The following is a 72089-nucleotide window of genomic DNA, read 5'->3' on the forward strand; positions in this document are numbered from 1 at the left end:
TCAATGAAGCGTGACTCCGGTTTGCTGGACGTGAGAGCATTAAGAAAAAGGCTAAAAATCCTACACGGTTCTTTTTAAACTTGGTCAATTTAACAATCCGTCGAAGATCACCTCTTTCCGAACATCTTTATTCTGAATGGCCCCAAATCTATGTTTCGAGAAATGTGGGGTCATTGTCCAGGACGACGTTTATTAGAAACATCAACCCTTACCGATTGCGAAAAGAGAATTTCAATTGAGCTGTATATTTTCTATAACTATTACTGCGTCCAAAAAGTCCTTCGTTTGCCTCCTTGTGACGGCATGAAAGTGTCATGCTGTCGCCAGTCGCCATCCTGGAGGTGCCCCAGCAGCGGTGGTATGTGCGGCACACGCATGATATCCTGCAAGTCACTTCTAGTATGACAGTCCTTAAAGGTTTTGGCGGTATAACGACGCAGCCGAGGAATTTGACCAGGACTCATGTGGTCCCTACTACCCATTACGGTGCCCGCGAGCCCCTAAGACAGCACCCCATTGCCGATTCGCACGGCTTTCAGCGCTTCCCCAGCGGGACAAGTAACCCCGACAAGCAGCCGCTAGAAAGTGAAGCCAGCGCCTTCTACGGTAAGCTGACGCCTCTGAGGGTTCCCAAAGACCGGGGCATTCGCAAGCGTGGCGCTCAGAAAAATAGCTGTTCGGCAAACGAAGACCTAGGTGGGAGGCTGTGAGCCGGAAAAGATCATCTGTTATAAGGAAGCGACACCGATGACACATCCGAGAAAAGAAAAAGAAGTGTCCAGACTCACGCGACAGGCGCGCGTGACAAATATAACGCAAATTAGAGTCAAATGAAACGTTGCCACGATACTGCTGACTAAGACCGTTGTGCCATAGACTCTTAGTTGTAAATATGTAATTCAACGAGTTCAATGAATACGACCTCGGCTCGTCTTCGCTCATCGACAGCCTGATGCCCTGCGCACCACGTCCGGTGATTCCAGGTGGATGTCGGGACACCGCGACGAGAGCAACACTCGCGCTGATTAGTGATTTCCCCCAGCATTTCTAAGACTAACCGCAGGCCTCGCGATATGCCACAGCATGACACTGCGGCTTTTGTGAAGTCATTTGTTGCCAATTCGGAAGCAGCGTTGATGTATGGTCGAGATAGGACGACATGCGCTCTAGTCACCATAGTTTCAATCGGTAACCAACATGACTGCGGCGTTTGTGGCCCGCGCCCTCACGCACCGCGCGAAGCTCGCTGAGTCTGCCTGTTCTTATGAGTGCTAGTCGTTTCGTATTCACCGAGGAATTCAGAAAGAAGATAGCCTCAGCCGATGTATTTTACAGCAAACCTCCAGAGGTACACGCTTTCAGAAGTGTTCCACGGGTGCATGTTTCCGTAGCGGGACTTTCGCAAGCCGGCCGACCCATGTCAACTATTGTTTTCTCTCTGTTTTAGTTAAGTGTTTCCGCGTTTTCGTGCTGAATAAAACGTGTCGGTTCCCGTTAAAGTTGACCTGCTACTCTGAGAATCATGGAACAGTCGTTACTGTGTCGATGGTTTCAGTACTGAGAGATAATTAACACAGTTAATATATTGCGAGCTATTTCTCTGGAAGCAATCGGGTGTTTACCTCGTATCCGCTTTGTCGAGGTATATTTTTATCTTAAGGCTTCGGCAGGTACGTAGTTCCAAATTTTTAAGCAGTGAACCTGACTCGTGAATGCCAATATAAATAGTTAGAGTTTTAATTGTGCGTTACGACACTCTTGCACTTTGATCAAAGACGCTTAACGAAAAAAGAAAATTTGAAAGAATTCTGTATTGATTTCGTTGATAGTTTTGCACTTTAGGTCGCTTTTTATCGCACATCAACAGACACTGATAGACGCTTGTTTTGAACCGTGACTTGTGTATGATGAAACGATGGGACGCCACTTTGAAGAAGGTGTCAGACGTGCGCGGCATGAGCCGAGGAAGTGAGGACGAGGAGGAGACGAGAGCGTGCGGAAACGTCAGAACGCCGAGATCTGGTTGGAATGATTAGTGGGTAGACCCGAAGCTAGCAGCCCTTGTCTCCACTGCACTCGTCGAATGCGTTAGTATCCGGGACACCGGCTTCCGTCGTTTGGCTCTCGCATTCCAACTCGCTCGACGAGCGCACTGGAGGCAAAGGCAACAAGCGTTAGGTGTAAACGCTAATCATTCGGATCAGAGATCGGCGTTCTGACGTCCCTCTTTTCTCTTCTTCTTCCTCACTTTCTCGGCGCATAGCAGACGGACGCGAGCGACTGCCGCCGCGGACACGCCGCCTTCCTGACCACGTCTCATGATTGTTCAGACGTCGATGAGCGTTTGTTGAGTAGCAGACGATGCCGGAGGCTGCCACTCGTCTGCACGCACGAGTATGCTTCGTTCCACCTTGGGTCCGAGCGCGGACGATCTTATGAGCCGAAGGGCCAATCAAACAGCGCAAAAAGCGCAGCGTCAATTTCATGTGTAATTATATTGACGAAAGTAAACTTAGTCTTTCAGTCTCTCGAAAAACTTGGATGTAGTAATCGAGTCGCCTAAGTGATGTCGAGCACGCGTGGTGAAAATAATCAGATCATGCTCATATACTGGACAGAGCACTGTGCAGAATCTTGGTTGGGCTCATGATAATCAGTGTCTCGACGAACACTGGTTTTGCGGCTGAGTCCAATCAGTTCGGTGAGGGAAATAGCCAAACATTATATCACTGTCCGGAAGTCGGCACGTGCCCTGTAATTGGCCAGCTTCAGTGTGTGGGTATGTTGAACATTGGGGCTACATACAATTGCAAGCAAATTACGTGTCCGCTTCTCCTGGCTGCGAGTTGAAGGGGTGAACGCTGCTCGTATTTTGTGATATTTTTCATGACCGCAATTGCGTGGAGTGAAAAACTATCGCCCATTTCGTAGGTTACGAATTCCAGAGATTAATTCCGAGTGGTATTCACTTAAAGTACAACTCCTGGGGAGCCCAGTTAACGAGGTTACTCCGCAAAGCGAGAGCTGCGTGCGTTTTAACATCGCCGAGGGCTTGCATTCCGCCCGTTGTGAGCCATTGCAGGTCGCTCACAGGGCGACGTAAACGCGAGCTAGGTGGTGCCATTTGAGTCCACAATAAGCGTAATAAACAATAAAGTGCTCAAATCTTGTCATCTATGGGGTTTTGAGTAAATCGACGACTGAGCTTTAACATTTGCAGGTGCTTTACGCAATATTCCAATGGCGTAAAATTTAATTCGTTTGATTATTTCCAACAATCACTATTTTTTGAGGAGAGTTATGCGCATCCGAAGGTCGTCATTACGCAGCGTTAAGTGGTTCAATTACGGTTCGCGTCTGTAAGCATATTCTTCGACCTTTCTTTTACCGCATCAGAGGCACAAAATGTAGCGAAATTTCAGTTCCAGACACAAATCACACTTCGAGGTTTCGGCACTCGGTGTCTTCTGAATGGGAAGAGGGCCAATTGTCAAATAATGTTCAGGCAGAACCTGTTCGACCCTCTGGGAGCATTCCGAATGCCGCATTTCCTAAAAAAGTATAGGTGTCTGCGTATATATTTGTTTTGTCGGAACCGCAAACACACAGCGAAACTTCTTGCTTCCGAAATTTCTGGGACATGCTCGAAGCTAGAGTTTTCTTTAGGGACGAAATACCAAGTTTGACAAAACATTCAGCCTCGGCTGTTTATATATCCTCACAGGCCACGCCAGCTGCTCTCGACCCGGAGTTGCTTCGACGGACGGCCCTTAGTCAAACATGTCCGCTGTTTATTTATGCTTTCGCATATAACATGGGAAGAATAGGGTTCGCTCTATGCCTACGCTCGAGGCTCTCTGGCTGTGGAACATATTGATATTTGTTTGTTCCTTTTTCTAGTGCCTATGACTGGAACGCATGATAAGGCAGGTGTTATACTCCTCTTGCTTTATTGCGGTTTAGCCTAAGGTGAATTTGCTAAAAAAATAAAATGAGGCGATGTTGGACAACACAGGCGTGTATAAACAACTACCGAATGGGAAGGAGGGCTTTTTTTCTTAGTTTCGTTGCTTTTCTTCTTCTTTTCTTTTTTTTTTTTTTGTTATAAAAGTACACGTCCCACAGACATGTATTGTTCGAAGAAAATTGCATTGGCCTTCAAAATTTATAAATATAAATTGGAGAAGTACACTTAAGCTTTGTGGGAGAGAAAGACGCGCTAGCGAAATGTATAAACAAAGACATTCCCGATCGTTCTCAAACCGTGCATGCGTGCCTCGCGTGACCTGGTCAGTAGCGTGTCTGGCTCACAATCGAAGGGTTGCGGGTTCGAATTAAGCCTATGATTCTTCAAAATTGTTTATGGTAAGTTAATAGCTTGGTGAAGTGAAATCATTTTGGACATGCGGGGACCTTTAATTCGCGTTGCATGTGTTTGCAGTGTCTTTTATTCCACGCATGACATCACATTTCACGCGAGCGTTGCGGGTTGTTTGGAATTGTCGCGCGAGCTCATATGGCTGGTACGTTGTGACCCTGTCGAGAAATCCTGGATCTTAGCGCATGTCACCGACACCGGCGTTTCTGTGACACGAGCTCATTGACGCTATCGCGTTAAAATAATAATATATTTCGTAACATTAAGACTTAGATTGCAATTACATTGAACAGTAAACAACATTGTTTCCCGAGAAGATATCTCTGCTGGTCCTACTATTAGTTGTCGCACAAAAATTAACGAACCTATTTTCTCCAATGAGTCCGGGTAACAAAGCAAGCGATTCCGTGTACTCGTATCTAAGATAAAAATATTCAGGACAGACGCCAACACTACAGTTTGTAAAATGCCCCTCGTGACTACTTCCACGAAGTGATCCTGTTGGATCTTAGTGACCTTCAGAAAAAAAGGTGATCAAGAACGTAATTAGATGAGGGAGAGTGTCACAGGTAATTTTGTAACATTAATAACGTCCTCAGTCAACACGATATAGGAAAGTGAAAACCCTTCATACAGGAATTTGACGTCATCACAGGAAACCTGCTATCTTGTTTGGTTCGCCGCTATCTAGCGACCGAAGCATGAAACGAGTGTGCATGGGAGTGGCGGCTGCATTGCTCAAACGTGAGATATTACTTCGGTGGCGTCGCTTAGCCTAGTGTCTGAAGCAAGAAGTACTGTGTAGGCCAGGAAGCCGTGATCACAGAAAATGCCGGAACGGCGGAAGCTGCGGCCCTGACGAAGCAATCGGAACGCCACTACGTATCACCGGAGTGCACTTTTACCACGAAGAAGTATCAGGCTTTTTGTTGCGTCATGCACTAACATCTGTGCGTTGCGCTCGCATAAATAGCGCATATCGAAGCCGTCGGAACGCAATGTGGGGCTCATCGTTCACGCTTTGCCAAGTTAAAAAGAGTCAGGGAATAATCGTGGGCTCTCACTCTCTTGGTGCCGGCTGGCTCGCTGTTGCCGGCTGGCTCTAGTAAATTATAGCTCAGACAGAGATTTAACTCGAGCGCTGTGCCTACGTTCAAGTGAGCTTCATCTCCAGTCAATGCGTTGAAGTACGGTCTGCGTCTGGATCGGGCCCAATTTCTGAGTAGGAATGCTCCGAGAGTTGTTTTTATTGTTTATATGCTAATATTGCAGACGGCAGCGCTGCCCAGGCAAAGGACAATTAGAACTGGTGTAACTGCGGACGTTTCTAAATTGTGTCAACATTTAGACATTCAACAAGCAAGGTCGGCACCCACTTGCACTGGCCAATGACTTAAAAAACGATATTCGAAATTGCGGAGAATTGAAAAGTATATTTAAGTAACTTTTCTGTTACTTAATCTTGCTTTTGTATGCGGTGCAGTTAAAATATACGTTCAATTTTCAGCTCAGATGTGTCGTAACAAAGTAAGTGATGAGCTTTTGGGAAAGTAGAGGTGGCTATTCGCAGGCTTTCATTTTTTTCTGTGCCGTTGCCTGAGTCTCCTTAAGGAGCGCACACAGCGCCAAAAGACGCAAGCCACTTATGAGCGTTCCGGGAGGGAATGGTTTTGTAGCGTGAGCTACACTGGCTGAGGTTGAGCAGTTTCGCGTGGTCAAAGAGCCGTGCTGTGCAAGCGCGAGGAGCAGTGACGTCACACGGCGCACAGCTGGCCCGCCGGAGCCGCCGCCGCCGTGCGCTCCGCCGCCACCGCGCGCGCCTCGCCGGTCTGCGCATTTCAGAGGACTGACGTCATAGCCGCGGCAAACGCACTGGCGCCGCCACGTGCCCAGCTGTGCGCCTCCGTTGCGCAGTAGCCAAGCCTGACGCTGCACTGAAGCCGCTTGATAGCGCCTCTCATTTTGTGCGGATAAGCTCACGCTGCCTATATCCTGGCATAGCCGAACTAAGCCGTCGCAAATTTTTCTTACTACTTCGAGAGTTTCTTGAGTGTCGAGGTAAAGAAATAGAGTCGTGCCGAAACATTTGTTCTACAAGGTGCAAGTCTACATTCTGCTTAGATTTTCCCCTGCCTTTGCTTAGATTCAGAATGTCAGTCGTCCAATATGCCTATCTCTATGACTGACACATGGCAGGCGCGAGAAAATCTGAAAAGAATTGATCACGTGTGCAACTAAGCTCCATCCCAGAAAACGGCGTTTTCTTCGGTGGGTGAACTTTGATAGCCGAGATTTGGGACAGGCAGCAACTCAAACCGTGGACATCGTTAGCATTTTAATGGCGGAGGCTTTCTGCGCAAAATGTGATACACGTGCGCATGTGAAACGTCGTGTGGCCAGAAGGATACGCAGGTAGCACAGTTTCGGCGGTCAAAAATTGTTTTCTTTATTTGGAACCTTGGGTCTTGAAAAACCCTAAAAAGCAAACTTAGAGCGAAACGTGCTACCTTTGCTCTCAATTGCCGAACAAGTGCCATAGTTTGGCTTTACATCTGGCTGTGAGGATATTTTACGTGTGGCAAATATGGGTCTAAATTACCAAAGAAGTGCCATTTACTTAGGCTTCACTGATGCGTCCTTGGGTCATGCGTGGAATATTTGGCTCAAGTACGGCACTTCAGCAATTATGTGCTGAGCCAGAAACAAAGAAAGAGACATATCGATGAAAAAATCATTCGCACTTGCTTGCGTCTTAACCCAAAGCCGTGTTAGGCCGAAGCTAGGCTGCTACGACTGCCGTCTTGTGCCAAGTTACGCATTTCTGACTTGCTGACTGGGTAGCGGGCGTACATTCTCAGCCAGGCTCGGACACGCCTGCGGACCATTGACCATTTCGCTCCTTGTAGTGCGAATGCAGCACATGAACCATGCGGCCCATTTTGAACATTTAGAAGCAGTCTGAAATTTAGGCGCTCTCTATAAACAAACATCGCGGCAATGTGTTCGTTTTGTTTTGTTTACTGCAACGCCTCTGGTAGAATTAAACAAAGCAACGTAACCTACGATTTATTTTTTCGTGTTTCTTTTGTATTGTCTCACCAAATATATGTGGTCTTTCAACGCCCGCAAAAAAGGCAAACGTGTCTATTGCTACCATATAGTCACAAGCGCGTTCATATCTACAACCCATATTTCAGTCTTAGCTTGGATATTTGACGTCACTGTTTACCCTCTACGCTAGGAGCAGACAAACTTTCTCGCAGTACAGCCAATTAGGGCGATCCGGAGAGGCAACTAAGGGAAATGTCTAGGTACCAAAATAGTTTCCATCGAACATTTTGACTAAAATTTGACACTCATGAGAAGAATCATATACTGATGTGATGCTTAATGTCAGATCGCGTATTCTATTTACAGGCATTGCGTCTAGGGTTCTGATATTTTTTTAAAGTATACTATTCATATTTTATCAGGCGCCAAGAATAATTATTGCTACCAAAGTGAACATGAGTTTTCTTTTAATTTTCTTTATTTTAGAAAGAAGCTAGGTTTTACTGAATAAATCAGTCGGTAGTATTAAGAAAAAAAATCAAAATATACAGCTTTAGATTATACCAGAAATTTCTGAGTCTGTATTCCAGCCGCAGAGCACTCGACAAAACTAAACAAATGGTTTCCGTGTTTTATATATAGCTTTATTTTTATTTTTTTTGCATGTGATAAATTAATTCAGCGACGCGCTGAAGTAAGATTTGAGAGCCTCTTCATGGAAACTCCTTCCGCCAATAGAAACTGGTGCCAATTACTTGTGTTAATATATACACGAGAAAGTCTCTAATGATGAACGATGTAGGAGGCGGTACGAAGAATAAGTGAACTAATTATAGGCAGTTGAAGAGACACGAGCCATCTTTTAATTTTGTGGACTGTTCCACACCTGCTTTGAAAAGTGAGCTAACGTATTACCTTTTTTTGGTGCCCGTGTTTGCGATGTTCGACTTCTAAGTAGCTCACTATGTAAAGCAAGGCTATTTAGACTTTAAAAATTACGACCGATTTGACATTTTCTCTTACGATATCGTTTTTTTTTTCATGCGTCTGTGAAAAGTGCTTCCTAACCTACTCATAATCCGAAACCCGCTTTCGGTTTCCCTTGCTTGTTCGAAAAAATTCTATATAATTATAAGTTGCAGATGCACAATATATATTTAAAAACTATTTCACCATTTTCAATACCAGCAGCATACAGTTAGTCCCTGAGTTGGTGAAGTTTTGTTAAGGTTGTGTAAAAACATAATAAACAAACGATCTAACTCAATAATTTCAGTTGGAACGCTTAAAGGGGCGATGCAGCAATTTGTGTACTCCTGAAATACGTGATAGCTACTTTTCTCCGAGTAATAACATTAAACAAAAAGTCAAAATTAGAAAAAAAAGCTAGCTTCGTTAACTTTCTAAATTTTCATGCAGAACAAGCGGCCCAGGTGATCTGTAACCGATTATAGGCTGCCAATGTTTTTTGTTTTTTTTTTATAGCCACTCGCTGGGGTTTGCAAAGCAGAGGGCTCATGGTGAGTTCCATTCTTAAGGTTCGGCAATTCCCGTCACCGAAGCAATGAGGCACGACTTCCTACCCGAATGCAAGACGAGGCATTGACTGCCACAAACCGAAAGTGAATGATCGCACAGCGGACTTGTCCGCGGTATGTGCACTGCATCTATATATCGCTAGCGAGGAGATAGCGAAGCTTGTGGACGAAATGCTGGGGATCGCATATATGACGACAAAAATAATTCGAAAACTTCGTCATCAAGTTCAGCGATGGGGAAACTGAAAGAAAACGTTCACTTTTGTCTCTAAATTTACGCGGCGAGAAAAAAAAAAGAAAAAAAAAAGCTGGGTGGTAATTGGCGTTGCGTGCGAGTGTAATTGGGTGGCACTTGTACCAGTAAGCTTAGGAAAGTCGTAAATACTCCTACACAGTATCGTTCCATGCCCCCCCCCCCCCCCCCCCCCCAATTTCGAGCTCACAAAAGAAGTGTGGATTGGATAGGCGGGACACTGCAAAACCCGAAAACGTCACTAATACAACGATATATCTAACGGATCGCCGTATTTTCTGAAAAAAAGAAGTGCGCGATTGAACACGGCCGACGAGGCCGACGCTACAACACAGGATACAATTCTCATTCAACCTCCTCCTCACTATGTCCCGTCGAGCTGGTGAACCGAAGCCAGGAGGAGAGACGCGAGGCCGCTTCTTCTCATTATCAAACGTTGCCAGAGGACCATGACGCCATAGCAATCACTTGATCGCGCGTTTTTTTTTTCTCTCCAAAAGTACGGCTATTCATTTGAGATATAGATGTATGAGTGATGTTTTGGAGTTCGTAGCGTCCATTCAACGCTTCTGCGGCCTTATTTTGCGAAATTCAAATTTTGATAAAGCTTATGCCCCTCCATTCTTTAAGGATGGAGAGGCGGAAGCTGTGTTTGCGAAGTGTTTTTATTAATTATTGTAAGAATACCTAAATGGAGAATTCACCGCATCCTTATTTAATATACCAAAATCACCAGGATTTCACGAATTGTGCTCGGTTTTCTTTTATATCTTAGAACCATAACTTTAACTGGCGTGTTTTGCAGTGTTTGTTCGTCGCTTGCAGATACCAGTGCACACAGATACACTTGCATACAGATACCAGTGAGACGCCGCTGTAACTGATGCCGCGGACGTTTCTTAAATAAATTCGTACATGGACTATCATGAAGTTGAACTGCAATAATAATTAGATTCATTTGAGGTTGTATGGTTCGTTTTATGATCGTCTAAGTCACTGAGCGCTAAACAGGCGGCTTTCGGCTCGACGCAAAAGTATCGTATCTAACACGTTTCAATAATCTCGTCCTGCTCCTGTTCGTCGCCGTGCACCCAACCTGGCTGGACGGTAATAAATCACAACAACCATCATGACCGGAAGCGCACGTTTTCTAGCCGCACGTGGCGCGTCGTTCAACACTTCCTTTGACACCGATGGGCAGCAGTTAGAAGGAGCTACTCTGCCTATACCCAGCGGGGCACGACACAGTGATGCTGCATCTAACCAACGAGTTTGAGTATCACCTTAGAGAGGTAAACTGAAACACACGGCCTGCAGCGGAAATGTTGGCACCCCCCTCTCCCCCCCCTCCCCGTGTTGCCGCTATCTTTCCTCTGTGCCACATTAGTGATGACGAGACGCCAAGATGGCTGCGCCTGTAGGTGAGCCAGATCAGAGTGGCCAGATCACGATCAGCAGATGGGCCCTCTGGGGCTGAGTTCCAATCTTACTCGATAGAATCCGAGTTACTACGGCGGATCATGTCACGTGGGAAGACAGAGAACTAGACGCGGATGGTTTTTTTAACGCCAAGGTACAGGATGTGTACGCTAGAGTGAGAACGATAAAATTTTGGAACACGGCCCTGCTGACCGCGATCTGGACAATCGGGTCTGGCGTACCTCTTCGCACATCCACCTTAACGTCTCGTGATCGCTAATGTGGCAAACGGGCAAGATGGCGGCAACTGAAGGGTGCATTTTTGGACGCTGGTTTACCGCTCTAAATTTACTCAAGCTCGTTGCATCTAACAGGCTTCACAACTCAGGTCCTGCTCCGGTTCTTCGCTGCGCTCTTAACCTGGCTGGGTCGCTAAACTCGTGAAACACAAAGTTGGGGCCGAAGTTGACGGAGCGCACCGATTGGCCGATCACGATGATGACTTCGCGCTTTTTTCGCCGACGTCCAACCGGCGCGCTCCGTGAACTTTCGGCTCAAACTTTGTGTTTCACGAGTTTAGGGCTTCTGAACGGGACTACGTAACGACAACCATTATGGCTGAAGGCGCATGTGCTCTACGCGAATTCTTCATGAAGCAGCCTCAAAACGGCGCGGTCATGGTGCTATCACCACCGTGTTGAAAATCCCCGTACGGTGACGCGCTGTTCAACACTTCCCTCTCCACCGTTAGAAAGCCGTCAAAATGAGCTACCCTGACTACAACCAGCGGGGTACGACACAGCGATGCCTCACCTAATGCACTTCACAACTAATGTTGGTTATTTGAAAAATACAGAATTCGGAGGCACTCATAACCGATATTTTTTTTTAAAGTTTCCGGCCCCATCGACAAACAGTGTATACAAACGCGTTTTCACAATTATCGGATCGTACTTTAAACTTACGATTGCTTTCTTTCGGTTCCACACGAGACGTGCCTTCTTCTTTGAAAGGAATTGCTACTACTCTCCGAAGACGTTGAACTAAATCCTGGTTCTGGTAATAAGAAACTAGAGAAAAGGCTTGAAAAGCTTGCAGAAACAAATGAAGAGAATCAAAAGGGTGCTCGGGAAAATTGGATGCTATCAGTTTGAGAATTTGTGAACCTAAACCCAAAGCTAACCTCTTAGAAAGGCAAATTCAAGAGATAACACGAATTAAAGAAACTCTTACTGTTTTTGAGGCAACACTTCAGGTCTTCAAGAATGAACTTGGTTTTTCAAGCCAAAAATTTGATTCCCTCAAATCTTAAATCAACAACCTTAACAATCGGATGAGGGAAAATAACCTGATTTCCGGGACCTCCACATAAAACCGAGCGAGAGGTATAACCAACCAGGAAGTAATATCGAGAAGTTCGTCAAAAGCTGTGTGGGCTTCCAGGTCGATGCGAAGGAGCATGCCGATCATCTAGGGCACAAACGTGTGACCGAGAACGCTCTTTTGCTGTAGGATTCTTGGATTACGAAAGAAGACGGGATGTTTTGACAAATGCATCTAAACTAAAAAAGAAAACCTGGTTACTTTACTTTTTTTTTATTTCAGAAATTTCAGACCTTGAACGCGCCTTCGTTGTAGAAATATATGACAGTTTAGTCAGCAGTTTAAAAAATGAAACTTGAAAGTTAAACGTTTTTTTTATACGCTCTACGCGGATGGCCAACAGTACACCTATTCACCACGAAATCTTGTTTCACAATTGATGATATCATTCGCAGAATAGTAGTTAGCACCGAAACATGAAGTACTCATCAAGTTCTCAACGGGGAGCCCCTTCTGAGTGGATCGCTCTATCTCCTAGTTAAAGATCGTTCACTGTCCCCCCCCCCCCCTGGGGTGCCTTTATTGCGGTTAACAAATTCATTATTGCAACACCGAACTTTACAGAAGCGTCCAAAAGGTTGTTTGGGTCCGATTACGATTTGAACGGGAAAGAAGTTTCTCTGAAGAATGTTTTGACTGCATTGAAAATATATTTTGTCGCTACCCTAATTCTTGTATAATGTTAGGCGGGGACGTGAACTACCTTGGTGTTGACTGGAAAGAAGGGAAAATTGAAACCTCTTGTTTAAACCCAATGGATGTCTCAAATTTTCTTGATATAAGAAGCGTTTCTTTAATATTTCTAAGTCGTGGATCACTCTATCAGAAACAATGCTACTCTAGAGTTAGTTTCTGTATCTTCCCCTCATGATATTAAGACAGTTAATGTTTTTGATACAATCAGTGACCATAATATTACTGTTGTTGAAACGCGACTTCCGATTGAATATAAAGTTACAGCGCCAAAATTATTTTATGACTACATTAAGATCAACTAAAACGCCCTTGTTACTTCTTGTCAAGGTTTCGCGTCTACATGCATATGTGATTTTTATAAAAGATATGTTGAAGCAAACTGTGATCTGGAAAAACACAACTTAAAAGACTGAAATCTACTTTCATTGCAAAACTTGTACTAAAACCTAATGCTGAACGGCATTGGTTTAATAATAGACTGAAGAGTTTGACCATCCAAAAGAAACTTCGTGTTTTCTAAAGCAAAGTTAAATGAATTCCTCTCAGATTGGTCTAATTATAACCAGTGCTACGAAGAAAATAGAAATTAAGAAGGCAAAAAACCAGTATTGCATGAGTGATCTCCTAAATTTATTATAAACTAATCCTCACATTTTTGGAAGACCACTGGTTCTAAGTAAGAGAGAACATTGCCCTGTATCGATATTGATAATGGACAGGGTCTCACCACCACAAATCACCAACCGTCTTTAAGGCGTATTTTTTGTCTGTCTTTGTCGAGGAACTGTTCCACCTACCATGTTATTCAATATGTGTTTCGTCCACTGTATTATGTGTGCCGGTCACATTTACTCAAGAAAGTTTGGCCAGCATTGACTTACTTTCCCCAAGCTCAGCATCAGGAGATCAATAAAAATGTCCAAAACTTCTTAAAATAACCCGAACAATGTGTTTTCACTTGTTTCTCTTTTTTTTTCAAGCTGTGAATTGAAGAAGTGTTACTTGCGGGAGACTAGAGATTTGGAAATGCGTTTCCAATTTTTTATCTAGACATAAAAAAAATTTCTAATTAAAACCAATATTTTTAACGAGCATACCATATTAAGTTATGGAGCATAATATATATTTTCATGTTATAAGTTATTTATGTTATCATCAACTTTTCTGCACTATCCAACATGGCTTTAGGAAAGGGTTTTCGTGCCAATCCCAACTTTTTGAATTTACTACAAATTCGCATGACAATATTCATGCTTCTAAAACGACTGATACAATTTTCATTAATTTTGTTAAAGACTTCAATATCGTTCCCCGTCAACGTTTGCTCTATAAACCAACTCCACTCAACATTATTCCCGTTATCATTTAGTGAATTGCTAACTTTCTCATGAACCGTAAGCAAGCTACGTATGATGGGGAGTGAAAATCTCTTAAATTACTAGTGAAATCGCGCGTTCCATGGGGGAGCGTCCAGAGGCCCCTTTTATTTCTAATATATATTAACGACCCCCCGCTGAACTTATCGTACCACAAAAGACTCTTCGCGGGTGACTGCGTTGTTTATCGTCGCATCACTCAACCGGAATATCAAGCACTGTTGCAACGTTATCTTAACATAATTTCACTTTGGTGCAACGCGCGGCCATTAAATGTGAATGCAAATAAAACTAAAGAGGTATAAATTGCCAGCATACCCTCTCCGTCACTAAGGAAATGTCCACTCAACCACGCAAACATAGAGAAAATTAATATTTACAAGTACCTAGGAGTCGCATTTGCAGATAGCCTCACTTTGAGTGATCAAATCAATAACACCGTGTCCATTGCCCCCATGTAAAGCAATTACATACAATAAACACAATCTTTTTCGCTCATCAAAGCCTTGAAAAGTAAACGCATATAAAACATTCGTCAGGTGAAATACTAGAATACGCTAAAAGCATCTAATGTCGTCTTCAAGCATATCTTATCAACACGCTCGAATCGGTACAAAATAAAGCATCGCGTTACATTACTCATGACTACTGGTATACCTCACGTGTCACAGTTAATAAAAAGAAAACCTAGACTAATGATTACTAATCGATAGAATCAAGAGTGCCAGCCTTATTGTATTTCAATGCATTTACTATTCGTCATATAAGTTTCGATGCCCACCACCTCCAGAACTCATCTTACACTTCCAAGCACCTTGATAAGCCCGTTAAAGTTACACCTCCCTTCTTCAAAGCTAAAAAAATTCTAACAACTCCAATATCTCTTGCCACTCCCAACTGGAACGGATTGTCTACGCACATTGTCCACGAAACTAAAAAAAAAAAAAAATTCATGAAATGTGCGATTTGTTTCTCTGATGTGTGTTACTTTCTTCGAGTTTTGGTTTTGTTGTTGTTGTTGTGTATTTTATTGTAGAGTCTTTCCCCCTTGCGTAAATTGTTTGTTCTCTTGAGCACCTTTGAGGTAATAAAACGGAATTGAAAACTGATAAAAATAACTTGTGTTAGGATTTCTGAGCCATAGGTCTAACTAGGAGTAAATAGGAACCGCTTAAATATATAAAATAATTAACAAGTTGGATAAGACATTTGAAGGTTCTGTAGTCCTAAAGCAAATTTATTTTCCGGTATAGCGTAGTTTTAAGAATTCAGGCTCTACGTCATTATAGCGTAGCCTTGACTCTGGATTTTGAACATAACGTTGCACTGGCTATGTCTCACAAAAACCTGGGGACACAGATTAAGCTGCGGTGCCATAAAGTACATTATGTGTTTAGCAAGACTCGTTGTTGGGCTCGTTGGTTCCTGGTACTGAGTAAACTTGTATGCGTAAAAATAGAGGGCGAACAGTAAGGATTACAGTTGTCCTTGACCACTCCTCCGTGTTCGTTTTCTGTGTTCGCGCATATAACTTCACATTAAGTGTGTGAATGGGCTGGCCCCGCACACGCCAGTCCCAACCCATCCCACACTGACAACATGTGCAAACCGGAGCCGTCGTTAGAGAAAGAGTTCTGGTGAACCAGCGTGGCCTGCATGTCAATTCGTCCACTGTATCACTGACACGCCCCGTGTTGACGTGGCTACGCACCATTATACCATTTTCAAGCAAAAACGGTGTCAGGGCTCTATACTTAGTGCTAGGCTCTCGGTCCTCTAAAACGCATGACTCTTCTGCTTCCTTTAAAAGCAGTCTTTATTCTGTATCGTGTTAATCCAGGAATTAGAGTAAGCTAGATCCCAGGTTATCCCGACAATTATTGTTCCCTACTAGCGGCGACATAACCCGTTCATACTCATCGCGTAAGCTCCGGGCGTCGAGCAAATTTAAATATTATTTCTGTCAGGTTATTCGTTCATTCTTTTGTAGCGAGGCCACAACGGCAACTTCTCCCCTCCCCTCTATAGCGCTTCGGAACTGAGGGTAAAATAATTAAAAAAATAAATCCGTAGCTGACGCTTCCGGAAGACTTTTCATGTGAGCGAGCATAGACAGATGGTCAATGCTTCACATAACGGCTTCGTCACTCGAGAACGGCTTCAGTGCAGCGTTGTTTTTTTTGAAGATAACTATACGTTATGATGTAACATGAGCTAAAGTCATTTGTCCGAGGTGTTAGTTTTGCGAAGCTTTCTCTTTAATTCACGGAATTTTTCAATCATACGTCAGCTAGTCAAATGAGATGTCTTGCTCAAGGCGGTACTCCAGATATATGATGGTCGACCCGTGGATGCCTACCGCAAGCCACAACCAAGCTCCTTCATCACTGAGAAAAAACTCTTGTTAACTGGACATTTTAGAGAAAGCCGGAAGTTTACTAAATAAACTTTGAGAGATTCAGCGTTGGACGACTATCCGCGAATAATATGCAAACTCGTGTTTTAACTATAGATGCGACTTGAATTAACAGATAGTTCCTAACAATGTTGAGATCCCAACGTCCGTCATTGTATAAGTACATAAAAAGTAATACGATACAATATTCTACAAACTCCCGTTTTCGGACGCAAAACTTGCATTTAAATAAGTCATACATCAAAGTTCCAACTAATACACTTCGTCGTTTTCAACGCAAGGCAAGTGAAATAGGCTGCGCGTAATGTAGCACAGTTAAAAATAATAGATTGACGGGCTTTTTGTTTGTTAACAGACAGGATAAAAAAGTAGCGCAAAAAATTCGATACAGGAGAAGCAGAAAAAATTTGCTTGAAATTTCGTAACAAATTGCTAATTATGTTTAAAATTTATTTATATGCATTGGGGTAATAACCTGGGCAGTATCAGCATCATAACTTCTGCGGCAAGCAGATAGTTTGATAGACTTATTTGCAATCTAAAAGCTACAAACAATTTTTAAGAAACCCGTACCCGTAGGATCACAACTTCAACCATAACTTTATTTGCAAAGAAAAAGTTTCAACTTAAAACAAGAATTTCTGCCCCTCAAGCTCGAGGTTCTGCGGCGGGCGTACGGATGATTTTCATCAACTCTGTATTTATTGATTTTTTTTTCTGGGTCACACAAAAAGAAACTTCTTGACGGCTATAGTTAGAGCATTCAACGGCAAAATATCCGAAATTTTATGAGGAGAAAACTTAACAAAAAAACTAAGTTAGATACATAGAATAGCATGTCACCCTGCATGTGCTTGTGGGGAGTGTGTTCCGTAATGGCGGACTGGCGGGCGCCGTGCGCTCGGCGTCCCCCGCTGCTACGCCGTTGCTAGTCGGTTACTAGGCGGTTGCTACATGCGTCGTCACTCCTGTGGAGGATTCAAGAGGCTGCAAGAGGTCTCTGTGGATAATAACTGACCAGACACTTCCCCTATCGATGAATCTTGTGGAACACGCAACCCACAGACTTCAAGCTTATACTAACTCAAGTCAACCTGTGCTCCTGGTCTTTGCAATCATGATCAAAATTATTTAAATATTTACTTTAAAAAACAACTGATAGCTGTCGCAAAGCCACGTCTTTGCTTAAGTCAAGGAAAAAATTTATAAAAAAATGCTCGGCTTAGTGAAGCTGATATTTTATCTTATTACCTCACTGAATATCAACTGGTCCAACCTTAAATCACAAATAAAAGAATACTCTCGGGAGTAATCTTTCATGCCTGTTTTAAAATGGACATATCTGCTTCATATGACTTCACTCTATGCACAACGGCAAAATTCACCTCATAGGTGAGCTTCGCCGGCTCAGTTTCGTTCGAGACGCGTACAAGGCTCCTATTTCCGGCCCCGTACTTCACACTACGGTTTTCTTAATCAATATATTGCGTTACGGCTACACTATAATGAACTCAAGCGTATAACCTGCATCTACAATTTGCTCCCAAAAGTAAACCCTGAAAACGGTAATTAAAATTTTGTAGGTAATTCCACAAATTATAGAAATCATTTCACGTCTTTACTAGAGGCTCTCGTTGCTACTAACCTAACCGAACCGGTAAAAGAAATACCTAACATAATTTTCGATTTGTTAAAAACTGGTTCGGGAAAAAAAAAAACAGTATAGAGTTCTCTCTAACTTAAATTATGTAATGCAGCAAATCGTCTTTGAAATTAATTAATTTCGAAACATTGAACCACAATTGATAAAACTTGATGCCAGACAAAAAAAAATCTTACAGACTTTTTCACAGAGACATCGAGCTTGAATTGCTGAAAAATTTACCATACAAGAAACATCTCCGGACACGGTCGCACTCTATGCAAAATTCGTGACGCCTTCGCCGTCAACCACAGTGTCGTATCAAGTTTCAAATAAAACAAAACTAAAGAATAGGAAGCGACGCTACTCAACTCCGGAGTGGGAGTTCCAAACTGACCATAAATTTCCAGAGTCATCAGAAAAGAAAAAAAAAAAAAAGTAAAAAGGCCGAAATATTTATAAATGCCACAATGTTGCTTGCGTGTCGCATCAGGGCACATTCAGGCTCCAGCCACTCATATTACTTATTTTTCATGGATGCATGCGCCTTTTTAGACGCGAGGGTAGGAATATGGAATGTAGGAATGTATATTCACAAGCATTGCAAATGATTCGCATTGTGTGATGCTGTGCCTATTTCTCGAGAGCGTAAAATATTCATCTTTTTTAAGTGAATCGAAAGCGATCCTTGTTAAGTCATGCATCGTTGCCTCTATTTCTGCTTCAGAAGAAGGTAAGCATCAAGAAGAATGTTCTCGATGGAATCTCCATCTCGTGGTCTACATCACTTTTTTTATTACCTTCGAACATTTTAGAAATAAAGCGTTCGGCGTAAGGTTTTCCTTTTAACTCGCAAGCTAATTAATTTACTTCACATCTTTTATAGTATTTACAAAAATTGCCTAAGCCCCTTCTGTATAGTTAAACCTCGCGTTCTGAGTTTTAGACGGTAAGACATGCGCGAGAAACCATCTCATATAAATCCGGAGCATTTATTTTTGTTCGTGCAAGTCTCTCTTGTCTAGAAAGTGAACCCCGTAAACTACCATAATGGGCCAAGTAAGGAGCCTACAATAAACTGAGCGGTTGACAACAGCCAGCCGGGAATAGGGAATTATACAGAATCCCTAATAACTTGACACAAACCTATTTTCCTGATGATTATTATTCATCTCTACTAACTCGAGTCCTCATTTTAATGCGGTTTTTTGTTTTGTTTAGTGTTATAAGCCACAAATATTTGCGAAAACATACAGTTGTTGCCGTGGGCATACGGCCTTTATGTTTGCGAGAGTTTTATTATTCGAGCGTGAACTACAAATTTGTACGCAGATAGCACACGACACCGGGCCGATATTGGCTTCCGATGTGTATATGGTGACGATGCCTTCCAGAAATCCTTTATCGACCACCGTTTTTAGGTGAATATTGCTTCTGAACTGGTTATTCAAGCGAGGTGTTGTGTTACTGTAGCCGACTAGAAACCTGTGTTAAAAAAAAAGAAGACAAAGCTGAGCATGACGTTTTGTTCAGGCGTTTACTTGATAGAACTGTTATTTACGGAAGTTTCTTTAATATAAATGGAGTGAAAGAAAGTGGTCACTTATGTATTAAAAATTGTGGGGTTTGTTTACGCCTTGGTTTCGTTGTATTGTGTATATAATTTTATTTTTATTTTCGGTGTTTATAAAAAATGCCCTTATCACCTGTTTTGTCCAAAAGCTCTTTAAAAACATGTGAGGTCGTGTCATGAATTTGTATTAACCGAGCGCAGTCACATCCTTTGCAGTTATATCAGCAGTAACAAACAGATTGCTTTTGTCTTTATTTTAACTGTTCATGTCAATTTTTATAAAAATAAAACGTGGTCCTTCCTTAATAAACTTTAAAATCAAAGCACGCGTAAAATCCATAATATGCAAAATCGAATGCTTTTTGTTGTACCTGGCTGCAGCGTACTCAAAATTGGTGACCCTTGAACTACGCAACCACCTTTGCTTTTCAGATGTATTTGGCTTACATTTTTGAACGGATAAATAAAACTTCAAGAAGTATAAAAAGACAAGCTAGTTTGAATACCAATCGTTTAAGGATAAAAGAGTAAAAGCACAGGCAGGCTATTGATACAACTTTTATTTTACCACTTGTTATATTGCGACCCGGTTTACGCAGTTGGCGCGTTGAAGTAAATAGCGGCGCTGATACCGTGCCTGGAGGGGATTTTATTTAACTCAATTTTTGTTAAATGGGGACGCGTGCCATTTACAAAATGCTAAAAAGAATAATCAATTCAAAGATACTCTTTATACACTCAGAGGAACGAAAGTTCAAGACGCCTTTACAACTGGGACAGATTCTGCCATCTCTCTCCGGCACGCGGTCCTTCAAACTCCTCGACGGAATGTACATTCGTCGAGAAACTCGTTTCATTGCAGCTGGAATAAGGAATGTTCGTTGAAGAAGGTGGCAGTTTCGCAAACTCAGATGAAGCCTCCCTACACGAATCTGATATTTATTTTCCCACCGACGAAGCATTTAAGGAATGTTTTATAATCTCCAGCGTAGGACGCTCATATGACCAAGTATGCACTTTGAGCATAGAGACAAAAAAAAAAAGGCGACAAAACGACGTTACTTTTTAAACAAATATAGGTAGATAATTTAACGCGCGATGCTTCTATTTAATTTGTATGGTTATGAGGTAATTTTATTAGACCTTCATTAAAACCTTTGTTTAGACCTTCGTTAAAACAGGTACCAAAAAAAAACCCGTAGTTTAGCACTTTGCTTCAACACGTCGACACCTATCTTAGTCATCTTTGTCTTGAATGCACTCAAACATACCAATAAATCTAAATGTAATGTATGAAAAATATCCTATTACCATCTTCAAGCTGTTTCTATATTTGTGTCGAAACTCAATCCCAGGAGCATGTATATTAAAGTTGTGTTGTTTCTAGTTTTATTGAATATGGAATAATGCTCCGTTCATAAATATAATTTTAAAGTTACTGGTGAGCTATCCAACACGCAACAAAACAAAGAAGCGAAGTGACTGGCCAACAAGCCACAGATCGTCGGCCTGATATGCCTTCCAAATCTACTTCGACGATATCGCGTTGATCCAGAGATCAGAAAAAGGGAAGCGAGAGTCTGGTTGTGTTGTGCGAGAACAGGAAACGCCAGCCACGAAACGTACCTTATTTGTCTTGCTTTTTATTTTTTTTAATATGAAGCTCTTTACATCATGTTTTTCTATTGATGTAAAATTAGGTTGTAATTAAAGTACATTTGCGGTTGAAATGTTATATTTATCTAGAAAGGCTTTATCGAAATGTTCATTTCAGTAGACATCAATTTCAATGCTTGAATATTTATTTCTTAAACTTCGGCATTTCAACGTCTAGGTTTACGTCTTTCAATGTGAACATTCCAGTGAGATCAGTCTGGTTTGGTGGAGCAATTAAAGAAAGAGAAAGCCGCGTGCAGGCAAGCCCTAATATACCGACTTCACTGTGTTCCACGCATGCCTGACGCCTCCCTAAATTGTGTTGAACGTATGTTTATACCGCCTGATGTTAATCTGCCTCAGACGGCGACTTGCCTTTTAGCCGTAGATGAACAATTTAGGCAGTGGAGTACAACCGCTAGCCTGTTGTCTTTAACGTGCACCAAGCAGTAGTGATACAGGACCCACTCCGGTGCGATGCTGAACCAGATAAAAACGGGCAGGGTTGGGGACTAAACCCAGAATTCCTGGCCGCTGCAGCGCGAGATTTCTCCACTTGCTCCGAGATGGAGTGCGCTGGCCCACTGTGACACCGATCACCGCTCGCCTCCATGGCTGTGTTCCAATATTTACTCAATCCGATTTTGGAGTAAAGGTTTCGTACTGTGGCTTTTCAAAACTTACTCGCGCTTACTCGGTGGCGTCAGAACTCGCGTTCCAGAAGCGGGTTCTTTACTCCGGAGTAATTACTCACGCTAATCTCCTCGATCGGGGAGTAAAATCCGATCAAATGGAGTAAACACGCCACGTGATCTGTACGTCGTCTGCTTTTTGCACCGACAGCACCGACCGTCGTCAACGCTCGTTTGCTCCGTTGGCTTTGGGGTCAGACGTTCGAAGTAACAAAGAATGGGGTGCAGTCCTTTATGTGTGGTTATTGCAATCTGCTCTTTTAACGCGGGAATTGATCGCGCCACATTCAGACTGTGCACCTTCCCTCCGGAAGGAATACTGTTGTTATTATCAGAGTGCGAGCGTAAACAGGAGCTTCTCCGCATCCTCGGCGTTGGGGGAAGCTTTGTATTCTTACGTTAAAGAATGAAAATGTTCGTATGCAGTAGATGATGTGAACGTTTTTTTTCCCCCAGAGTGTGTGATGACAAGATAACGCTTGTAAAGTAGTGAAGGCATCGAAGATTTTATGTATATGATCAGTTAACACCACCACATCCCACTCCCCAAGAAATTTCCTATAGAGGTTTCAAAGTTATCTCTGTGATTTTGTAAACATATTGCGTCAAAGCAAAAGTAAGTTTCATATCACTGTTGAGAAAGCCCCATGAGCTCCACTGCTACACCCTGTGAAAGCAATTTTCGCCAAACACAATCGTTGAATATGACGATGCGTTGACCATATTTGCTTAGAGAACTTGGACTACACTTGCAGCGACCGCATTGATTAATAAAAACAAATATTTTGGTGTCTAACCGAACGCAATAAGTAACTTTTATCCCAATACACAGCCCCAAAGTAAGGTGAGCAAAAATGAGCTGGTAGAGCCACCTCAGAAAACACCGCGTCGTCACTGTCAGCAAAAAAGTTCGAAGCGGTTAACATCATGGTCTCTTCCAGTGGTTTCTCTAAGGTCCAAAGGATTGTCTGCTTTTTTCCACCATCGCTGCTGTTCTTTTTTTATTGTTTTTTTTTTGCCGTAGATTAGGGCGAAGTCGGTCCACGTAGTATTCAGGCGAAAATCCGGGCCATTCCAAAATGGATTCGCGGATCGTATACTCGCAATATCACATGGTATTACCCACTGACATAGGAGAGAGGTTACTTTCGTGAGATTTAGAACATAGTCCATAACTGTTGTTCACATGAACGCAGGAATCGGTGCACGAGATAGCTCGTGCCGCCTCGTGCTCTGCTCGCCCAGACGCACAGCAAGTTTGGCGCGCGTGCAGGCACATTACACTTCCCACGATGCATGCCGGCAGTGGGGGCATAACGGAATATAATTGTAAGATTAGTCTATTGTGAACCTTATGTTTCGCTCTTATAATGTACACGACCAAGAAGCATGACCGGTCTTTGAACCTTCTTACCATGGCACACACCCGCGTATCACGAGGTGAGCAATTGACAACCCGGCCAAGAACGTGCGCGAAGAACATGGACAAAAGTGCTGGAATACGAGAGGTCGTGAAGAGAGGCAGCGCGGTACGAAACGCCAGGGCCTGTCCACTGGTCAACCGCCCCATAGGCCCGTAATTCTCAAGTTTTGAGCAGCACTCTAAGCGAGAAAACTAGAATATTTGTGGATCGCGTTTGCGTAATTACGCTTCCCCACTACAGCTTTATATACTTCGTTTCATTATAAGTGTCAGTGTAGCAGAGGCTACAAGAGCGAGTTCTGAGCTTTCAGTGTCGCTGCCAAGCACGCGCGCTCGTGCAGTGCGAGCATCGTTCGGGCAAACGAGGTTTTGCAAGTACTTTTCGCTTCGCTATCATGTAAAGTGAAACGTACGTGCTCGCGGAAGCATGAATGAAAGCAATGCAAATAATAAAATTGAAAGGAATGTTTGTATTTGAATGTTTATTTTTTAGAAGTTTTGTTATTGCGCATCAACAGATGCTGACAGATGCGTGTATTCGAACGTGTCACGTGCAAACTCGAACGTTACGAAGTCACCTGGATGCTGCAGCAATCATAACACGGTTGCACCTTGCGAACGCACTCGCGCCCCTTGCCCCAGAGCAAAGGGTCTAGGGGCTCTTCAAGGCGTTTAAAGAACGGGAACTCATGGGTCCGTCTGCCTCCCACTTGGTTCATTCCTGCTCTTCATTACCAGGAGTTCAAGGGTCCGCCGGCCCGTTTACACCCGTCTGGGTTCGGCCCGGCTTTTCAGGAGCGGGAACTCAATGGTCCTCTCGTTCGTGTATCTCCCTCAGGTACGTACTGGCTCGTCATGTCCGGGAACCCAAAGGTGCACCTGCCCAACTTTTCCGCCTTCGCTGCGATCAAGAACTTTAAACGGCCAAATTAACGGGATGACACATCTCTAAGCATCATCAAGTGGTGCAGCTGATCTACCGGCAGCACGCATGGGCATACTTCCACGTAGCTCAACACTTTTTCAATAGTTAAGTCAAGTTACTGTAGTTCAACTACCTTTTTAGTAGTTACTAGTAACTTTGAATTACATTTTCATTTTAGTAATTAGTAGTTTACTGAAATTACTTTTTTCAAGTTCCTTCTACTCAAATTCTAAGTTACTGTGAAAATTTAGTGGTAGGTTTTCTTGTCAACAAAACATTCCTGCACAAAAAGATAAGTTGTCGGAAGATCAGTTTATATATGAGGAGGTGGGTGAAGTGTGTGGGGTGTTGGCAGTATGCAGGGGGGGGGGGGGGGGACGGAGTGGCCTATTTTACAAGTTTTCTATCGTCAAATTGGACTTTGACCAACTGGCTTTCAACAAGTTGGCCGGTTACCACGACACACAGGTATGAGCGCCCGCAGAAATATGCCCGGAAGGAGGAGGGGCCATAGGAGAAGAGAAAACCAAATACTTTACTAGCGGGAATACCCCCATACCACTCCCCTCAAATACATTACAATACAACAAAAGCTGTAAGCGCCTCGGCGCGGACAGCTTTTCTAGGCTTAGCGAGAGCCATCTTTCGTCGGGGAGGTCCTGCTATAAGGCGGTTAATCATGATATTGATGATGGTAATTGTTCTACATACCAAATTGATTGTTGCGGAAATTCTCGAGACACATGAAGCGCGCCACTTCCAGGAAGAACATTGCGTCTAAAATCTTGCTCAGTGTTGCGCCAAATACATTGCTGCGCTGTGCCGCCATCATCTTCCCAAGGGTTGGACGTGCCTCGTGCATCGACGCACTCTGCGCTACGTTTGAAACATGAAGGGGCTTTAGGTGGAATCGGAGACGACACCGCCGCGGTCGCCGTGAACATCCACATGCCCATGCGCGTGGACTGACGCGGACATCCCCTCCGTCAGGGCTGGATTCGGCGCTGTAGGCGTTCTGTCTAATGCAAATGAGTGGAGTGGAATGTATTCCCCCAAGTAAAGCATTTGAGAAAACCCTCTTGTTCTCTTGCCTCTTTCCCAGAAGTAGAACGTTGTAACACATACTTTACTAGGAGGAATACATTACACTCCTCTCAAATAAAATAGCCTCGGCGCGGACAGCTTTTCTGGGTTTGGCGAGAGCCATCTATCGTCGGGTAGGTCTCGGCTATCGGGCGGAAAATGATGATGATGGTTGCTCTACATACCGAATTTATTGTTTTGGAAATGCTCTAGAAACGTGCCACGCGCCACTTCTAAGAAGAACATGGCGTCTTAAATCTAGCTCAGTGCTGCGCCAAATACTTTGCTGCGCTGTGCCGCCATGATCTTCCCAAGGGTTGCACGTTGCACGTGCATCGTGCATCGACGCACCTTGCGCTACTTTTGGAACATGAGGGGGGGTGGGGGGGGGGGGAGGGGATCGGTGGCCGAGTGATCTAGGGCACACCAGCTCGGAGCACGCGGAGTGAAAGCTCGCGCTGCAGAACCCAGGATCCTGGGCTTAATCACCGCCCCTGCCCGTTTCGATCTGGATGAGCATCGTACCGGCGTGCGGTCGTGAATCAGTACTGCGTGGTGCACGTTAAAGACCCCAGGTTAGCGGTTGTACCGCTCTGGCTAAATTGCTTATCTACAGCTGATACACCAGACGCCCACTGAGGCAGACTAACTTCCGGCTGCATAAACATACACACAATTGTTTTGAACATGAAGGGGCTTTGGGTGGAATCGAAGACTACACCGTTGCGGCTGCCGCGAACATCCACGTGTACATGCGCGTCGGCTGACGCGGACCTCCCCGCCGTCAGGGCTGGATTCGGCGCTGTAGGCGTCTGTCTAATGCAGATGAGCGGAGTGGAATGCATTCCCCCTAGTAATGTATTTTGCTGTAACTCCCGCCCATTCCTTCTTGCACCCACACCTCCGGGCGCCCTTGCACACATGGGACGTCGGCGACCGTTCGCGCCTTCGTTCATAACAGCAGCACGGCCACACTCTAAGAAAAACTGGAGGAAGAAGGAAGCAAACGGCGCGTCTTCCTCCCTTCTATTGACGCGCCCCCAAGCGGACACGAGAAAAAGGGAGGAACGAAATGCTATTCTTCTTCTCCAGGCAGACGGGAGAAAGCTTTCGCCCTCCCGACTCATCTTTTTTCGGTTCCGTTTTTCGATCACGTAGCGCACGTTGCTTAATAAATGTTGTTGAGTTGATTGAGCTTCAGCGGAAGCGAAGGCCACATGTAATTCCGTCTTCGATTCCAAACGTGCAGAACATTTCGGTTGCATTGACGTTTTTATCACTAATTTTATCAAACGAGCAAGCGCAGCCGCTAGAAACAGCGAGGTTCCGGAGCAGTGCCAGCAGCGTACGTACACTGGGTAAAATGGCCGTCTCCGGATTGCGGGACCCACACGAACTACAGTAGCGGAGCCACACGGAATTGGGTCAACGTTTTCGACGTTATGAAAAACGCAGGAACTGCGTCCAGGACTGGCAGGTTTTGCTGCCGGCTGCCTCGGTGCCTTCCGTGCTGAGTTCGGTTCTGTTTTCCGATACCGAGTGCCAACCGGCAATCAACGTGGCTCTGTATTTCTACGTGTCAGCAACATAGCAGCGACATCATAATGGCAGTGATGTGCGTTGTGAACAGAAGACTGGAATTATCGCCGATGTGACGGTGTGTTCGCCTGTCAGTGGTGTAACAACAAGATTGGATGACGTAAACTGTCGGGCATTGATGCTGCTGGTCGGGCCGTGATCGAAGGGGGCGGGGTGTCGTAGGTTGACATTCCGCTTTACATTAAAGAGTTTAAGACAACTTGTGGTATTAGGTGCAATCGATGGACGTGCGGATAGTCATTTTAAAACGCTGATCGAACAGTATAGCTCCTATCCTACAGTGGCCAATGTGACTGTCGGTTCTCCCCTCCCCGAGAGCGATTGCGTTCTGGGGAAAGGACTTAACAGTACAAAATTATGACGGAAGTTACGTACATTTACACTGTTGAATTTTAGCATTAAAAAAGAATAGTAGGTAAAATTGAAAAAAAGAAGAAGAGAAGCTATTCCTTGTTTTGCCGTTTAAATATACTACGGTTCCTGGACAAACTGCCCTTCAAGAGGCGCTCTGGGATGTGTGCTAGACGTTTTCGAGATCACCACAGCGTAGCTCCGCACACTTAACACCTGCCGCAAGTCACGGCTTTGACTGTATTCAAGTTGATCGAAAAGCGATTTCTCTGCCCGTGAAGCATCACTTCCACCTGAGTAAATATCCGCTCTACAGAGATTAATTCAAGACGGCAATTGCAGTCGTGCGCGAAGAGCACAAATAGAAAAACAAACACTACAATAGAAATACCGGCTACGGCGTGTCGTGCGGGGAGCAAACTCATGGCTTCGAACCACAGTGGAGCGGCTTGATTTATTGGCTTTCAAATAATTACGGCCGGATCGAGCGTTTCCTTTTTAATAAGAGATTCATCCCCTGAGCCATTAAAAATACTCTCAGAGGTATGACATAGATGGAAAAAAGTCAACATGCTGGGAATATTTTTATTGCTTAATAAGTCACCGAGAAATTGCGAACGTTGGAAACGACCAGTATAAAAGACGGAAACGCAGGTCTCTGCTGTGGTGTTCGGGTTAGCCTGCCATTGTATTGATGCTTGTATGTGTACGCGCTCAACGCATGTTCAGCTGATACTTGTAGCATGCGTAGTATGTCTAGATGTAGAGGTTCCCGAACATCCCAAAGCGGAATGATGGCCTGAGAAAATAAAAGTAATTTTTGTAAAACATGAATGGGTGCTACCTAGCGCCACCTAGCCTAGCTACTTGCAATAACTCTGCAAGACCCTGCCATCTGGTGGCAAGCGATTTAACCTACTTTCACGCTACGCGATGAGCAGCGACTTCGAGTTTGTTCTTCTGAGAGCGGCTTTTGGTTTTGCGGATTGGTTTGCCATTTCTCCGTGATGTCCCTATCGAAAATTCTCATTTGTATGAGAAATTTTTGTGTCCAATAAACACATATGAATCCTACAAGATATATAGGAACATTTAGGAACCGTATAAGAACCATATAAGAACTACATAAGAATTGTATAAGATATATGAGAACATACAAGCATGATATAAGAAACTATTGGGAAGTTTTTTATAAGTGTCTTATGGGGTTCTTATATATCTTATATAATTCTTATATAGTTTTCATATAATTCTTATATGGCTCTTATATTTTCTTATATGTTCTTATACATCTTGTATGATTCAAATGTGTTTATTGGACACCAGAAATTTCTCATACAAATGATTTTTTTTTTACTAGGGGTGCGGTTGACGAAGGAATGGTGACCCGAGGAACAGTAAAGGTAAGCCGTAAAATGCGCGAAGTAACTGGGTATCGGTTGTCTCCGTTGAACATCGTAGTGCTGACAACGAGAAAACTGAGCAACTGCTTCCGAAACTCAAGTTTCTGAATTTGCGGGGTAAATCTGGCTTCGGAAATAAACACAGTTCGCGGAAAGCCCGTGTTACGCTGTTATTTGCTGCTTCTCTTGTCGCGTACACGAGAGGTAGCGTGCTCGTTAAGCCTTACTGAGGTCGATTGGCTCAATTCAGGGCCGCTATAATGAGATGCAGGCGACGGAAGAACTACTTGCTTTCCTGCTTCAGGGACAAAGGTTTCTCCCTTTCTAAAGGAACATAGGTTACAAGAACGTTCATCCACTTAGAGGGGACTATCGATACCCTTTTTTCTAAGAGTGCACCTGCAGCTCCGATAACACAAAATTAAGGTAATGGTCAGTTGGGAAACGGTAAGGGGTGACAACACCGAATGTTGCACAGAAGACGCACAGATAAACCACACATCAAAGTCGCTGCACAGCGGTCGCGAGAACAAGGGACCTCAAAGTCTCACAACTCGCTCGCAGTCCTCGTAGCGCTACAGCGTCTTTGAACGGTTGGTTTCAGTGGTCACAACCAGGGTCAGGGCCCGGCACTTGAGGCAGCCCAGGCAACAAATGTGGCCGAGGCCCGAAGCCCGACACTATTGGAGCTGATCGCAGCCGCCATCTCAGCCCGGTGTACGTAGCAGTGCCGCCATCGTTTCGAAGCTTAGCTGTTTATGACGAATGTGTCTACTCTTTTTTTCTTTATGAATGTCGAAAACGCTACGGCAAAAGAAAACGTTTAGAGTACCGACCTCGTCGTCTTGGATCCTACGTAAATGGCCTAGATTCAACCTGGATGCCCAAATTATGTTTATCTAACAGCGTGCTGATGAAGTTTGTAGCAATTATATTCGTATAGTTTTACATTGCGTCAGCGAATATTAAATACTTTAATTTTCCTTTCATCGGCCTGGGTTTGCTTATTTTGTTTTAATAAATTACAAAAAAATAACTTTAAAAATAAAAAAAAACACTTCCCTTTTCTCAAGGATTGAGCCCTCGACCACTTGTCAGTAGTGCGATGTTCTCCCTCTGCGCCAAGTGAACATAGAGAAACGTGACATGCTCCTTTTTTTTTTTACCTCCGTTCCTTCCTTCTTTGGGGAGCGCGTCTACGGGTGGCCGCACTGTTGGCTGGCTACCCCCACGCGAAGGTAGACACGATTCGGCGGTGCCAGGGGCCGAACCCAGCCGTCTGGTCCCCGGTGGCTGTCTGGCTGCGCTGTGGTCTGGGTGGCCGATCATGACAGCGGCAAGAAGAAATCTCATAGTTCTGAGACCCGATATGCATGAAGGACGCAGCCATCAATGCCGCATCTCGTCTCATCTAAGACCTCCTGTTTGATAGCGTCCCATCGACCGAATCAAAATTAACATGGCTGTCGCCATGTAGGTGGCGATGCATGTTTTCGAGGTCGGCTACACGGTTATACGTGTGAGGCCGAACCAAAATACGTTTTCACAAACTCGCATAATCTTTGAACGAATTCTTTTGTGCATAACGTGGAAATTTATGCTAATTTGTGTAAATAACGTGTTTTTCAGACCAAATATTCACCAAATACACGGGGCGTGCTAACAGTGTACTGTTTAAAGTCGTGGAGGAGACAAGTTCGCTTACAAGAATGTTCAAAAAGTTTAAACAAAGTTCGCACTTCTCCGTTCTTTTGGCTTTCACCTGGTAAATGTGCTATCAAGGTTTCAAGCAATGGTGTTAAGGGGGGGTTTGCACATTTTTTTTTGTGAACCGGAAGTTCTCTGGAACGCCACGACTGGAGCAGCCCCTGGTGGCGTTTGCCATGAAAACGGTCTATATAAGCGCGATCTTCACATTTCCGTTTTGTCTTCTGGGTTATGAAAGACATGTTGAACCACATTTTTCAAAACGGTTCCGCTTGTGTAGTTTTTTTGCCTTGAGTCATTGCATTTTATGCGTTCTTTTAGGGATTCCTATAATTACTGTTTTTTCTTTTGTTTTCACTACAATGGCAGTCTTGTATTTATTCTCACTGTGACTTCGTTGTAATGATATTTCCGCTGTATAAACTGAAGGGGAAAGAGGCGCTCACATGCACCACGCCTTTGTCCCTGCCCCCTCTGCGGATGGATGAAATCCGCAAAACGAATAAAGAAAATAAAAGGAAAACTTTTGTGCACGCACGAGACGCTGTGTACACTAGAACGTGGCCATAACCCCCAAAAAATGCTTATTTCTTATTTTAAAAACAAACTACGAATCGCCCATAGCACTTTCTTCCCCTAAATGTAGAACTAGCCGTCCGAACCAGATGTCAGATTTACAAAACAAACCGTTACGTGACCCAAAAGTTATAAGTGATTAAAAAAAAGAAAAGGCGCGAGAAAACGGAGACCATTTTTCCTCGTTTTCAATAACTGCCGCCATTCAACCCCGTGTATTCGAAAAAGTCTGTCGGCCCGCATTTTACAATAAGAAAAATTAATTCAAAAGTTTGAATAAGAAAAGATATAGGCCTGAAATTTCAGAATCTGTTTCGGTTCACTAGCGTTCCTTTTGGGCCGTGAGTTAGGAGATAAGTAGTTTATTTTTGCGGTAAAAAAAAAAAAAAAACTATTAACTTATTTCGGGACACACTGCTAATGGCGTCAGAAGCGGCCGGTTACCGACCGATGCACGAATCTAACGACAGAGGAGCGACCAGAAGAGCAACCGATGAACTTGGGCCGTCCCCAAGTTCATCGGACCAGAGGCATGGCGGGTGCAGAGCTGCAACTTCGCCAGCAGCCGTAGGCATTCCATTCTCCACGCTACTGCCACTCTGAGAACTCTAGACACAAGATGAGACGTCTGGCAAAGCTGAAAATGATCGAGGCAAGAGTTCAAGCTCTCCTCAACGGCAACCTACTTGGACCAGCAGCCCAATGACGTATCATTATATTTGTTTCTCATAAGTATTGGAGATGCAAGACATACAGCCCATATAAAAGTAAAAATGACGACAAGAAATTACGTTGAAGTACTAAAGCTAAAGTTTGAAGTATCCTATTAGCCAGCGCTGAACTTAGCGCACAGTGAGTTCCGTTTAGGCAATCTGCACAAGAAAGGTGACGAAAATATTAACGACTGGTACACTCAGCTGTTTGTAGTCACAAAAAAATCTGCGAGTTTAACAGCCTGGAAAAACGAATGCTAGGAAGCAAGAATATTATCGGAATAAGCAACAATAAGCTTCAAGTACAGCAAATTCCTCAAAATGATTTCTTAGCCAAAGTGGTTGAAATTTGCCACGCTTGGTCGTTACCAATTCTCAGAGCTGGTAACGACCAATTTTGAGAATGCCACTCCCGCGCAATACGTCACGCGGAAGTTAACGCAATCTTCCAAGTCTAAAATCGCTGTTGGGAAAAAGTGAAGGAGTTCACAAGGCCAGTGAAGCATGCCTCGAATAAGAACACACTTGCAAATAAATGAAGAAAACGAAATAATTTTGCGACTGCTTGCAAAACGAAGACGGGAAATGTTCACGAGGAAGCGCAAAAAACTTGCGTCGCTCAAAGCTCAGACAGAGAATTTCTATATGGAAGCGATATCGAACAACCATGAAAGATGGTCACTGGACGGAAATCATGAATGTAGTAGGAAGTCCGTTGCGTGCAAGCTAGGCACAGGCGCCAACTGCTTCGAGATAGCGCGCTGTGAACTGCAGGAGATAACAGGCAATCAACCTGAAAGCTGGACCGTCGTTCGCAACACGTTTGTTCTTAGAAGAAAGTAGTTTAGCACTTTTTTGTTAAGTGACCAAGCCTAAGAGAACGCATGAATCACAACTCTTTGTGGTTAAAGACGACGTTCCCGTGACCTTGAGTGGCTCAGGCCCAGAAATTTTAGGTCTGCTTTGCCGTATAGCTTCAGTGGAGCAACCAGACCTCTAGGAAACAGCCACGTTCTATGACAGAGTATTTATGGGCTAAGGCAAGCTCAGAGGTATCGCCTAACTCCTGTTGCGACTCGGGGCTTGTTCATGTAGTCGATCTCCGCTGGAGCCATGCGTCGCCCAGGACATCGGGCAGAGTTGGTAGCGAGCCAGGGTGTCTCTTCTCAAACTGTTTATTTACATTGTATGTACAGTCTGCCGTACGGCATGAGAACAACGTGAGAACACACCGAGAGCGCGTAAAACCGCTCTTTTTTATAAGGTCCCCCTCCCCTACGTCTCTAGGCCAGGACGCCGTTCCCCAACTGGTCAGGCCCCGCCCACTAGCACGCACAAGCCCACAGCGTAGTAGCGGCCGGACATCACATCCCGGCGTCGAGTCACTCCCGCCCTCGAATGCCGCGCCGAGGAGGCGACAACAAAGGGTCCACTCTCAGCCTGGGAGACGACGCTGGCCGAGGTGGTGCCGATCTCTCCATTAGGCGGCTTTGTGGCACGAAAAGGGTTGGGCCGGAACAACCGCAAGTGGCGTCCGAAGATGATCCGTGCTGAATACATCCTCACGGAGGTCCCGCAGCTGGCGCACCGTCATCCGGAATCTTCGCACAGTAATCCCCCCCGGTTCCTGCGTCGGGTGACCCAGTTTCGGGCTAGTGTAATCCCCTCCAGAAGTAAGGGTCCGGCTGAGCTTCGCGCCTAGGTGTGGCGGCATCAACACGGTGGTCCTCCGTCGAAAGCCATCCCTTTGTCGCCGCTCGCTTCGTTTCCGGGCTCAATCTCAACTGACCGGAACCATATGGCGACGATTCTCAAGGGGGTTCCCCAGTGCCGGGTGGTTTAGATCGAGAGGGTCTGGTCCGGGGGCCATTCATAACACTCCTGAAGGCTCAAGCCGGGTTCTTTCAGGTGTGCTGAAGCCAACGCGCCCTATCCCGCTTGAAGTCGAAACAGAAGGGAAATCGGAACTGGACCGCATGGACGCAGCCGAAGCAGAGTACTTATTGACTTTAGAGGCTCTTTCAATGTTCTGGCATTAACAAAAAGGACATGAATGAAAAATGTCCAAACTCTGCTCGATGAGTACACTCTATGTTAATTAAATATTTTTTTACGTACGACGTTTAATATTTCTTCAATATATAAAATATTCCACCGTGGCATGAAGGAACTACGTGCACGACGCTAATTTGGAAAATGTGCTACGATGATGAGAAGCGCTCTTCGCGTAATAAAAAAAGTCTCACACGAGACCGTGTGTGTGAACAAGTACTATCGCGGTCAATATGAGCTAAAACAGACCTTTACGCCTGTTTCACGTACCCGCCAGTTTTTTGGGGGGTGGTGGTTTGAACTTGGAGTGGAATGCAAAGTTGAAAATCCATGCATTTAACATTCTGATTAATTTAGAGAAAATAAGCCTTTTTTGGAACGACAGACGCACGAAAAGTCCCGATCGGTTTTCGCAGTTCGTGATATCGGCGGGATATTATGCTGCGATCTTGGCCTGAAAGTAATATATCACTTGGGCAAGCCATATTTGGCGCAACATATTGGGAACTGCAGCTTCAATTCACAACTTTTTCCTGCCTCGTAATTTGTACAACTCTCGCCATAGATAACAATTTATGGGTACCCAACGAGACGCGCTATTTTCATAAAAACAGATCCTGATACAGAAAATGGTTGTGAGACTAACGAATAATAGCCACTGAGCTCTTAAGAATCCCAGGGTGTGGCAAGTGCCGTGCACCTTAATATTGCTTCGCAGACAATAAGATGGAAGTACTAGCCGATATTAAGGCCGAAAACCAACCGCCAAGCATGAAGCATGAAGAATATTAGCGGCACCCGCCGTTTCTCAAGCTCTCCGTCTATTGTCTCCGACGACCCGGGAAGTGGTACATACCATAGTATAAGCACGTACCATGTATAACGACTCCATGATGGTCGTGTGTATTTCTTACTTCGCGTTTTTTATTGACTGCCTCGTAAAACACGGTACGCCCCGCAAAGTATTGAGGTTAAACTGTCGGTAATTATTCTGATAAAAAAAAATGAACTATAAAATAGACTCTTTCCTTCGGGATCTATGACACCTAAGTCCTGGAGAAGCCAATATAAAAAAGAGATATATCTTAATACTTGAAAGACAATGTCTTTAAGGCGAGTAAATAGAATATGGTAGCCCAATGGTACGCTTAAAATAACGCAACAACCAACAGAGGCAAAGAAGTACATCGCCACAGGTTTCCGTTTATATTTAAATTCTCTCGACTCAACGAACTGCGACAACACCCGCTGAGGCGTCTCGCACGTCGAGTTTCATAAAAATTAAAAAAAGAAACGGCAATTAAAACGCTTCGACCGGCTTTTAAAATTATTTTAAAAGTCGAAGACTACCAATTTACTCACTTTCGCGCGTCTTTCAGTATTAAAAGGAAGACAAGGAAGACGCCCCACTCTAGTTACTTTTAATATGTTGCCTGTAGACATTATTAAATGATAACTGCGAATACGAAATGATGTTTTAAAGATGATAGGACGTGTTTTTTTTAATGTTGTGCTGTTCTGTATATAGCTATTCAAAATCATGGTTTTTCGACACACCCACTTTGAGCCATGACTACCGTGTTTATCTCAAGCAGAAGTCGGAAGTGTTACAAAGGCGCATCCGGTCGGAAAAAATAGTAATATTAATATATATTAAATAAAAAAAAAACATTATCCTGCTAGTTTTTATAAACCCGACAAATGTTTCATATTTCCTTCGAAACAGGGCTACCCATATTATAGATATGATCAATCAACGAACTTTTAAGTGTTAAATGTACGTAATTGAAGAAAACAAAAATTTTGTACTACAATTCAGCATGTTTAGGCTTAAATGCCATTTCACAGCGTCCCGTATTGTTTTTTTTTATTTTAAAATGTGTATCTACACAGTTTAGCAAAAATTAACCGATGTAAATAAGACCGAGACGCCAGATTAAATAGATTTTCTCTTTTGAGTAAGACCAGGACTGAGCGAGCCACCTTTCATGTCTATTGACGAGTTCGGTATCGTTCTTCAGGTTTTATCGAGCAAGCTTGATCCCGAAAAGTATGATACCGTTATTTTTGGTGATCTTGACGTTCCTGGAACATGGTGGGAGCTGCAGGATACATCGAATGGACCAAGCGAAGTTTCGCACCTCGTTAAGTTTCTCAGTTTGGATGGGTTCGGGCTGGGCGATTTACCGGCAAATGCGTGCGGTAATTCATTAGACGTATTTTTTTAGCAACATAGACGAAAATTCATTTGCACCAGTCACCGAACTGCACGTTCCCATAGATATTTGGCACGTCCCATTAAGTGTTAATCTAAATATTTCTAAAGTTGCTGTGCGGCATAGTTCAGTTGACAGATTCGATTACTGGAAAGGCGGTTATCTTGGTCTTTATCGGTTTCGTGAGGCCGGCAGTTTAGAAGGCGTTTATAGCGCTACCTCTACTGACACAGCAGTTTCGGAATTATCCGATATTGTAACCGAAGGCATGGCACACTACATACCGAGGGAAGTTTGTCGCTGTTGCAAATATCCTGTATGGTTTTCCTTTTAACTTAAACGAGTCCTACGTAGAAAACTACATCTACACAGCTTGTCTAGAAGGTCTCAGCCCGGCAATGCATGCGAAAAATACCGAGAATGCAGGGCGCTGGCCAAACGTCTCACCAATTGTGACAGAGAGGTATACCATTTATTTGTCCATCAGAACGTAACTCAGCACCCTGAGGGGTTTTCGCACTTTGCCCACAGTTGCACTAAGCATAAACATGGCGGACATAGCATCAGCTTGCTCTACGATACAGAATATATTTCCGATACCGATGATGTTTGCAATCTCTCTGCCAGCCATTTTTGGTCCGTTTATTTGTTGCCTAAAACCGACACCTAAGTGACTCCCCTCCATCATTTTGTAATAATTTCGCACCACCTCTCATTACGCTTGACGACGTTTTAGCCACCATTATGAAGCTTCCTCCCAAAAAGTCTTGTGGTCACGACAGTACCCCTTTTTCATTGTAAAAGGCTGTGCCGATATTGTTTCTTCTTTGCTCTTTCACATATTTACGTTATCTTTTCAACATTCTGTGTTTCCGAGCGCCTGGAAGAAAGGTGTTTTGATTCCGTTACTGAAATCAGTAAACCCTACCTGTGTGGCTAACTACAGAATAATATCTTTGTTACAGGCATTCTCTAGTTTTTGAAAAAAAAAGTTCACATGCATCTGTCAAGCACCTTCAAATGAGTCATAGTTGAGAATCAGCATGGCGTAATGAGCGGACGTTCTGTTGCAACTAACCTTGTAACTTTCGTGAGTGGCGTAACACAAAGCATTTCCTGTCGAAAACAAATTGATACAGTCTATTTCGATTGCAGTTAATCTTTTGATCGTGTTAGTCAGAAAAACTTACTTCGTAAATTATCTTTTCATGCTTTAAGTGTCTGTTACTGTTCTTGGTTTTCTAGCTGTCTTCGAGATAGACTAAACTGCGTTTCCCACGGAGGAGCCAAGCAGCATTTGTTTTCGGTTCCCTCCGGAGTGCCTCAAGGTTCAAATATAGGTTCTTCGCTTTTTAATGTGTTTGTTAGACATCCATGAAGTGATACAGCACTCGACTCTGTCCCAGTTCGCTGACGATTTAAAGCTATATCGCGAAATCCAGTGTCTTCATGATTGCGCCTTGCTGCAAATCGACATGGAAGCAAAATTTACATGGTGTGTAGATTATCAGATTGACCTAAGTCATCGCAAAACGCAGGTCATTTTGTTCACACTCAAAACCCTCCCGGTTACTTTCGATTACTCTCTAGACGACGCTGCTATTAAACGTGTATTGGTTGTGCGGGATCTTGGCGTTATGCTAGATGAAATCCTGAACTGCAACAGTCATGTTGGAATGATCCTGTCAGCCTCTTTTAAAGTGTTGGGCATTGTTCCTCGCCTTAGTTTTGTGTTTCGCGATCCTTCATGTTTCTGCTTGCATTGTAGAGAAGCCTTATGTTTCCCAAATTAGACTTTGGTTCAGTTGTCTGGAACAACCTTAGTGCGACTGCTGCAGCGACGTTATAGTGTGTCCAAAAACAATTGGCATGTACGTTTTACGCAAGACAAGACCTGTCCGAGCCATACACACAGGTGAATGTGCTCAATCGCTTAGGATTGGTGGAGTTAAAAACAAGGCGCGGCAGATGTGATCTCATATTTTCGTTCAGGTGTTGGCATGGGTATTATGACTGTCCTTTTATTTGTCTCGCATCAATCTAAATGTGCCCGTTAGACATTTTCGCAACAACCGCACTTTTGCCGTTAATTCCATACATTGTCTCTCTCCTGTAGTTCGCATACAGAACTATTTTTATCATCTATATTCGCGCCTTGCGTATTTGTAATGATGGCATTACATCAATGCAAGAAAAGCGTTGACAATCTGATTTAGTGCGTTGTTGTCGGGTTGTTTTCTGGATTTATTTGTTTTGTCCTTTTTATCCTTGTAATATGACTTGGCGCTCTACCGTCCCAGGCTTCTAGCCGATGGTAGCTCCTAAAAGTAAGCAAGTAAATAAATATATTTTCTTACATGTTCCTGGATACGTTCCTAAGGCCATTCTAGGGAGTTTAAGTAGACCATTCCGATAACTCCGATAGCTCAACTCAATCATCCGACGGCGCATTCGCGCACGCACAGTATCATTATCGGGTATCGTTATCGGAGCGCAGAAATGATCGACCAAACGTTCCTAGCAGCGAAACCCGCGCATCGACCCAATGACTACGGCGGGATGGGTGGTCACCGGTTGGGGCGGCGCCCGCAGAAATCGCGTTCATCTTCGCCACGTTGCTCCCTTTCTGAGTGCATTAGAAACCCAATACCCAGAGTTTTCTTTTTTTTTCATTTTTTATTTTTCGCTGGCCGGTCTGCCAGATTCGGTTATTGGGTTACGAACTGTCTATTTGGAGTATTATCCGATTTCTTCTCGCCGCATTCTATGGAAGTTCATATCTCGAGTTTGTTGCCTCAGTCTCTCTCCATCTTCCATATTTCATACTTTCCGGGTACCCAATCTATCGTCTGCACGGACAATTTTTGGTTGAAAAGAATAGAGTGCTCAAACTTTCCGTACGCATTCTGATTTTTACGTCAGCTTGACGCCGGTGCAGAACAGCGGTGTGTATGACTCTACCGTATAAATCTTTGTTTTGTTTAGGTAGCCGCGCCCTCTCACTGTACGGACAACGCTCTCGCCTTTTCGAACCCTGTTCCAAAAAGTGCATACTTTGGCCCTCAGAACATGTTAGAACGCGAAGCGCTGGCGTCGGGCGTTTTGCTTTGGCATTCGAACGCGTTAACGACTGCAGAGAAAACAGAGGCAGCTAGCTTTATGTCTACCCACTAATCTGTCCAATCAGAGCTCGGCGTTCTGACGTCCCCCCTTGTCTCCTCCTCTCCCTCATTTTCTCGGCGCATAGCTTCTACTACACCGTTGCACGAATTGGAGAGATAAAAAAAAGGGTCAGAGGTACGCCGATAGTGTCACAAATTCCAAGAACTGTTTTTTTTAAGACGTTTTATTAGCCAATTGCATCTTCCTAAATGAATATAAAAAAAAAAATAAAAAAAACGCAGCGGAAAGGGCGGGTTTTGGCTTGCCTTTATCGCCTTCTTTTATCGATATAATATTTTCCCTCTTCGCTTCCCCGAGCATAAATTCCTCTTCCAATTATTCATGGAAGAAAAGGCGCGGGAACCCTAATTTTATCTGGAAACAAATTTTCCCGCCCCTGTTTTACAGCGTCTAAAGCGCTTACACGTCGCGATGTTTTGTTTTTTATCTTTATTTTGATCTACTCGTGCGTTTTTGGAGTTATTCATATCGCGGTTCCCTTCATAATTGTTTTGTTTTGAAGCACGTAATGCGTTCAATCTCCAGTTAATAAAGAACATATAGTGTTATAAAGGGATCCAAAAACGGTTTATACAAAATCACAACGGAAGGAGAAAGTAAAGGCGTAAAATTAAATGACTAAATATCTGCACATTGGAGAGAAACAAACTATAATATGTTGTGCCAGATTGGGGATTTTTAGACACGTTAAAAATAAAAAAGACGGAGCTTGAAGCACCGAACCTTCTTTCTGACGACGAATAACAATCAACAACCTTAAATTGAAAGCACCGACAGTACAAAATACAAAGAAGCTAGTTTGTTTTTGTTTTTTTCATGCGTTAACCGGTGACTGTCTGATACACGTCCTCATTTCTCCTTTTAAAGCACTCTTGGGCGATTGAAAAAGAAAGGCAGGCAATGACGTTTAGTTGTAATCCGTTACTCTAACTTAGCTATGCTGAGTTTTCGACCACTGTCACGTATATCTTTTTTGTTTCACATATATAGAACGTAAGTAGTGGGCAGCACACGCTTGCGTTCAAACCTAACCAAAGCGCAACGAAATTCAGAAAGCGTTCAAAAGGAACGATAGTTTAACGTGCCTGTAAATAAAATGGGCGCTTTTCAGAAGTCAAGAGAGTCGCTGCATGAATGCACTTCGGAGCCGCGATCCAGTTTAAAAGATTGAACAGCCCTTGACCGTACCTGCTGCCTGCGTGAGCTTAGAGCGAGAGCCTGGAAGTGAATTTGAATATCACAAGACTTACTTGTAAATGCTGCTCTGATGACAGATTGATAGCCAGTCTATCCGGATGAATCCTATGCCTGAACGACAAATCGAGGTGGTCAACGTGCGGAAGTTGGGGGCAAGATAATGATCTTACTACAATTAACGCGTTTTCACGACTCCAAGAGAGTACGGTATAGTTAGCGCCTGCTATGAAATAGAATTTTATCTCGTAGTAGGATACGTTTGAGTGTAGTATTGCTCCATACTGTTTAGAGAAACAAACTTTGTCACTAGAGTCCGTCGCCAGCAAATGTTTGCTTTTTTTCCTTTGACCACGGCCTCCTGTATGCAGGGTTTACACGATAAAAGTACGCAAATATAATCAGTGACAAGGCGAGGTCGGGAAGGAGGAGCTTTAATTGTTCGGCCTTATTTTCGAACTTTCTGCCTTCCGCAGAGTTCCTGCGACTCGTGCCCTCCTGTGCTTGCGCGCTGCGAATGCTCGGAAAAAAGTTTGGACAACACGCTGGAGATCGGATGTTCGAAAGACACAGCCTGCCGTCCTCATTCAGTCAGTTACAATATAACTTTTTGGGGTATTATTAAATGATAACTAACCAATATAAGTTTACGTTACTTAAGATTGCTCGATGTGTTTGTGCGTTTATTTATATACTTAACAAATCAACACGGTGTTTGAGCTATATAGTATTACCACTGAAGTTTAAGGACACTAGCTATTAGATCAAATTAAGCACGATGCTAATGTAATGTATTTGATACTCTTCTTCCCTGATTTCAAAATAACTCTTTTGTATATTCTGATTCATGGATCGTGCTTTGTGCGCATTACTGAGTCGGTACTTTAAAACCCAGTCCTGGAACTGCTGGGGCATTTTAATTTGCAAGCGCAAGAGAAAAAGGAAATCCTATTTTACTGAAAGAAAGCTGGCATTCATTTCGCAGATGCACACATTTCCAGAGAAATTCGATCCTCGTTCCGGATTATTTATCGCGTGACGCGTTTCCAGGGTATTCGCCACATTTTATTTTGCTTATCTTAGTCAAGATAGTTTGCTCGGCTTATTCCAGATGAGTCTTGGGCTTGTCGTTTAAGGGATCTGACACGGAGGAATTTTAAACACGCAGTCGATTAAAGAAAGAGTAAGTGTAGAGGTAAGCTGGTTGATGTTGCACAATTTTAAAGAAACCGGAGACGGCTGATGAAGAAGGGGACAAACACAAAACGTCTTAAACGCAGATACTAAGCTTTATTGACGCAACCGTTTATATATAATTTTATACACACCCACGTCTCCCGGAATTTTTACACTTCGTTGTGACCTTCCACCGCGGTGCATCTCGTCATGACCTCTATTTAAAGCAGCGACATCATCTCAAGTTGTAAAAAACAAGATACAAATAGGGCTTTGTCTGCTTCGACCAGAAATCTTGACCATGTCTCTCAGTGTGCCCGACTTTCGGGAAATTCCGACTACTTTTAACCAAAAAAAAAAATCGCCGACTGTCTCAGCAGGAACAAAGCAGGGGTGATGTTTTACGGTTTTTTCCAGATCCACCAAAGGTCATCCAGGTAATATCCCCGACCGCCCTCATTTGCAGAGGAGCATCAAATTGGCTTTGAAGGGGTAACGGATGGAATTATATATCATTTTTATTTCTAGGCTACGTGGCGCAATGCATTGCCCGTGATAAAGAGTTCAGCTATATCACCTGTTCATATATCTATTAAGGGAGTCGCCGGAACACCTTCCGGATCTACGAAATCGTATCTATCACCTATTGTGCCTGTTCTTCAGTAACCTTAACATGGTGCTTTCGGAATTAAAAACAGGGCGGAAAGACGAGGACCAGACAAAGAATTAACACGGACGCAGCGCTGACTTACAACTGAGTTTATTAATCGCAAAAATCGCGATATATACTTGCGTTGTCACGAACAAAAGAGAAGGGAAAATTTAGCCCACGTGATACATCACCAATAAAAAAATAAAAATGCGCCAAACATCGCACTTTTTTTTAAATTCCGAAGTATGTTCCAACTCGCCCAAGCCTCAACTTTGGCACCTAACATCAAGGTACGTACGAGGGAATCGGTTTAGTAGATCCATCTCCTACAAAGTGAAGCGACCACTGACGTTTAGCTGCACTGACGGCCTCTTTATCGATCCAAACCAAGTGGCACGCCCTTTCGGCATCAAACGCTCCACACCCGTCGGCTTGCCGGGACCTCATCGATCATCTGCCAGTTTTGCTTCCTACATAAAATGCGCGTGGCGATCATGGACACGTTTTAGTAAGTTGGGCGCTTTGTTAACGCTTCAGTGCGTGAGAAACGAGCGGGGTTCCCCACTTTCCCACGCCCCTCGATGCAACGGGCACGGTTTTGTTCGCCCTTCTCGACCAAGCAGACTAGGCCATTAGCCAATTCGGTAGTTGCGAAATCCACGAATGTATGGCGGCGATCATACTCCTATCGAGTTATTGCTCTTTTTTGAAACTCTGTATATCTGCTCTATTCTTAGTTCGCTTAAATATAACATAGTGATATTATACTATTGTACTATATCCGGGTTAAGATATATTCGTAAATTACCGTTAAGTCTGAGAGTGAATGTACTGATAACGACCTCCAGTTAGAGTGGCGATGCTCACCTCGGATCGTTACACATTCTAGCCTGTCTGCCTCGCATTGCACGACAAGACTAATCGTTGATTTTTCACTAATCAACTGGGTTAGAGAGGAACGGTAGCGATTGAGCGCACCATCAATTTTGGAGTATTAGTCGCAAGAAATTGACCATCTCTTGCTAAAAAATATGCCGGGCAGTGTTCATTAAACCGAGTAATAGTAACATAAAAAATAATACAAATGAATTTACTTTATTTTACCTTCAGTGAGGCGCAGCCGATTCTACGAGTTAATGGGACCAATCAGACAGAGTAAAAAGCTCATCATCATAGTGTTTGTCATATTTTTAAGGCAAAAGCCTTACTTGTACCATTACGCGAAAAGCCATCGGCGTTGTCCCCGAAATGTGGTCATAAATTTACGTCATCAAGCACGCGCCTCAGAAATAAGACACAAAGGAAAGCAAAGTCACGCAGATGCTTCTCCGTGGTAGCCTGGTGGCGCGCTCAATGTGGAAGCGGAGGCACCTCAGAAATAAAACACAAATAAAAGCACAGCAACGCAGAGGCCTTGTCACGGGAGCCGTGCCGTGAGGCCGGTGGGCTTCGCCCCACTTGCTCGGGGGGGGGGGGGGGGGGGGGGGGGGGAAGGGGAAGGCGGGGGGGGCGTGATATTACTGCCAGGGCTTCGTGTGCGAAAGAAAGACGTGGCGCACTGTTTGTAAGAATGCGCTGCGTGTAGGAATGCAGCAGTCTTACGTGTGTCCGGCGAGTGTTTGTATGTATTCTATCATGCTGAACCAATCACAATCAGAAAACGTCAAATTACTTGTACATTTGGCGCTGCTTGATTCGTCCAATTAGCTAGTATCGTAGGCTGCTTTTAATCTTAACCTGAAACAAAGTATAGTGCACCCGACAGCACTGCGGGAAGGGATAAAATTGATTCACAATATTAACATACATTCACTTCTAGCAACGTTCATACTCTGTATCAACAATAATTGGTCAAGAGCGAACGCTAGGTCCCCTGGGGGACAATCAGATTTAGGGTGCGGAAAAGGCGACCCTTCTGCTCGATTGCAGCGCACTCTGATGGTGTGTTGTCACGTGGCTAGCCTCCAGGCTTTGATTTTCTCGCTGTGGCCATGGATATCATTGTTTGTCAGGTTATGCCTAAGTGCAATGTTTTTTTACGAACTGAACAGCGACGGTATTTATTGATCGCATGATCTGAATGACCTAACAGTTCGGGTGTAAACCTGATAGATGCGAGTTTCCACAACACACAAAGGCGGCATCACATTTCCCCAGCACGAATAATGTTTCTTTTTGGGTCACAAGTCGACGCTCGTTCTCAGCGAATGCTAATCCAGAACGAAATAAACTACCGCAACGAGTTCATGTCGCCTGTCATTGAGGTAGCGCCTTAACACCCGATGGGAGCACCCACCTTCCCCCCCCCCCCTCTTACCACCCCCCCCCCCCCCCCCCACGTGGTCAGTCATCATAGTCCATATGCGGAAATTATAATGTTCTTGAGGTTTAAATAAATCTATATATATCTTCTTTTTTTTTGTGTGTGTGTGTGGGGGGGGGGGGGTTTAGTCATCTAGATTTTTTTTCAAGAGCGAGCATCCCTTTTGCGTGGCATTTTTTTACTTCAGGGATTTCGAATGGAAATGGGTGCACCATCTCATTTTTTTTATGCGACTGGACACCTTTCGAAAGTATAGTGGTACTGACTCCAAAATATAGCATAAAGAAGGAACAACGAATAATATAGCTGTAAAATTTGTTTTCTCACAATATTGTCGGACCATTAGCTCCTAGAATTTTGTGAAACTTAATTTTAAAAGACCCGCAGCTTTATAAAACGACGATAAGATCGGCAACGCGTGCGCGTGCTGAGCAAACTCAGATTTGAAGAAACAGAGAGTTCTTTATATGCTCCTTTGTCTAATCACTTAAAATATATTCGGAGACAATCACTACTTTCTCTAAAGGCCAGGATCACATGAATGTTTTGATTAGTTATTGTATACTTGGGGGCGATTCAGAACGCTGTCCCCGCCAAAAAAATTTACCATTCAATGCAAGAAAAAAAAAAACATGCTCATCAGACAAAAGTCAGCTGAGCAGCAATATTCACTGCCGCTATGACAGGGAGTATGGCACCAGTGAGATTTATGAATGGCGTATGAAACATGAGCCGCTTGGCCATGCGTCCGACAAGAAATATATCTTAGTCTATCAGAATGACACTTCACGGTCATTGAATGACGCTGCTGCGGTCCAAGATTTCAATTTATGACTAACAGAATTTCAGACACAGCGACTGCTGGGTTATAATTATCTCTTTTTGTCATGGGTTCCATGACACAATCTTTTTTACTCTGTGTTCTAGAAAGGAAATTTATAATTTAATATTTTACCGTTGATTACTGATTTTCACGATGTAGCTTCTGGGAAAAGCTAACCCGTGTGTTGTTTTGAAAACTTCAAACTCAAGATTCAGCTCTGTTTATTCCCAACTTTTTAATCATTAGTAATATTTATGAACGGTTGACCGTGATCCTCATGAAAAGGTGATGATTGTCAAAACTCCATAAAAATGACACCCAGTTTAGTAGTTAATCCCCTAATATTGTACACGGTGTAAAGGTAAATGAACGCAGCAACCTCTGTGGGAACATCAAAATAATATTTTCTGTAATTTCAAGACTGTGCGTGTTCTTGTTTAGCCCGAATTTCATTAAATAAAAAATGATCATTTTTTTTTGTTTTTAACTTAGGCGATCCACTAGCAAAAATGCGCAATGAATCACTTCGAATATTTTGTTTTACAGTAAATATAAACATATCCTCGGAACACAAGTTACTTGAGTTCTGACAAATATAACAATTTAAATTACCACAAATGTGTTTCTTGCTTGGTTCATTCAAGCTCTCTAAATTTTTGCAGTCCTTCCCCTCATGGTTGTATTAGTCGTATCATCTGCAACATTAGTTGCCACCTTCACACGCAGCTTATGCTGCATCGCCAGATTTACTGTGCGTTTTTTTTTTTTTTATCTTCGCACACGACGTTGGCGGTATGAGCAGCAGTCAAAGCTATAGTAGGCGCAAAAACTGTACCATTGCATTTACTATGGTTAGTATGTATTCCGTTACTCAACAGTACCATTAATACAAGAACCAACAAAATAGTAATTGTGAATAATTCTGCCCCTTTTCGATTTTGATTTTTTTGATTCACTTATGAACCTTTCTATCAATATCTATGTTTCTACCACTTCATAATATTACAAATCTATTAAAACTGTATTTGGGCGGGCTGGAGAAAAATAAGCTAGCCAGGCTCTTGATGCAATCCGCAACACTTATTTAACAGTTGCAACACTTGTAACACAGATAAATATCAACACAAAAAATATTTACAGAAAGTACAATAAAAGGCATTGGACTCAATTAAATTCATAGCACATTACGAATGTGACAGATAAAAAAAAATAATGATGACTTCTCTACATATATTTAACTTCATTTTAATATACGAATCTAGTCACCCTTAACATAATATATATAATTAGGATATCCGGCATTAAAGTGCTGTAGTGACCGACATCTTAAAGAGGCGGTGCAACGATGTTCAGTTGGAATGTTTTTTTTTTTTTCACTTTACACGAGCTACTGGCACTAGTGGGACTCAAGGATACTCGCACGCAACGCCACTGACCAAGGAACTCCCTTGTTGCGCTGTAATTTTCAGGAAAAAAGCGAGTGTTTTTATTCAATCTCTCCTTTGCAAAACCTGATGACGTGGCTGGGCGGTAGCAGTACCGCCCAGTGACGATATTTGAATGCGGCTCATAGATTCGACTCGAGCATAGCGTGGACACTCGATAGCTCGAGAAGCATTCGGGTAGTGTCCTGTGTCCAATCGCTGAAATGAAGTCAACAGCCGAACCATAACAATTTCTGGTACTCAGCCCGTGTCTGTTCCTTGCCAACCCCAGCGCATGGCCATGATCAACATTGGCGGCATATATTGCGCTCCAGATCACGTGGTCGTTTGTTCTGGCTGCGAGTTGTGCAAGTGAACTCTGCTCCTTTTTCTTAATTTTTTTCTGCGACTTCGAGTGCGCGTGGTGAAAAACGAACGGGTCATTAACGTTAGGGATGCGTTCTAAGCAGTATTTGCGCAAAATACAAAAATCGTTGCATCGCCCCTTTAAGAAATAAAGCATTGCACAAGTCCCGAGCGTTTAATTTAGGCTCCACAGCTAATGCGGTTGCCCTATTAATCAATAACAACGCCCAATATCATGCCGCATATCAGAAAGTGGGAAGCGTAAACACAAACAGCCAAGCCCAACTTGTTTTTTAAGCTCTCGGAGATTATTGTTCTTGAATACTGCGGTTAGTGAAACATTTGGTGTCCTGCAGCTATATCAATTGAAGCTGGGACTTTGTGGTATTTTACAATACAAAAATTTAGATAACTGAGTGGTTCTGCCTAGTAGATTTGAATACCATTGAAATGCATAATTATCGTATCCTATCTAGTTAACTTTTGCTGGCTTGCAAAAAAAAAGATAATGAGTGATTCAACATTTAATTGTGTGTTAGGCGAGCCGTACGCAACAAAAAAGTAATATTTGTCTGTTTTTTCTTTGCTTGGTTACATGTTCCCCATTCGAACGTTCAATCTTGCATACTTTTAATACTAACCGATTAGCATTTTTTTTAAATTTCCGCAATAAATAAGTGAGCATTATACGCGACACAAGTGGTTTGAAATGTCCAAATTTATTTCATTATGTTCTCTTTGCATTTTAGGGTTTTATCATATAACAGGCTAAAAATCTTGATATTGTAGTGAGTGCGCAGGCGAGCTGGTGGAAATTAACCATTCTGATGTTAGCCTGAGACTGAGGCAGGAAAAGAGGAAGTTCCAAAGTAGAAGAAAAAGGAACAGTCGAGGATACGTCTCTAACACAGCTAAAGACAAGTTTATTCGGTCACCCTCTTATATACACTCCACAATCTTCACCACAGAACCTTCGCGACTTCCAAAGCCAAAAGATAACAAAGAACTCATCTCTTTCCACCACAATAATCAAACGTCCTTGACAAACCTACAAAGCCCCCTCACCAACACAACCTAGCTCCTCTCTCCCGGAAGACGATCTACCTTCGCGTACATAGCACACCCTCCTCCTCTCCTCCCCGGCCCACAATCCCGAAACAACCCGGCAACAAAAGATACCAATCCACCTGATCCAAACCGAAGACACATAGGAGGAAACCACTTACACCCTTTCACAATCAACAACCACTTAACAAAACTCTCAAATCCGCAAGAAGGTTTTTGAACTGCTGCTAAGCTGTACGGACACTTGACTAATGCAGTTGCCCATTGATTTCATTCTTATTGTTTCCTTTACAACCCTTTTGATGTCGTTTACTTCCCTGTGTATTATTTCTGTTTCGGACCAGCGTGGTATACAATTATTACATTCTTGAACATGTTTCGCTATTTCCGAATCAGTCGCGTTGTTTTTGACATTTCTTTTGTGTTCAGTCAATCTATCATTTATACACCTCGACGTTTGACCCACGTGCTTAAAACCACATTCCAGGGGAATTTCGTAAACCATTCCATTATCACACGGAATAGACTTTTCTCGATGCATTTTTGTACATTCCCTTACACTCTTGTGGAAGGGCGTGAGCTTACTCAACTTATAGTCGGAACTAAAAACCAGATCAACATCGAACTTTTTTGCACAAGCCTTCAAGTTGTGAGAAATTTTGTGATAGTACGGAATTACAGTAGTTCTATGTTTTGGCCTTTGCTTTGGTTCTCCTCTACATTTGTCTGCGAATTTTACGGATAACTGCTTCCCTACGAATTCATCCTGATAACCAGCACTGTTTAGCCTTCTCCACTGCCTTTTCACTGATTCAGCCAAGAAATGAGTACATGATCTGTCCATTGCATTTGTGATTAAAGACTTGACAATACCTGCTTTGACTGTTCTTGAATGGCAACTGTTTTTTGATAGCAGCGGTTTTGCGTTTTCTTTTCGATATTCCCAACATAGCCCTTTTTCATTGTGAATCATAAGCTCTAAAAACTGCAGTTTACCATTCATGGGTCGTTCGACTGTAAACCTCAGTTCCGGGGCAGCCGATCTGATCAATGCTTCCAGAGTGTCGGATAATCCCTCCCGAAAAGAACAGATCAAAATGTCATCGACATATCTTTTCACAAAACAGGATTCCGACGTCAGTTCTTGCAACTTATCAGATACAATGCAATCCAAAGAATTTAGGTAAATTTCCGCTAACGCCGGTGCTACACTCGACCCAATGCATACTCCCTCTTTCTGTAAATACGTTTTTCCTTGATACTCTACTATTGTTGACTGCAAGTAATAATCAAGAACGGCAAGAAAACTGTCCACAGATATGCCTGACCGCGATTGGAACCTTACCAAATTCATTTCAAGCACCGATTTTACCCTTTCCAACAAACGACTCTTCTCTAATGAGTAATAAAGATCCTTGATGTCCATTGACAACATATCTCCTTCCTTTCCATGATGACCTTCAAGTACCGTGATCAACTCACTCGAATTTCTCAGTGACAAAGACTTGTCTAGAATTGCATGATTTAAACCTTTTTGAAGAAACACGGAAACTACCTTCTGCCAAGTGCCATTCTCATTGATCACCACTCTAAGTGGCATCTCCGGTTTATGATCCTTAATGAAGAACTTTACGCTCAACGCTGATTTCGACAGATTTAGCATGGTCTTTGCTACGTCCTTAAATTCGTCTTCCTCTAAAATTGAAACTATATTTTTCTTTAACTTTCCGATGTTTCCACCCCATTCTTGAAACAAGGATTCCATCGCTTCACCTGTTTTCGTTTGAAATGACGATTTTGAAAGAACCGCGAATCTACCGGATTTATCTGTTTGTAGCAATTGTAATGACCAATCCTCTAACTCTTTTCTAACCGAGCTGACGACACGAAAATCCCTTTTCTCATTTGGGTATCCAATCCCCATTACGTTTTCCATTCTGCCAACAGCCTGTTCAATAAACGCCGCTCTTTCTTCATGCCTGACTATTCTCGCAACCGACTGTATAGAAGAAAATACATCCACCCTTGACGGTTTTACATCAATACAAAACTTCGGTCCGTTTTCCAACACTGCTTGCGTCTTCCTTGATAACATTACGCCACCCGGATTGATAACAGAACCTCCACACATCCGATCGAAAAAACTAAAAACCCGTGAGTCTCTATCCCTTCCCTCCTGAGATTTCATCTTAATGCTATCCAGAACATGCCTTCGTTTGACATACCACATACGGTTGAAAACTGTCCTCCTGATGCTGTTCCAATTGATGTAGTCCCTGTGCCGCTTGAAATCACCTCCCACCAGGAGCTCCCAAAGTCTTTCGGAAGCGCTGCGTATTTCTTTGATCCGGTGACTTGAGGCTTCTCTGTACGCCTTGAGGATCCTCTTCTTGCCGCTCCAATGGCCCCCCGACGCTGACAGATGCTTGAATGCAGCTGGGTCCACGAACCTTTTTCGGAGGCAGATGCCGAAATATGCAACCTCCGCCTCCAGCTCTGCCAGCCGACGTCCCAGTCGGTCCAGTACTTCTACTGCTTGAGAAATCCAGGCGGTCGGTGTCGTTGATGATGCGGTTGTACATGAGAAGGGGACCAAGCCTGCTTCAGGTATAATCAATGATATTGTAGTGAGTGCGCAGGCGAGCTGGTGGAAATTAACCATTCTGATGTTAGCCTGAGACTGAGGCAGGAAAAGAGGAAGTTCCAAAGTAGAAGAAAAACAGCATCAGGAGGACAGTTTTCGACCGTATGTGGTATGTCAAACGAAGACATGTTCCGGATAGCATTAAGATGAAATCTCAGGAGGGAAGGGATAGAGACTCACGGGTTTTTAGTTTTTTCGATCGGATGTGTGGAGGTTCTGTTATCAATCCGGGTGGCGTAATGTTATCAAGGAAGACGCAAGCAGTGTTGGAAAACGGACCGAAGTTTTGTATTGATGTAAAACCGTCAAGGGTGGATGTATTTTCTTCTATACAGTCGGTTGCGAGAATAGTCAGGCATGAAGAAAGAGCGGCGTTTATTGAACAGGCTGTTGGCAGAATGGAAAACGTAATGGGGATTGGATACCCAAATGAGAAAAGGGATTTTCGTGTCGTCAGCTCGGTTAGAAAAGAGTTAGAGGATCGGTCATTACAATTGCTACAAACAGATAAATCCGGTAGATTCGCGGTTCTTTCAAAATCGTCATTTCAAACGAAAACAGGTGAAGCGATGGAATCCTTGTTTCAAGAATGGGGTGGAAACATCGGAAAGTTAAAGAAAAATATATAGTTTCAATTTTAGAGGAAGACGAATTTAAGGACGTAGCAAAGACCATGGTAAATCTGTCGAAATCAGCGTTGAGCGTAAAGTTCTTCATTAAGGATCATAAACCGGAGATGCCACTTAGAGTGGTGATCAATGAGAATGGCACTTGGCAGAAGGTAGTTTCCGTGTTTCTTCAAAAAGGTTTAAATCATGCAATTCTAGACAAGTCTTTGTCACTGAGAAATTCGAGTGAGTTGATCACGGTACTTGAAGGTCATCATGGAAAGGAAGGAGATATGTTGTCAATGGACATCAAGGATCTTTATTACTCATTAGAGAAGAGTCGTTTGTTGGAAAGGGTAAAATCGTTGCTTGAAATGAATTTGGTAAGGTTCCAATCGCGGTCAGGCATATCTGTGGACAGTTTTCTTGCCGTTCTTGATTATTACTTGCAGTCAACAATAGTAGAGTATCAAGGAAAAACGTATTTACAGAAAGAGGGAGTATGCATTGGGTCGAGTGTAGCACCGGCGTTAGCGGAAATTTACCTAAATTCTTTGGATTGCATTGTATCTGATAAGTTGCAAGAACTGACGTCGGAATCCTGTTTTGTGAAAAGATATGTCGATGACATTTTGATCTGTTCTTTTCGGGAGGGATTATCCGACACTCTGGAAGCATTGATCAGATCGGCTGCCCCGGAACTGAGGTTTACAGTCGAACGACCCATGAATGGTAAACTGCAGTTTTTAGAGCTTATGATTCACAATGAAAAAGGGCTATGTTGGGAATATGGAAAAGAAAATGCAAAACCGCTGCTATCAAAAGACAGTTGCCATTCAAAAACAGTCAAAGCAGGTATTGTCAAGTCTTTAATCACAAATGCAATGGACAGATCATGTACTCATTTCTTGGCTGAATCAGTGAAAAGGCAGTGGAGAAGGCTAAACAGTGCTGGTTATCAGGATGAATTCGTAGGGAAGCAGTTATCCGTAAAATTCGCAGACAAATGTAGAGGAGAACCAAAGCAAAGGCCAAAACATAGAACTACTGTAATTCCGTACTATCACAAAATTTCTCACAACTTGAAGGCTTGTGCAAAAAAGTTCGATGTTGATCTGGTTTTTAGTTCCGACTATAAGTTGAGTAAGCTCACGCCCTTCCACAAGAGTGTAAGGGAATGTACAAAAATGCATCGAGAAAAGTCTATTCCGTGTGATAATGGAGTGGTATACGAAATTCCCCTGGAATGTGGTTTTAAGCACGTGGGTCAAACGTCGAGGTGTATAAATGATAGATTGACTGAACACAAAAGAAATGTCAAAAACAACGCGACTGATTCGGAAATAGCGAAACATGTTCAAGAATGTAATAATTGTATACCACGCTGGTCCGAAACAGAAATAATACACAGGGAAGTAAACGACATCAAAAGGGTTGTAAAGGAAACAATAAGAATGAAATCAATGGGCAACTGCATTAGTCAAGTGTCGTTACAGCTTAGCAGCAGTGCAAAAACCTTCTTGCGGATTTGAGAGTTTTGTTAAGTGGTTGTTGATTGTGAAAGGGTGTAAGTGGTTTCCTCCTTTGTGTCTTCGGTTTGGATCAGGTGGATTGGTATCTTTTGTTGCCGGGTTGTTTCGGGATTGTGGGCCGGGGAGGAGAGGAGGAGGGTGTGCTATGTACGCGAAGGTAGATCGTCTTCCGGGAGAGAGGAGCTAGGTTGTGTTGGTGAGGGGGTTTTGTAGGTTTGTCAAGGACGTTTGATTATTGTGGTGGAAAGAGATGAGTTCTTTGTTATCTTTTGGCTTTGGAGGTCGCGATGGTTCTGTGGTGAAGATTGTGGAGTGTATATAAGAGGGTGACCGAATAAACTTGTCTTTAGCTGTGTTAGAGACGTATCCTCGACTGTTCCTTTTTCTTCTACTTTGGAACTCCCTCTTTTCCTGCCTCAGTCTCAGGCAAACATCAGAATGGGTAAAAATCTTGTTTTATTTTGCCACAAATTTGTGATCTATAAATTTAAAGTTTTGTTCACGAAGAACAATTTAAACGATTTAATGTTTCAATTTAAAACAGACACTTGTCTGTCTTCTAACCTTGAATTTGTAATAATTTTACCACAACATTATATCATGAAGTCAGATATTTGAATTTTGTTAAAGATAATGAATATTATGACATAAAAAAATTAAATCAAAATCACACGCAGTCAAGTAATTCAGATATTGTCCTAATATAATTTACGAATATGAAAAATAGCAACGGCAATAAGCATAAACGTGGCGAATCAATCCATTTTGTTTGTACACGCTGGGAAATTGATTTATTTACTAAATCATACCAAAACACGCTGTTAAACTTGGGATGAGGGGCGTGCTGGTAAGGGTATTATGAATAAAGGAACAACATAAAATAAAAAGACGGACTAGATCTTTCGCAATTGGCAGCAAACGTTAAATCTGTTTTATGTGATTCCCGTTATTTATATTACGAGGTTAATATTTTGCTAAATATTTTCGATAATTAGGTATGACTGCGCTCGACTTTACTTAGGATCACTTCATGATTTATTTTAGCAAAAGGTATTTCTGAAGTATGACAACATATTTTCATGACGTATGCGTGGTTTTTATAAAGCCCGTTTTTTTATTAGTAGCATAAATTTGTGTGGACACAACTGAATTTTTTCAAAACTAAAATTATTTAGTTTCTGTGTAAGTAAAAATATAGGTATTCATACTACAACTCTGTACATTTTTCTATGAAATTATTGAGGCAGAGTAAGCTGCCACTTGTCCTAGAAAATTATATATATATATATATATATATATATATATATATAAATATATATATATATATTGTTATGGCAGAAGGCAATTCGAATGGCGTCCATTCTCTCACAGCCACACTCTAATCTTCTTCTTCCTTCCTGTATTTGCAAGTCTTCGTCTTGCACAAAACTCTTTACGGTGTGATTATTCGTCCTGCACAACACTCTTTACGGTGTGTGTCTTCGTCTTGCACAACACTGCACCCCTCCCTGTAGAGGCTCTCGTCCCGAGGCCTGCATAAGCGTTCACTTAGGGTAGTATGGTGCGAGACGATCGAAATGAACTGTCTGAGGTTTATGGTTGTTAACATGGCGAATCCGGTAGACAACATCGTTCAGTTTCTTGATGATCTCGTAGGGGCCATCCCAGTTTCGTTGTAGTTTTGGACTATGACCTTTGGTTCTAGTTGATCTGTATAGCCACACCAAATCTCCAGGTTCCAGTTGGTGGCTGGATGCGCTTCGATTGTAGCGAGTCTCTGCATGGCTGCTGCTGAGTTGTAAATGCCTTCGTGCGAAGTCATGGACACATTCCAATTTCTTGCGTAAATGGAGAGCATGGTCTAAGTGAACATTTTCACGTGTTTCCTCCCGTGGCGGTGGCGCCGGAGTACCGAGCATAATGACCGCAGGTGTTCTTAGCTCTCTCCCATGAGCAACACGATGGTGTGTGCCCTGTTGCTGCGTGGACAGCTGAACGGTAGGCAAGTAAAAAGAGGGGAACCAGTTCGTCCCAGTGCCCTGGTGCTCGTTGACGAATAGAGATAAGTATTGCTTAAAGGTCCGGTTGAGCCTCTCCACCATACCGTTCCACTGTGGATGTAATGGTGTTGTTCTAGTTTTCTTTATGCCAAGTACTGTGCACAAATTCTTGAAGGTCTGCGACTCAAAAGTGCGTCCCTGATCAGACTGAATCTCTAGGGGCACTCCGTACCTCGATACGATGTCTGTAAGCAAGATTCGAGTGATGGTTGCTGCGTCGTACTTACGAACAGGGAAAGCTTCTGGCCACATTGTGAAGTAGTCTGCTATTACTATTAGATACCGATTTCCTTCTCTTGTTTCTGGTAGTGGCCCCACGACGTCAATGGCTACTCGCTCAAACGGCACACCAACGTTGTATGTTCTCATCTGTCCTCGGCAACGAGAGGGAGGTCCTTTGCGCGATGTGCAGTGGTCACAGCCTCTGCACCATTCGCGCACGTCACGGCTGGTGCCAACGCAGTAGAATCTGTCACGCACTCTCTGTAGAGTTTTGTGTACCCCAAAATGTCCGCCGGTAGGACTGTCATGGAGTTCCTGCAGCACAGTTTTGACTCGCTCTTGAGGCAGGACAAGTTGAAGGGAAACGTTAACTCCATCATTGTTTTCCCAGCAGCGAAACAGGAGGCCGTTTTGTGTGAGGAGAGAATCCCATTGAGCCCAGTAGGCTTTGACGACATGGTTGTGTGGTGAAACCAGGTACCAATCCGGCCTTTCGCCTTCTTGCTTCCACTGTAAAATAAGCCGAATATTGCCGTCCTCTGTTTGAAGCGTACGAACGGTTTCGTCACTCCAGTTAGTGGGATCATCATCGGTTGATGGACGCGTGATCACCGCCTGTCGCGTGACCGTTGACTGAGACGGTGGATCCGTGCTGTTGAGGTCAAAGTGCGCTTCAGCATCAAGGCACGGGTAGCAATCTTTTCGTGAGCAAGTCCTTCGCGAGAGTGCATCGGCGTTCATGTGTTTCCTACCAGCTCGGTGTTGGACATTAAATTGGTACTGTTGTAAACGCTCCAACCACCTTGCAACTTGTCCTCCAGGGTTCTTAAAATTCAAAAGCCAGGTGAAAGACGCGTGATCGGTCCTTAAGAGGAAGTGCTTGCCGTAGAGGTAATGGTGAAAATGTCCTCCGGCTTTAAATACGGCCAACTGTTCCTTTCTTGTGACGCAGTAGTTTAGTTCTGCTTTCTTTATTACCTGACTGCAGTACGCAATAGCCCGTTCAGTTCCATCCTCTGACTGTGACAAGACTGCACCCACACCAACGTTACTTGCATCCGTGTCCAGGACGAACTGACAATTCGGATGGGGAAATCCGAGAATAGGAGGTGAAGTAAGGGTATTCTTGAGTTGAAGAAAAGCCTCCACAGCTTGCATGTTCCAGTGAAATTTCGTGTTCTGTTCTGTCAACGTATAGATTGGTTTGGCCACGGTAGCAAAGTTCTTGACAAAACGTCGGTAGTAGGTACATAGGCCTAAGCAACTCTTGAGTTCACGATGACTGTGTGGTTCCGGACATGGTCGATGGGTGAGGTCCGGGAACCGCTTCTGCCATCAGGCATAGTTCCGGCGGCCTCACCAGACGATGGCAGTGCTGGCATTACGCCTTGAGAACCCGAAAGCAGCGGTGAAGCTACAGGTTCACTATGAGTTTGGAGTCGAGCTGCCGCCTCTCGTCGCAATTCGGCGAAAGCTTCCCGATGCTCTTCCCGATGGCGAGTGTGTGCTTCCTGGAGACTGTCTAGTGACTCCTTCAAAGCGTTGAGGGCTTCCAAGACCTGGTGCTGATTCCCCTGGGCGGAGCCTCGGGTTTCCATGACCCTACTTCTGACACCAATTGTTATGGCAGAAGGCAATTCGAAGGCTTTGTTTCGCCAGGTTCACCGTCAGCCTTTAATGGCGTCCATTCTCTCACTGGCACACTCTAATCTTCTTCTTCCTTCCTGCATTTGCAAGCCTTCGTCTTGCACAAGAATATATATACATATATATATATATATATATATGTACTTCTGACTTCCGTGAGCCCACACATACGTTTCTGTTTTCGTTCCATAAATATGAATCCGTTCATACATACAGCAATGCATTACCTACTCAACAAACTGTCGATGTACGAGAAACAGTTTTTATAAAAGAAAAACTTGTTACCCACAACTTTCCTTCTACTTCCTCAGAATGAGGATGCCACCAGCAGAAGTTGTGTGATCAGAAGCTGGTTTTAGTAAATTCAGAAGACTCTAATATACTGCAAGGTTGAACAAGGTATAAACTTTCGTCATTATATTTATTTCACAATCTGCGACATTTTCTAGTAAAAACGTTTGAATAACTTAATATTTGAAAGTAATCCTTTATAGGAGTTCGATGACCGCTGTCATAGTAAGCATCTTCCATACAACGATGCGTCATTGTTATGTTCGTTTCTCGGAAACTGTGTCAGCTAAATATAATTACTTGATTTTTACAGTGTCACTGTCATGGCTTCTATGTATCGGCGGTCACCTGTTTTTGTTCATGCGCTTCTGCATTGCAAATTGGCCTTGCATTTTTTTTGGTGATATGGGAGAGTGCATTTTGTGTGTTCTGGTACGTTTGCATTAAGCAAGTAACCGACAGGTTTCAGAAAAGCAAAGCCTTTTTCTCGGTCCCTTCATCTCTGATTAGTCCATATGTGAATCAACGCTGAGCAGAGGGACCTTGTGCGGCCTTTTAATGATTCCGTGCTCAAACATGAAAGGCACCTTGAAATACGAAATTATTAGCTCGCTTTCCTCGGTATATTTATGCGAATATTCCAGAACAGCCAGCTGCAACGGCTAATTAATGCATAGTCGCAGTATTCCGCGCTATAAAAATTAGACACAGGGTCCATGCTACCGCCAAGACTAGGTTCCGACTCAAACCCCTAGGAATGAGATATCACCTATAATTCAACGATACGGGGCTCACAATATGAAATAAAAGGACTAGCCCATCCCACAAATTTGACCCCTCGCCATTAATGCTGGTTTACTCCTTTCCAATCACCTTCCCTCTGGCCTTCGATATGCTAATGCTTCTAAAGTGGAGGTATTCATCGGGGAGGGCAGGTCCTGCTATTGCATCTAATGGCGGCACGAAGATGTACGCCATCACATGCGGCGTCAGTGCTTGGAGGAATCGAAAAATAATTTTACCTTCTTGAAATGCGCAAGAAGAGAAACATACTTGTCAGAGATCTGAGGAGATGAGCATGAGTGATAATTGTTTTGCATGCACAGTGCCTAAATACGCTTATATTGGCCTAGGAACGCTTTCAATACGATGAGGCTCCATAGTGACATTGGTGCGACTGGTTGAAACGACCCTCTCGAAGTTTGAAAGATTTGAGAGGTACGAAATGGCCATCGGCATGGCAACCGTCGCTGATCAGCCAATTACCTTGATAGGTTCTGTCGTATGCATGTTGATATTTGTTTGTGTCTGGCTAATTCCGGTGGGACGGCACTGGCGCTACTTTCTCAGATTCCGTGGCTTTAAGCTCATTCTAACCTACAACAGTAAAAAGGGCAAAAACAAAAGCGGACGAAGAGCTACATACTACCCGAATCGGCGCTAACTTTCAACTGATTTATTGGAGGCAAACCACTCAGCACGCATGCGTAAATACTCTTTCCCATTTTGCCTAACCGGACCATGTCAACTACGTCTCGCCAACCACATCATGATAACCACATCTGATGTGGTTGGCATGTTGCGAAAGAGTGTTCACGGATGTGTGCTGAGTGGTTTCCAGTCGTTAAATCAGTTTAAAGTTACCGCCAGTCCGTGTTGTATGTGTCTCTTCTTCATCCGCTTTTTTTTTCTTTTCTGTGCACTTTTTAATCCTCTAGGTCACAATGAACCAACTAGACCAATTCAAAGTTTTACTTCATTCTAAACGTCTTTTAAGGCTGGTGTCCATATACATCGAAGCGCTAAATCAATACCATAGTCGGTTACAGGCCAAGTGCGAAGCTTATGCGAATTTTATGCAAACCACCTCTTTCCAACTTAGCAGAGCGAAGGCCGGAGAAGAGGTCGCATCCTCTCTAGCGTTTTTTCCTCGAAACTGGAAAGAGGTGGGAAAACCTTCCACTTTACTCTTCACCTGTCGACGACCATAGAAATAGTTCTCATGCAGCACTGACTTGGACGTAATTTAGCTAAAACGGAGGTTCGGGCGAGTTGGTTGTTCATGAGTGACAAGGAAACAACGCACCCTCAAAACAAGCACTCTGGAGCTTTCATGCACACAAAAGAAAGAGCCACGTACACAGCGCTGACTGACAACTGTAGGTTATATTTACAATTTTTGTTTTCGTGTTTCTTTGTAAACTAGGGTTTCTATGGCAAAAAAAAAAATTCTCTTGTCTTCTTCCTTCTTCTTCCTGTGTTTTTTTTTATAATAGGAAGCTAAACCGTTAAATTATTGTACGGGTAAGTACTCTAGTTCTTTTTTGGATAACATTATGGAAGAAGTGCTGACACATCTCTCCTCTTGTCTGGCAATGTTCTCTGCTTCCATGATTTCTCTTGTTATCTTGTCGTGGTTCCTGCCTAACGCTTTGCATTTCTCCAGCTGCGCTGAGCAGCCACAGTCTCGGCAGTGAATTCCCAGGTACCCGGAGTTTTCGTTGGTGATAGTGCAGTTGTGCTCACGAAGGCGATCGTTGACGCACAGCCCGGCCTGTCCTATGTATTGTCGTCCACATGATAGAAGGAAGGAGTAGACCACCTTTTCGGTGCACTGTACGAAGTTGTTTTTATGTTTCTTCGTGCACATAACTGTGGTTCTTGTGGGTGTATTTACTCTTTTGCACAGGCTATGAGGTTTGTCAGGGGCTGAGAAGACGATTTCTAGGTTAACTCTATTAGCTATTTTCTTCAGACCGTGGGAAAAGTTGTGAATATATGGCACAATGATCCTTTTTTTTTGCCCTGTCTTTCTCTTTTTGTTTGATGTGGTCCCTTTGCTTGATGTCTTTCATGAGTCTTTCGGCCACTGATGTTAGTAAGCAGGTTGGATATCATGCGCATTTTAATCGCGAGACTTGCCTCTTGAAGCTTCTTTGCGTGGAATGGAAGCATGATTTTGTAATTGCGTTGTTGAGACTTAACCGCGCAATGCTAAGCTGAACAAGCTTCGGCTGCGTCGAGTTGTAAGGTAGAAGCGGCTTTTTCCCTCTGATGTCATAGAACCAGCAGACATGATAAGGTAAAATAAGAAGTCGCAGATCCAGGAATCTAAACGAGTGTTCAACTGGAAGTTCGTGCGTAATGTCTAAAGTGTTCATGAAGCCTTTAAAGCGGTCTAGAACTTCGGCAACTGTGGTTGTAAAGTCGTGATCATTGGTTTTTAGCACGATTAAATAATCATCAACATACCGGAAGACTTTGATAACTTTGGAGGTATCCCAGGAGTGCTGTAACTGCCTGTCTTGGTGGGCAAGGTAGAGGTCGCTAAGGACAGGGGCAATGCCTGATTCTATGCAGACTCCCTGCTTTTGTAGGTACGTGTGACTATCCTAAGTAGCGAACGTGAACCTGAGATAGAGGTTAATCAAGTTCAAAAATTCTCCTTGGGATATTCCCGATGCATTCTGGAATGCAATAGTGCCATAAGTTTCTATGTTCTCCTCAATGCACTGTAGAAGACGGTCTTGGGGCAGGGCATAAAATAGGTCCTTAATATCGATGGAGAACACTTTTAGATTTTTCCGGCCCTGATGTTCATGGAAGAGGGTGAAGACGTTGTAGGAACTTCTGATCAGGTACGGATCGTCAACAGTGAGCATATTCAGTCTTTCTTGTAAATATAAGGCCACAGACTTTTGGCACGTTCCCCTTTCAGAAATGATAACTTTAAGGGGGCAGTCTGTTTCGTGAGTTTTTGCGCTGAAGAATAATTCTAGGCTCAACGTTTTACTGCGATCAACCCATCGAGAAAGTAGAAACATACCTCAAAGAGCACTCACTATATCTTATGCCCGCTGACAAGGAAGGAGGCTTTGCCCACATGCAGGAAGGAGGACACAATTCGGGAAAAAGCATCAACAGCAATCGAATCTGTTTTTTGCAGCCACAACGAGACATCTCTGGAAAAAGTGAAAAGGAAGCAAAACAATTTTGCTAATCACAAGATTTAAAAAAGCTCTGCTCCTATATTGATCGCAGTAAAAAGTTGAGCCTAGAATTATTCTTCAACGCAAAAACTCACAGAACAGACTGCCCCCTTAGACTTATCATTTCTGAAAGGGGAATGTGGCAAAAGTCTGTGGCCTTATATATACAAGAAAGACTGAATATGCTCACCGTTGACGATCCGTACCTGATCAGAAGTTCCTACGACGTCTTCACCTTCTTCCATGAGCATCAGGGCCGGAAAAAACTAAGAGTGTTCCCCATCGATATTAAGGACCTATTCTATGCCCTGCCCCAAGACCGTCTTCTACACAGGCTTGGGTAGTAACTAGTAACGCGTTATTCTAATTTTGTTACTTTTGGTGACTTTTAACTGTAACGAGTTGCTTTTAAAAAATGTTACTTGTAACTTTAGTTCCATTATTTTTCCTCAAGTAACGATGAAAGTAACGACGTTACTTTTGTTGTTTATTCCCGGTTTTTTATTAGTAATATATCATTGAACGAGTACAATCCAGCTATCCCTTGCACTTTCCAAATTGTTTGTTGCGAAATTTGAGTGTCAAGTTGGCCTTGCACAAACTTGTGAATACGTTCTTTCTCTCGAGTCACGAACCGAGAGAAAGAACCTAAAGTGAAGGCAGCACAAATCATGAAATCTACACAAACAACGTGTAGATTTGATAAAAAAAATCTAGTAATATTTACGCACGCGTTTCTGCGTTGTGACTGAACACTTACATCTTAGTATCTTCAAACTCTTTCTGTGTTGCGAGTTTTTTTTTCTTCTTTTCAAACGCGTTTTAATCGGGTGAATCAACAATACACACGGGGCATGTTTCGAATTTCGATTTGCGCCACTACCCCGGCGTGGTGTCAGTAGTCGACTCAAAATTTACTGCTGTTTACGTAGGGTTTGTTTCTGGCTTGCCGGGCACGAACTGAAACATGTCTAGGGACTCTATGAACCCAGCGCGACCGTCAACGAGCCAGCTATATGCGTTTGCCCCCGTGCAATTCCTTCCAGCGCGCTAGTTGAGCGCAAGGGCAGGGGCGTGTTCGCCATCAAACAAGGAAAACTTTCTGACACTAATTTCGAGAAGCAACTGATGCTAAGTCACGATATAAGTAAAAAGCGCACTTTTTCATTTTATGCAATAAAACTTCGGGGGGGGGGGGGGGGGGGGGAGGCGTTCTTTGGATTTTCCTAATTATATTTTTGTTATAGAAAAGTAACTGAAAAGCAACCTCGGCACTTTTTGAAAGTAACTGTAACTGTAACGAGTTACTCCTTTGGTGCGGTAACTAAACGGTAACTTTGCTCGTTTTTTCTGAAAGTAACTGTAACCGTAACGAATTTCTTTCTAGAGGTAATTTACCCAAGACTGCTTCTACAGTGCATTGAGGAGAACACAGACACCTATGGCACTATTGCATTGCAGAATTCATCAGGCATATCCAAGGAGAATTATTGAACTTGATTAACCTCTGTCTCAAGTTCACGTTCGCTACTTAGGATAGTCACACACACCTACAAAAGCAGGGAGTCTGCATAGGATCAGGCATTGCCCCTGTCCTTAACGACCTCTCTCTTGCCCACCAAGACAGGCAGTTACAGCACACCTTGGATACCTCCAAAGTTATGAAAGTCTTCCGGTATGTTGATGAATATTTAATCGTGCTAGAAACCGATGTTCACGACTTTACAACCACGGTTGCCGAAGTTCTAGACCGCTTTAAAGGCTGCATCAACCCTTTAAACATTACGCACCAACTTCCAGTTGTAGGCTCGTTAAGATTCCTGGATCTGCGACTTTATATTTTGACTTATCATGTCTGCTGGTCCTATGACCCCAGGGGAAAAAGCCGCGTCTACCTTAGAACTCGGCGCACTCGAAACTTGTTCAGCGGAGCATTGCGCGGTTAAGGCTCAACATCGCAATTACAAAATCATGCTGCCATTCCATGCAAACAAGCTCAGTCATGCTCCAAACATGCAAAGGACAAGTCTCGCGATTAAAATGCGTATGATATCCAACCTGCTTACTAACATCAGTGGCCGAAAGACTCATCAAAGACATCAAGCAAGAGGACCACATGAAACAAAAAAAAAAAACCGGGCCAAAAAAAAAAAAAACGATTATTGTGCCATATATTCAAAACATTTCCCACGGTCTAAAGAACATATCTAATAGAGTTAACCTGGAAATCATCTTCTCAACCACTAACAAACTTCATAGCCTGTGCAAAAAAGTAAATACACCCACAAGTACCAGAGTCAGGTGCAGGAAGGAACATAAAAACAACTTCGTACAGTGTACCGAAAAGGTGGTCTACTCCTTCCCTCTGCTATGTTGACGACAATACATAGGACAGGCCAAACGGTGCGTCAACGATCGCCTTCGGGAGCACAACTGCACATGAGTGGGCATGGAAGATTTGCAGCGATGAGGTGCCTCATGTTTCTCGTCTTGCCGCAGCTCCTGAACGTGTCAGCGCGTGCGTCCCCATCCAGCTGGCGACACGATGACAGCGCAGCTTTCTCCGGTTTACGGGCCGCGAGCTACCATCCGCCACGCGCTTGTCGACTACAGTGTTTTCTGCTGTGATCAAGATCTCAGAGGACCTCGCTCGTGCTACGCCATCCCCACCGACATCAACGGAAGCGCCTACAAACATAGAGTTATTATAATGTACGCTAGAGGTTCAAGTGGCGCTAGTGTGCTGACGCAAATTGAAGCAGACAGCAACCAGTCGAAATATGACTTTTGGTAATGCATTTCTATCGAAAAAAGCGAGTGCATTTTCTCCCTGCGCTCGATCAGAAGAGCAAATATTCCAAATAATTCGTACGTACTAGGTAGCTTGGAACATTTCTCAGTCAGGCCGTCTAAAGAATTGGTCAGTTACGGCGTTTTTCTTTCGAATTCATCGCATTAAAAACGGTGCTAAAACGGCTACGTACGTGTATTTATGTGCACTGTCGGACACTGTTAGCGCGAACGCGGCGTGGGCGATTTCCAGCATGGGGGATTTACATGCCAAACGAACGAAGGACATCTGAAAAATCAAGAGCGGCGGCAGGAACTACGCAATAACGCTGGATCAGTAATTCGCAGTGCATATACGATCAAAATAAATTGAAGGCCACGTAATCTATTCCGACTTTAAATAAGTGAGTACCACTTCATTCTTTCTGTTCTGAGCGAAGATGTTCGTTCTACGTTCAAAATATCACCCGCACCTTCGAAATCTTTGAGAACAAGTGCCCGATAAAAGCTGCCCGGCAGAGAAAACAATGCGAAGAGACACCTTTCATAACCTATAGACTTTATTCTCGACGGTTTGAATGTTTTTATCCGCTCATGCACGACGGGGTCATTTTTATATAGTGACAGGACTGTCATATTATCAATATATAAGCGTCACCGGAATGCTGGCGAGCCTTGAACACACACTATATTCGTTTCGATTGTAAATTTGCTTTGAATTGTCGCTTTCTTTTACACACCCGCTGTGGAACACGCGTTTGGGACTGAAATGTAGCGAAGTTAAATATCGTTCACTGATGAAGAAAAATGCGCAAACTAAAGCAATTACACTTTTACAGTGTTAATCAAGGTACATACTATTCGGTACGACCCAAATAACCAAAATGTTCCGTGTTATTTTCTGGCGAAGAGACAAACTGCACGCCCATTTTCCCATAGGAATGCACGGGAGCACCACAAAAGGAGACTAGTTGCTGTCTGCTTCAATTTGCGTCACGGAAGTCGCGTAGACACTAGCGCCAGTTGAACCTCTAGCGTACATTATAATAACTCTATGCCTACAAATGGACCCCCCCCCCCCCCCCCCCCCCGGCTACAGCGCGCCAGTGGGCATGGAAGATTTGCAGCGATGAGGCCGCTCATGTTTTTCGGCTTGCCGCAGGTTAGTAGTCGTAAACCTTGATACTGTTTTAGGTCGAATTATGTTTCCCTAGTTGTGCTTCCATGCCCCGGAGCTTGTGTTGAATCTTTTAGAGCGTGCATTGAATCTTTTAGAGCTTTGTTGCTTTTGATGTCTGGGTATGTAGAGAGGAACCCAGGCCCTATGACCAAGCAACAAGAGGATGAATTCCTTGCGCTTGTGAAGACAGTCGCGAAGCTTCAGAGTAGCCTTGCTCTGCTGAGACAAGAGGTAAACCCACTAACAGAGAAAAACATAGAAAGCAAAAAATCTGCTTCCGCTCAAGAAGAACGCGTTAGCAACCTAACAACTATACTCGACTTACTAGCGCAGAAGGAAATCGGTAGCGTCGCACCTACCGAACGTCAGCTTACTACAGCTCTAAACGAACTTTCGCATCTGAAAACTCGTTGTGACGACGCGGAGAGCAGATCGCGTCGTAACAACCTTCTATTTTTTGGCGTCACTGACACCGATAGGGAAATGTGGGCCCAGTCCGAAGGCTTGGTAACTGGCCTGTTTTTCAGAAACCTAGGCGTGAATGTCGAATCAAGCAAAATTGAAAGAGCGCACCGCTTTGGAGCGTTCAATCCACAGAAATGTCGCCCCCTAATTGTGAAGCTTTTCATCATTTAAGGATAAAGAGGGCATTCTTTCGCTGGCATTTAAGCTCAAAGGGACACGTGTAGCTATCGGTGAAGATTTTCCCATTTCGGTCCGACTTGCGCGCCGTCACCTTCTTGATTTTGCCAAGCCTAAAGGTACGACTTACAAGCTGCGTCACGATAAGCTGTTTTTAGATAATAAATGTTATGTATTTGACGCCGCTCTTGGTGCCGTGAAGGAAAAAAGTGCAAAGCAATGGCAGCGTTCATTTCGTTTTTCGTCACCCAATCAACCTGCAAAACGCCGCGATATCTGTAACAAATCTTCTTATCATTCTATTTTATTTACTAACATTAGAAGCTTCATACCGAAAAGGGATGATGTGATTTTCTTGATTGAGGCATGCAACGCAAATTTCCTTATTCTTACTGAAACGTGGCTAAGCCCTGATATATCTAATACTGAACTTTTTTTTTGTATCCAAGCTTTTGTGTGTATAGGTGTGATAGATCCGCTAGGAGGGGGGGGGGGGGGGAGTTGTGCTTTTATCTATAAAAAATCAAATTCCGTCTCGGGTTTTACTGTTTCTTACCGACTTGGAAGTGGTTTGTGTGTACGTCGCTATGACGTTCCCGCAATAGTGGCTGTGTGCTATAGATCGCCAGACAGCGATAAAGAATTTGTTACCAAGCTATATAAATGTCTTTCTGAAATCACAACTAAATACTCTAACGCCTTTTTTACTCTCTTTGGTGATTTCAATTACCCGAACATTGACTGGTCTGTCCTCTCTTCTAGTTGCGCATTGTCTCAAGAATTTATAGACTCTTGCTTAGATTTCAAGTTTCCAAATTTTATCACTCAGCCTACTAGGATTACTAATCACTGTAGCAATATACTCGACTTATACTTAAGCCAAGACCCTTCGCTCTTCAGTAACATCACGCACTTACCCGGCATTAGTGACAATTTCGTCATCGATTTAACTATTTCTCTCTCTGCTCCTCGTCGATCACATTAATGCAAAGTCATTCGCAATTACACGAGAGCTGATAACACACCAATCAACTCGAACCTAGAAGACTTTTATCATACTTTCTCAGTTAACGTTTGATGAAAACTGGGCTCTATTGAAAGATAAAATTATCTATCTAATCGAACGCTTTATTCCACTGACCCGCATTATATATGATAACACTAACCCTTGGTACAATAAAATAATTCATAGTCAATCCAATAGGAAAAAAAAGACTCTATAAGCGGACTAAGGCTGTCAACACTACGGCTTCTTGGAACGCCTACCACGAATGCACTAGGGCTTATAAATCCGCAATAAATCAAGCCAAAACCAAATTCTATAGTATCGACCTCCCCAACATACTAACCACCAAACGAAAGAAGTATTGGAAAATAATCAATCCGTCACTTTCACTTCCTTTGCAATTTGTAGATGACGACGCGTACTTCCATTTTCTGATAAACATGGCCCTCTTGGTATTAACAATTTCTTCTGCTCCATCTTTACTAGAGAGGACTTGCTAAATATTCCTTACTCGTGCCAATCCATTCACCCTCTTATGGATACTATCGTAATTGACCGTACTGGAGTACTTAAGGCTATAGATCAACTAAAGGTGTCCTCCAGCTCCGGATACCAAATTAACTCTAAGGTATTAATAAACATTAAACACATTTCTTCCACTTTCATCTGCAACATATTCTCTTAATCTCTTAAACTCTCTGAAGTTCCATCCGATCGGAAAGTTGCTAACGTCATACCCGTGCATAAAACAGGCGATTGCCAACTAATCAGCAAGTATCGTCCCATCTCGCTCACCAGCGTTTTATGCAAACTCTTGGAGCACATTCTCGATTATAACATTAAAAACTTTCTAGACTTTCATAACCTCATTTTCATGCACCAGCACGGATTTCGCAAGTCCTACTCATGCAAAACTCAGTTAACAGCATTTCTAACTGACGTTTACTCAAATTTCGATTCCAATGTTCAAACTGACGCCATCTTCATTGATTTCTTAAAAGCATTTGACAAGGTCCTTCATCAACGTCTTTTAATGAAACTAAGAGGTATTAATCTTCAGCCCTCATTAGTCAATTCGAATTCTGAATTCCCACTAATCGCACAAAGTACACTTCTATTAACAATATAGAATCTACAACAAGCACAGTAACATCTTGGCGTTCTTGGCCCCGTTCTTTTTTTAATCTACATTAATGACCTCCACCATGGTATCACTTCTGAAAAACGTTTGATCACCGATGACTGTGTCATCTATAGACCGATTCATTCATGCCACGATCAACTAATCTTGCAAAACGATCTCCAACTCACTATTCGGGGGTGTCATAAATGACAAATGGCTTTAAACTATAATAAATGTAAATCGCTATCTTTTTCCCGCAGTTCACATGTTCTATCCTCCTCTTACCACCTTTCTGGCACCCCAATAACTGCTTGTTCATCGTGTAAATATCTAGGAATTCATCTGACATCTGACCTGTCGTGGACCACCATATAACATCTGCCATCGCCGATGCTAACCGCACCCTCGGATTTCTTCGCCGTAAACTCAGACAAGCTACATCCCCCGTAAAACAACTAGCTTATACTACCTTGGTCAGAACTAAAGTAGAATTCGCGTGTTCCATATGGTCGCCGTGGCAGGCATACCTAACTAACAACCTAAAATCCGTTCATAGCAGAGCCCTCCGTTTTATGTATTCCGAATATTCCCCTTACGCAAGCATAGCAGGATTTCGCCAATCATCTAACCTTGACACTCTTTCTCACCGCCGCAGGATGTCTCGTCTTTCTCTTCTTCATCGGATCGTTTATTACAACAGTCATCTCAGACGAAGTTTGTTAACACCTGCTTACCGCATTTTCCCTCGTCTCGACCATTCTTGTAAACTCCGTCCGATTTCATCGTCAACCGTCACTCACCAAATGACTACTTTACCATTGACCATTGACGACTGGAACTCACTGCCTGACGTAATTGTTTCCTTATCTGATACTAAGAAATTTTCTGCAGCTATTAGCTTATTTTTTCTAACCCACAACTAGATTACAGCGTGTTTTTGTAGATAAATTATTTTGTTATTTCTTTTTAACTGTTCACTCCCTTGTATAATGCACCTTGGGCCTTCAAGGAATAATAAATGATGATGATGATTATCACCAACAAAAACTCCGGACACCTGGGAATTCACTGCCGAGACTGTGGCTGCTCAGCTCAGCTGGAGAAATGCGCAGTGTTAGGCAGGAACCATGACAAGCTAACAAGAAAAATCATTTAAGCAGAGAACATTGCCAGACAAGAAGAGAGATGTGTCAGCACTCTGTCTATAATGTTATCCAAAAAAAAGAACTAGCGTACTTAGCCGCACAGTAATTTTATGTTTTAGCTTCGTATTTCAAAACCACAGGAAGAAGGAAGAAGAAAAGAGCAATTTTTTTAGATAGAAACCCTAGTGCACAAAGAAAGACGAAAACAAATATTTTAAATATAACCAAGAGTCGTCAGTCAGCGCAGTGAAAGGGGCTCTTTCTTTTGTGTGCATGAAAGCTTTAGGGTGCCAATTTTGAGGGTGCGCTGTTTCCTTGTCAGTCGTAAGTTTGCTTTCATGCAGCGCTGTATCAGGACTGTGTTACCAAGATAACGCGAAGTAAGCCGGACATCAGTAAGGTCAGCTGTAGTTGTACTTCAAGCCCTAAGCGAGTGTCGTGGTGCCTGTGTGAATAGGTCTTTCAGGAGCTGTTATTCTTGGACGTTTCCTGCGCGCAAGCGAGCGCTGGCTAAACTCAGCTGCTTCACACCGTTTACGCCGCGCAAGTCAGAAAACGCTCCCGTCTACACATACCGTGCGTTAACAATCCCAGGGCCGGTTTCCTCATCTTGCGGCCGCGGACGCGGCTGCGGCCAGGAGGGATTTTTACATCACGTGACCAGCTCCATGGGGACAAGGAAGTACCTAGCGTCCCTGCCTACCCCATTGGAAAGACCAGTTTGAAAATCTAACTGGTCATACTGGTATTTAAACTGGTCAAACTGGTATTTGGACTGGTCAGACTGGTCTAACTGGAAATCAAACTGGTGGAACTGGTAGTCAGACTGGTCTAACTGGTAACCATATTGATCTAACTGGTCACCAGATTGCCTTCGAACTGGTCACCAGATTGGCCTGACTGGTCACCATATTGACCTAACTGGTCACCACACTGGCTGAACTGGCAACCAGATTGACCAAACTGGTCACCAGATTGGCCAAACTGGTCCTCAGACTGGCCGAACTGGTCCAACTGGTAACCAGATTGACCAAACTGGTCACCAGACTGGCCAAACTGGTCCAACTGGTAACCAGATTGGCCAAACTGGTCACCAGATTGGCCTAACTGGTTACCAGATTGACCCCTCTTTTTCACTTTATTTGTAGGGGTGTGCGAATTGGATAGCGCAGAGGCATTCGTAACCTTCACTGTGCAAAATAAAGTCGAAACCAAAGGTTCTGTTAACAGTGTTGAAGCTATTTATTTGTCATATATGTTCTACCATCTCGCGATTGCCACAGGGCGACATGGTACTACAAACAATTAATTCGTTTGCAACTGAATTCATGGCATATTAATGCCCACACGAAAGGTCAGCTTTATTTATTTAGCTAGAGAACACTTCATCAATCCAAAAAAAGTAAGAGCCAACATACTTCGATATTCTTAAAGGTTTTTTTTTTTTTAATATTTTCTTCCCAAAAATAGGTTAAACCAGTTTAAATTCTACAAAACTTGAGATAAAAACGTTAATAACTGCTGCACCATGCTTTATGTGGGTGATGGGACAAGTTTACTCGAATATAACGCGCCCTCGATTGTAACGTGCACTCTTTTCTCGAGGTCCGAAAAATGAAAAAAAACGCCATGACTTCAATCGTTCCCACTTGGACTTTATAATTTTCCCGCTTTTTACCACGGCCTTTATCCACCCTGGCCTGCACCGAGAAGCCGCTTCCAGGCTCCAGCGCAAGTGCCCGAGGCCGCGGCAGGGAGCCTCTATTGTAATGTTGGAGAAGCGCGGGAAAATGTGGCAGTACGAGTCAGGCCCCTGGAATGCGCCGGTGCCCAGGGTGCCTTGCAAGGGGAGAGGTGCTCACGTGCCAGGACAGAGAGCGCGCGGGCCAATCAGCGCGGCCCTCGCGCCCGCTCGAAGCGCCAGTCGGCGTCAACGACAACTCCGGCCACCAAAAAAAAAAAACAAAAAAAAAAAACGGATCTGGCGCGACGGTTGGGCGCACGTTGGGCCGGTTGGATCTTGGTTGTTTGGGGCCGCTGTTGTTCTGCTTGGGGAGGTTACAAGTTGTCTTCAAGCTGTGTTTGTATAAGATAGTTAGCAGGAGCCTTGAGTGCTGCCTCTGCCGATGGTTCCTGTGGCTGACGACGTCCTCCACCTGAGTTTCACTCGCTCGCGGGCGAAATGGCTGCGTCCCAGAACGGCGTGTTTGGAATTCGCTCCGTCCTCATTGCGGCGCTGGCAATGGCTGCCTCTGCCTCCGCGCCAGCGAGCCGTGGTAAGCAGGCTCGACCATTTGGATTCATTTTCATGATCAGATGCATGTGAAACTGAACGTTTCAGCTACCCGATTTGGAACAGCTATGCTAGTAATACAACCGCCAGTGTGTATGCAGCTTCAGAGATATTCTACCATAGTGGTTGCGAGTTGCGTAGCGGACGACAGACTGGGGAGGCAGGAAGGGGGTAACAACAGGATATTTTCGCTCCTGGGCGCTGCTTTCCGTAAAGGCTGAACCGCATCTACGCGATTAAGCGAACGACGGTGACAGTGACGAGAATCAGCGACGAGCGACGGAGATTTCCCTCGGTCGGTCGTCGCGTCGCTCGGTTTTTGGATTTCTAGAAATCGTCGCTCATGCCTTGGTCGCTTGCTGCCGTCGCTTTCATGCGGTTTGTCTCGTCGCGCGAGTGACCGAGCGACAGCGAAGCGGATCGTTGTCGCTTCTCTTGTCGCTCGCCAAATCGCTTACATGCGGTTTATACTTAATTGCCGCTAGACTGGCACCACATGTACGGTTGGCGCAGGCTTCCATATTAGCTCTCATACTGTTTATGATAGTGGATATTTTTTATTCGTGGCATTAGTTATACATACCGTTTTA

At 43.5% G+C, this 72089-nt stretch overlaps 1 protein-coding gene across 1 annotated transcript; it reads right to left on the reverse strand.

The window, feature by feature from the left end:
* Positions 1-48523: 48523 nt before the first annotated feature.
* Positions 48524-50989, reverse strand: LOC121834568. Its single transcript, XM_042288287.1, has one exon. It carries the CDS (start codon positions 50987-50989, stop codon positions 48524-48526), a length of 2466 nt encoding a protein of 821 aa, XP_042144221.1.
* Between the last annotated feature and the right edge of the window lie 21100 nt (positions 50990-72089).

Source organism: Ixodes scapularis, unplaced genomic scaffold, assembly GCF_016920785.2.
Source record: "Ixodes scapularis isolate PalLabHiFi unplaced genomic scaffold, ASM1692078v2 ptg001568l_1__unscaffolded, whole genome shotgun sequence".
Lineage (NCBI taxonomy): Eukaryota > Metazoa > Arthropoda > Arachnida > Ixodida > Ixodidae > Ixodes > Ixodes scapularis.

Bases quoted from the DNA above. Each gene is read 5' to 3' on its own strand.
- LOC121834568 (XM_042288287.1), bottom strand. From the start codon at position 50,989: ATGGTTAATTTCCACCAGCTCGCCTGCGCACTCACTACAATATCATTG.